Genomic DNA, 72,089 nt, shown 5'->3' with positions numbered 1-72,089 from the left:
ACCTGGGTCATCTTCCATCAATAACATATTTGTAGAAGGAATTACCTAGGTGCTAGATGCAACTATCTTGAAGAAAATACTAAAAGTTTCTACTTCTAGAACACATAAAGAAGGTATTGTGAAACAAAATTTGAAGGTAGGAGAGAATGTGCTCCCATTAGATAAAATTATGTTGAAGCAAGCATCTAAGGAAAGTGGCCTTTCACAGATCATAGAAGCAGCTACTTAGAAGTCACTATTGAAGGGTGTAGTGAATAATTAATTATATGAAGTAGACTCATTATAATCAACCACGAACATGGGGTGTTTTGTAACATCCTATCAAAAAACCTAAAAGAAATTAACCTAAAGTTTCACTAAGTTTTCTAAACATTTTTTTGAAAGATAATAACTTAACAACAATAGATATAATATAGCAAAAGCATTAACATTCACATAAACACATACCATAAAATAAATTACAATTCTTAAGGGTCCCACGATGTTGAATCACATTTAAGTTTAATTAATATTAATCTAACACAACAATCTCACATCATGGAATAACTACAAGTATGAATCCATTTAAATAATATACAATTATAGGATGCCACTTGGCAATAAATAGAATGCACAATCATCCACTATAAAATTTATAGGGTATGAAAGGATGAAATAATATACATGATAAAATAAATACAACATCTCATAATATCTCTTATAATAAAGTATAGTACAATAGAGAATAACCATCCATCAAAAATATAAGATCAGATAAAAAGGAACATTTGCACAAACACATCCAACAATGACATCCAATGATCAAATCTCAATGGTATAAGAATATGTACTAACACTTGACCTCATGAAACCCAAAAAGGTCCACTGCCACCGTGGTGAGGAGATAAACTCAAGTCCCAAATAATGTAACAAACTCACAAGTCAAATCCAACATCTAGGTCAAGGAAATAATGGAAGTAATCTACCTCAATGGTACCAAGACACAAAAGAACATATAAACCTAGAGGAAAACAAAGACATGTAGGAAATCTACCATGTAAGTGGGTAAGTGTCATCACCTGAGCCAACTCTAAGGTTACTCTGGCAGCCACTATAGACTCCAGATCCCCCTAGTGTCTTTGTGCGGCATTAGTATCCTTTCATATAGACAAGGCATATGCACAAGTCAGCTCTAAGGTTACCTTCGTAGTCTTTTAATACTCCAGGTCCCCTAGTGACTTTCCATGGTACCAATATATTATTAATTTATTTTAACCCATTTAATGAAATGTTATCACTTATTAAAATAACCTACAATGGATTACCCACCAACCTCTTTAAGGCCTCGACCTTCATTGCAAGACACTTCCCAAAATGACATACATATAACCTACCCTAAGATTAGCAAAAGAAAAAGATCTCAAATGACTATAAACCACACATCAATTATTAAACAAGTAACTAGAATGTATTAAAATATTACTGATCATAATTATAAATTCCACCAATATGATCATCCTAACAAGACTGATTCAAAATCAAGTACACATAAACCAAATCCATATCATAACATGAATGAAAAATAAATAAATCATTTAATCATCTCAATACTATACAAGCAACTGGGAAGCAATCAAGGATAACTATTCGAAGACTCAAAGGTTATATCAGGAAAGACACATCATCCACCTCAATCCTACACAAGAACTAGAAAGAACATCAAAATCTTTGATCAACCCAACAAAGAGCACACACGACACTTCATCATGGTTGGGCATAAAAGATCATAACCAAAACATCATCATGAAATCATAGAACAAAACTCCCAAGCCTCTAGTAATACAACCTGATTGGACAAAGCTAAGTCAACCCCAAAACCCATAACAATAAACCACACATCATAAATATTACATACAAAAGTTACTTTCATAATTCATTAGGTTTTGGGAAACACACAAGTTTAATTTCCACTATAGGTTTCCAAGTTCTCATTTTTAAATTTCAAAACACAAAGATTAAATAACAACCAGGATTTTAGTTTTTTTTCCAAGCATTATTCTTTATAAAGTTTTCAATTCCAAACAAGGTTATTGTTTTCATTTTCATTTTCAAATATTACAGTTGATAATGTTTTCAATCTCAATTAGAGTTTCAATTTCCATTTCTCTAGTTGCCAAATTCACTAAGGTTTCTAAGTTCACAAGGATATTAGATGATTCAATGATTCATATGAAGTTCTTTAAATATTGTTTCATAGTTCAATTCGTTATCACAACACAAGAGTTCAGTAAACATACAAATAAAAGTTTTTGTCTTTTTAAAGTATGTTAATTACTAAGGTTTTCAAGTAAGAAAATTTCCCTAGCAATATAAATCATTGCCATATAAAATCAAATCATCAAGCACGACCCAAGTTTACTAATGATAACCATTTTTCCCAATTTACAATTCACAATAAACTTGCAAGAACATTTTAATAATTAATTTAAATCAAAACTTTAGTCAAAATATCATAATATTTTCTGAAATTTAATGGACAACCTTACAACCACTCTTTTAATAATCACTATTAAAATGATAATATATTAAATTATCAAATTCACTTTCCAAAATGTTTTATTAAAAAAATAATTCTTCAATTTAAATATTATGGAAGCTCACAATAATCAATTAATTTCTAATAATAATAATTTATGTATTAATAACATAAATTAAATTAAATTATTAATCAAACAAATTTCTTATCTATTAACAAAATAATTATCATTATTAATAATTAAAATACTTATAACACTTAATAATTAATAGTAAAATATATTATATTATATTTATTAAATATTAATAAAAAACTAATATTTAAAATATTATTAAAAGAACTATTATAAAAAACTTCTTTTAAAAAACAAACAAATAATGTTTATAAAGGCCCGCTAACCTACTGCTTATGACAACATGGGCTACTTAGACAACCCTGGCTACCTTTGCAATTAGCGGCTGTGGCGTATGAAGAAGTAGGACAGGGGAAGTCATGGCCCCCGATCTTCCAAGAAAAAAAAACATAAACATCGTGCCCCCCAATCAAAAGCAATTTCACAATTTTTAATATTCTAGTATGTGATAAAAATTATCACAGTAAATTTTTATTGTGGTAATTTTTATTATCATATATATATATATATATATATATATATATATATATATATATATATATATATATATATATATAAAATTCTAATACAGATCAAAATAGGAAAAATATGAATAACCAATCAAACATTGTATATTAAATTTTGATTTCTTTTCCAAACCTTTCCCTTGTTTTATCAAATTATGAAATTATAAAATCTATCAAATAAGGGTTTCAATCCTTCCATTTAATTACATATGCTTTTGAGCATGAAGAGCGATAAAACAAAAGTTTCTAAATTCTAATTCATATATAGATGTTCTCCAAACAAAAAATACTATTATCATGAACAAGGGTTATAGATTCAATTCATATACATAGGTTTCCTAAAATGAAGAACAATAAATATGAAAACAAGGGTTCCATGTTAGGAACCTGTGTGTTCCTTTTGTTTATTTTGTTAGAGTAGTGTTGTTGGACGCATATGCTTTGTAAGTCGTCCCGTGAGTATATTTTATTATCCCACATGCATAGGTAGTATTACTTTTCTAGATCGTACCCAGTATATAAGAATAGGTTGAGGCCCTTGATGGGTACGGACGAATTTATTGTATTGAGCTTGCTCAAAGGAGGTTACCCCCTCGAAGTGGCCTGCGATCAGTTGATTCATTCTGAGTTCTGCTATCACTTGGTATTCTGTTATTTCGAGCATTCTCACGATATTGCTATAAGGAGGTTCTTCACATCTGGTATCAGAGCACTCTCTTGGGCTCGCTGGGTGGAAATTATATCAAATTTTTTTTCTGTCGTGGCCTTCAGGAGCAAAAATCATGGAAGAGGAAATTGCATCCCTCAAAACCAAACTTCAAGATCTGGATGACAAAATTTTGGGTCTTAACTTTCAGCAGTCAGCCATGAGCCGAAACCATTCAGGAGATACTGGGTCCTCTTCTGGCAATTTCCGTGGACCAAAGCTTGATTTTCCACGCTTCGATGGTTCTGATCCGACTGGATGGATCTATAGGGCAGAGCAGTATTTCAGCTTGCATAATACTTTGGATAACCACAAAGTCCCCCTTGCATCTTTTCATTTGGAACATGAAGCTCTTCAATGGTTCCATTGGTACATCAAGGCTAATGTAGGCCCAACGTGGAGCGAATTGTGCACCCTCATTTTGGAGCGCTTTGGCCCTAGTTCCTTTGATGATTTCACAGGAGCACTCACTAAACTGCGTCAAACAGGCACTGTAAGAGAATACCAGACAGAGTTTGAAAAATTAGCTAATCACACAGAGGGCTTGTCTGATGAATTCTTCCGTAGTTGTTTTGTCAGTGGTCTGAAGGATGCACTTCGCTCAGAAGTCAAAATGTTTCGACCTACTACAATGATGGAAGCCCTTGGGTTGGCTAAGTTAGCGGAAGACAAGATTAGTGCTCTACAACGCTCCAGATCTAATTTTGTTCCATTCAGAAATACAGGTTCTCACAACCCTCCAGTCATACCAGCTCCCAGAACTACTCCGATCAAGCACTTGTCTGAAACAGAGATGCGAGTCAGGCGAGACAAAGGGCTTTGTTATAATTGTGATGAGAAATGGTCTCGGGGCCATAGATGTGTTCAGCAAAAGCTCTATCTCTTGGATGTGGATTCTCCACCGGAACTGGAAGAATATGTAGATGCTCAGGAAACAGTGGATGATGAGGTTGAGCCTCACCAGCCTGAACCTCCTTCACCAGAAGCTCCACCAGAGATATCTGTCCATGCTTTGGCAGGAGTCACTACTCCACAAACCATGCGGGTCCAGGGTTTCTTCAAAAAGATCCCTCTTACTATACTCATTGATTCTGGTAGCACTCATAACTTCATTGATCCACGAATAGCCAAACAGGCTGATTGCTTTATCCATCCCTGCTCTAGCTTTGAAGTCATGATTGCCAATGGGGGCACTTTACCTTGTAAAGGGAAATGTCGCAATGTGCGTCTCTCTATTGGAGATTATACCATGCGCTCTGACATGTTTGCCTTACCCTTAGGTGGCTGTGATGTGGTTTTGGGTGCCCAATGGTTACGCACTCTTGGCCCCATTCTCTGGGATTTTGCTGAACTTTGGATGCAGTTTTCAGCCGAGGGGCACCAACACACTTTGAAAGGCTTACAACCAGGGTCTGTCAGCATCATCAGTTCACACCGTATGGAAAAACTTCTTAAGAAGAATTCACATGGTGTCATCTCTCAGCTCCATTCCATTCAGATGCAGCCTTCAGCAGTCTCTAGCACTCCTGCCGATCTCCAACACATTTTGGACAAGTATTCTGGTATATTTGTTGAACCTGTGGGATTACCTCCTTCTCGTCCAGAGGACCACCGTATTCAGCTCCTTCCTGGCAGTGTTCCGCCCAACATCAGGCCCTACCGCTACCCATTTCATCAGAAGACCGAAATCGAGATACTTGTCCGTGACTTACTGAAGCAAGGTATTATTCGCCCTAGTACCAGTTCCTTTTCTTCTCCAGTTCTGCTTGTTCGCAAAAAAGATGGGTCATGGCGACTCTGCATTGATTTTCGAGCACTTAATCATCTCACTATAAAGGACAAGTTTCCCATTCCAGTTGTTGATGAACTTCTTGATGAACTTCATGGGGCTCATTTTTTCTCCAAGTTAGATCTTCGTTCTGGGTATCATCAAATTCGGGTTCATGAGGAGGATATACCTAAAATTGCCTTCCGCACACATGATGGTCACTATGAATTTTTAGTCATGCCCTTCGGCCTCACGAATGCTCCTTCAACATTTCAGGCAGTGATGAATAACATATTTCGACCATACCTCCGAAAATTCATTCTAGTCTTCTTTGATGATATCCTCATATATAGCAAAACTTGGGCTGAGCATCTCCATCATCTGGAGCTTGTCTTGCAACTTCTCTCTGATCATCAACTCTGTGCAAAACTATCTAAATGTGTGTTTGGCCAGGAGGAAGTGGAGTATCTCGGGCATATTGTTGCACACCATGGAGTGCGGGTGGATCCTACAAAAATAGATGCCATGAAAACTTGGCCGCATCCTAAAACTCTCAAGAGCCTTCGGGGTTTTTTGGGGTTGACTGGCTACTACCGCAAGTTTGTCAAAGATTACGGGAAAATTGCAGCACCATTGACAGCTCTGTTAAAAAAGGATGCCTTCTCCTGGACCCCTGTTGCTGAGACTGCATTTGAACAACTGAAACAGGCTATGTGCAGTACACCTATTCTCGCGATGCCAGATTTTTCCAAACCCTTCACTATTGAGAGTGATGCTTGCGGCAATGGATTGGGTGCTGTTCTCCTGCAAGATGACCATCCTATTGCGTTCACTAGCAAAGCCCTCTCTGGTAAGAATCTAGCCCTCTCTACTTATGAAAAAGAAATGATGGCTATTTTGCATGCTGTACAGAAGTGGCGGCCATACCTCTTAGGGAGTCATTTTTGCATCAGAACCGATCACCAAAGTCTGAAATACTTCCTGGAACAACGGGTATCCTCTCCTACACAACAGAAATGGGTCAGCAAACTCATGGGGTATGATTATGAGATCACCTACAAGAAGGGTAAGGAGAATATTGTGGCAGATGCTCTTTCTCGCACATTTGATAATCAAGCTTCCCTTTCCGCTATTTCTATGCCCATTCCCAATTGGTTAGCATCTGTTCAGCAGGGCTATGACAGTGACTCTTCTTTATCTCAAATCATTCACCAGCTAGCCAATAATCCTTCTGCTATACCACATTACTCTTGGGATGGCGCTTCTCTTCGATACAAGGGTCGGTTAGTGCTTCCTCAGAACCCAGCTCTACATCAGGCTATTTTTTATGAACTCCATGCTTCTCCTTCAGCAGGGCACTCAGGCTTCCTCAAAACTTATGAGCGAGCAAGGAGAAACTTCTTTTGGAAAGGGATGAAACAGACGATTCAACAGATGGTGGCTGAATGTGATACTTGCCAACGCCACAAGGGTGAAACGACCCTCCTTCCTGGCTTGCTCGAACCATTGCCCATCCCTACACAGATTTGGACTGATATTTCTATGGATTTCATTGAAGGGCTTCCTAAATCCGGTGGCAAGACAGTGATCTTGGTTGTGGTTGATCGTCTCTCGAAATATAGTCATTTTTGTGCTCTCAGCCACCCCTATACTGCCTCCTCTGTTGCACAAATCTTCATGGACCAGATATTTCATCTTCATGGACTCCCTTCTTCCATTGTCTCTGATCGTGATGCAACTTTTACCAGTCATTTTTGGACTGAACTGTTTCAGAAAACTGGCACCAAACTGAAGATGAGTTCGGGCTATCACCCACAAACTGATGGTCAAACTGAAATTGTCAATAAATGCTTGAAAACTTATCTTCGTTGCTTCACTTCCGAGCAGCAACATCAGTGGGCCAAGTGGCTCCCTTTAGCTGAATGGTGGTACAATACCTCTTACCACACTGCCTCTAAAATGACTCCATATGAAGCAGTCTATGGTCAGGCACCTCCAGTGCTCCTTCCCTACACTCCCAACAGCTCACCAGTCTAGGCAGTTGACATAGTTCTCCGCAGCAGGGATCAGATTCTTCGTACCTTACAGGATAATCTTCACATGGCCCATAATCGGATGAAACAGCAAGCAGATCAACACCGTTCTGAGCGATCATTTCAAGTTGGGGATATGGTTTTTCTTCATCTACAGCCATACAAACAATCCTCCCTAAAGCTGAAAGGGCGTCATAAGTTGGCCCCAAAATTTTATGGGCCTTATAAGGTTCTGCAGAAGATTGGTTCAGTTGCTTATAAACTGGAACTTCCTCCTTCTTCCCGCATTCATCCAGTCTTTCATGTTTCTTGTCTAAAGAAAGTTCTGGGTACCATTGTCAGAGCACAAACTACTCTCCCTGAAATGGATACGGAAGGATCCATTATCCTGGAGCCGGTGGCAATCATTGACCAGCGCACTCGCCAGCTTCGCTCTCACTCCATCTCTGAGGTCTTGATTCAGTGGCATGGCATGCAACCAGAGGATGCTACCTGGGAACCCCTTCTTCAGATTCAACAACAATTTCCACACCTTAAGCTTTGAGGACAAAGCTTTTTTCTAAGGGAGAGGGGATGTTAGGAACCTGTGTGTTCCTTTTGTTTATTTTGTTAGAGTAGTGTTGTTGGACGCATATGCTTTGTAAGTCGTCCCGTGAGTATATTTTATTATCCCACATGCATAGGTAGTATTACTTTTCTAGATCGTACCCAGTATATAAGAATAGGTTGAGGCCCTTGATGGGTACGGACGAATTTATTGTATTGAGCTTGCTCAAAGGAGGTTACCCCCTCGAAGTGGCCTGCGATCAGTTGATTCATTCTGAGTTCTGCTATCACTTGGTATTCTGTTATTTCGAGCATTCTCACGATATTGCTATAAGGAGGTTCTTCACATTCCAACCTAGAGGAATTCTAAAAACAGAAACACAATAGACATGGACAAGACATGAATTCAAAGACCAAGAAACTATTGCACAAACCCACAAGATCCTACCTAGATTTTATGCTAAAATGATGAACACACAAAACATGCAAGAATTTCCTTTCCCTTCGAAAACCCTCTTCTTGGAAATCAGCTCCTCCAAACCTGTGTAATTGCAAAATGAGCTCTAGATATCTGATAAAGAGTTCTCCCCTTAATTTGGAGCTTCGATTGAGCAATCACACAAGAAGACTCATTGGTCTTTATTATTTAATTATATTATTATATTTTAATATCATGCACAACTTTATGCAATTTAATTTAAAATAAACTTTATTAAATTTATGTTTTCTCTCTTTACTTAATTATGTTCTAATAATATATTTATTAATTCAACTAATAATATTATTTAGAGTTTATTATTGAAAATAAAACTCCTAAATAATAATTATTAAATTAAATAAATATAAATATACCTAAATTAGAACTTTAATAAAAACTTTAAATTATATTCTTTTATTTAATTAATTAAATATAATAAAATATTAAATTTTCTTTATAAAATTTCTATTAAATTAAATCATTAAATTATCTTTTAATTTGATTTAATTATAACAAAAAATCATCAAAGACCCATAAAATGAAATACAAAAACTCATGACCAAGTACATAATATCAAAACAAACTCTAGGGTAAAAATCATGAATTCACGTCACTTAACAAATTTAGAAATGTGAAACTAACTTAGATACTTGCCCTACTTTCTAGGAAAATTGGCTTAGGGTTTAGGATTTGAACTCAAGAATTATCTCCCCACTTATATTATTAAAATACAACGATAGGGTCTCAATATAGGGAAGTCAATACCTAGTACCTGCAATTTGCATAAAATCCACACATATACAAACACATATATTCTAAGCTAAATAGGCAATGGTGAGGAGTGGTATATTGTGTAGATCCCAACTAGCAGGTGACTACGACTCCTTCCCTCAACCATATCAGGAACATCAATCATAAAGTAAAATCTACACGTACACCATACACATGCAAGTATGGGGTAAATAACCACAGAAACTGCATATAAATTCCTCTAACTAACATCATGAAATAATTGAAAATCATTAAATGAACATATATATCATCATCGAAATAATCTTGAAATAACTTAGTAACTCATCACATATATAAAATAAGTATGGAATATATTTAATCTAATCTAGTAACCAAGTACCAATAATCATAAAATATAATCATAAAATTGGCCTAAAAGAATATATCAATCCAATAGAAAAGTCAAGTAGGGGTAGGCATTACATGTTTGTCAAGGAACTTCCAGAAGTACTATGAAACATTCATCTCAAGAGGCATCAGAAATAAGGAACCTAAATCCTATATTCAATGAGTCTACAATCCCATAAAACACAAAAGAAGATCATACATATCAAGTTTCCTATGAAAATTTCACCTAGTCACTTGAGGCAAATAAGGTGAAGCATACATTGAGGGGTTGCACAGATATGTCCAAGTTAACTGAAGCATTATTTGTAGCATTTACTTCAACATCACCAACATCAATTAATTGAAATTTCTAGTCTCAAAAATCTTGTTAGATCCCATTGCTATTGTCAGTTGCACTCCAGGATCAATCATTTATTGAATAAAAATAGGCTGCATAAATTATGAATTGTGTTAAACAAATAACCCTCTTGACCCAAATATATATGAAGCTTTGAGTGGTACCCAATGGATAGGAAAACTTATCTTTTTAGAATGCTCAAGATATGGCTATAACATGTCTTCTTATCATAGTTTAAAGATATTTAAAGTCAATACACTTTATATCATGCCTTAGTTTTTAGGCCCATTCACATGAGGTCAAGCACTAAGAAGTTAGTATATATATGTATAGTGCATCTAAAAAGAGAGCATTAAAGCTTTTGTAAATAAGATTAATAAATGCCACTAGAATGTTCCATGATTTCCTTTTAAACAAACACTATTCTACAAAATGATGTGAAGTTGATGTCAATGACCTAAGGAATGTTATTGCATCCAAGCTACGATAGTTGAAATAGAAAGCCTCCACTTTATCAAAGATACACTAGACCCTCTACATTTATGTTTCTAGTTGCATCTAAATGAATCTCTCCTTTTAAAGGCTAAAATGAAGAACGTCTTCAAGGAACATAAAATTAATGGAAACATAATTACATCTACCGAATCTCTTCAACTTTTACCCTTACTAAACATGTCTCAACCACTGGGCAAATTTCATTTGGTATAGAATTCACCAAGATGGTGCAATTATGTGTTATACACCCACTTCTATGATTATTACTATTTTTAGTGCTCCTAAAACACCTATAGTGAACCTCAATGGGTTGAAAACACTTAATTTGGTGGCTATTAAAGCTAAATGACCTTTGATGCCACTTGATAGTCCTTTGTGCATCAAAGAAGATCTAGTATGAAGAGAAAATACTTCTGCTAGCACTTTCTGATCATCTGAACCTAGAAAAGAAAAACTACCTTCATGAATTTAGCTAATGGTACAAGTAGAAGTCAAAATTGTAACCATTTAGATATTGATCTTTATGTACCTGATGAATTAGTGGAAGACAGATTGATATATCTTTTATCTATGTGGATCAAAGATGATAAGGAATACCTAAAAGAAGTGGTATGTAGACAACTCACCATATGTTGTAGTGGATGCATCATGAATAAGTAAAAAAATAATAATAAAGTGATCTAGAATTTGTGTAGTTAGTGAATTGATATTTGGATAAAATTCCATAAACTTATAAATTTCATCATACAAATCTTTGGTCATGGCTCTTTATCAATAGCTCCACCACTCTTGAGGACAAATGGAATGACACTCTTGTAGAATATTTTGGTTTCTTCTTGTCCTTTGAGTAGAAGATAAAAGAATAAAAATCCCATTTCCAAAAAAAATACAAATAAACCTTTACTCTTCAATCCAATGTATCTAGAATATTCCTTGTGTCTCTAAATTGTAGCCTTCATCAAAGTAAAATGTAGAGGAAATTGTAAATGTTCTTGGCAGTATAAGAAAATATGAATTCCTATCCTTTTTGAAAACTCTAGATAAGTGACCAAATATATTAGTAATTAATTACAATTACATTGAATATACATATAAATTCCACAAATAAGACCTATACAATTTATAAAGAACACAAATAGTTAACATTATTCAAGTTTGAGCATCAATCTAATTTTTCATTTGAGAAAGGTTTAAACTTTAAATAGAAGGACATTCTTGGAAGAGTAGTCCCAAAACCTAAGAGATTATATAAGGTAATATTACAATAAAAACCTATTCCATCAGGTAACACATTTATAGAGGCCAAATAAGTCTTTCAGACTAGTTAGTTGTATTTCCACTTAGCCATACTTTATAAAATTATCCAAAAATACCTAGCAATGATCCAAGAATTAGTTTTGATATAAACTAATCTCTCTTAATCTTCTTAGTGCTAGATGCATAGGTTTCTAATTTTATTTGCACTTGGAGTAAATAGTGTCATCTAGACAACCAATAATCTAGGTATATAAAGCCAAATATTTTCCAATAGCTTCCAACTATGAAATACAATAATTTTACCTAGCTACACATAAAATATAATTCTAAGTGCCACAATATGCTTAAAAAATATCACACCAAGGAATATCTTTCTATACATCAACAATGGAAGAATCTCATTCATGCCATATTATTACAAAGAATTGTATTTTTTTTCATTGAGTCATATCAATCACAAATTCATGTCATACAATATTAATTATATTTACACTATAAAATATTAACCACTCAACTAGTTAGGATAGTGTCCCCTTTCCTAAATAAATCATTACCTCATTACATTGGGAGAAAAAAATGTAACACACTAAAATATTCATGAAAAAGAAGGATATTCATATAATCTAATTGCTATCATGAAATATATTGATTTATTGGAAACTCTCTCACCAAGTAGACTCATTTTGATACAATTAAGAGACATCAAACTATTGTCTTGAGAAGAATAGGTGATTGCCTCTACAAAACATGTGTAATCTGGAATTCCTTTAGATTCACATCTCACAATAATGTGCAAACTCATATGGCTAGGTTTCATGGTTTACAAGACATGCATTGAAACCTAAATTGCCTTTGCCTCAAAATGCACCAAAGTTTCTTGAAGAATTCAAGTATGTAAAATTCTCTTCCAATCTTGTAGTGTAGATTTGGACTTACTGTAGAAGATTTTACACCATGGTAGCCCTTAATCCACCCAATCCTATGAATGCATGACAACGCCAAAGTTACCTAAAACTTACCTATCTTCAAGTAGAAGTTACTCCAACTTTATACATGTTCATGCATTATTTAATAGTGCAAGTTGGCTCTAGATTGACAAATTTGTTTCTTTAAAATTTAATTTTAATATTTTAATTATCATCACATTTAATGGGGGGGTGGACAAACTAATTGCCACAAAAATTTAGGATTGATATCCTGTGATTATGAATCAACAAGTTTAAGGGTGTGTTGTTTAATTAGGTATCTATATTGAGGAAATATATTATCAATTAGTTTTCACAACTTTTTGGATGATTTCCCATTATTTAAGGCCATTAAAAATATGGGTTTGCAAAATAGAGCATAATATTAAAGAGAAAATAATTTTTAAAAAATCAACAAATATTCAACTCTCACTATAGTGCTAGGAACATTCTCACAACAACTGGCTAGACTGGAAAGAAACCCTTCAAACATGAACCATTGATCTTGGGGACAAAAACCCTTGGCATAAAAATCATTATAAATTTGTATCCTATAAATACCATAAAAATTTAGTCAAACTAGTAGATTTCTCTTTGAATGTATAATAGAGAATAAAAAAAAAAAAAAAGAGATAATGCATGAATACATAACTCCCCAATTTATGCACTTTGCATTCAATACAAAATTAATAAATGAAGGCCATTTAGAAAGTATATTTGTAAACCCTAACTCACTTGGAATATAATTACTTATTTTGAATATGAAATATTGTTAGATGATAAGAGAAGGATGAAATCCACCATAGCTCATTTTTCAATCGGTAGCAATGATGGTCCTTTGCACTAGAAGTGTAGAGTTGAGTGACTTTATTTCACTATCTTAAATTGGTGTCTCAACTCTTAACTTGGTTTATTTTCACTACTTATTCCCTCAAATTCCTATAATAATCCTAAATGACTTTCAGAGGGAAAAGAAACTTCATTGGTTCCCATCATATTTTTTTATTGAGAAATTCATGGCTACTGAAAGCGCACTTTGTAACAAGTAAGATAGTTTAATTATGATTTTATTTACAATTTGGTATCTTAAAAATTGTAATAATATATAATTAATTTTTAAGAATGTTTAAATATAAAATATATACTATAAACTAAATGAATGAATAAAATATAAAAATTAATTTGAGAAGATATTTTGTAATCTTTGAAAAAAATTATTATAAATTTTCTTTTAAGTTTTTAAATTATATATTTTTATAATTATCCATCATAATTTCTATTAAAATTTAATGAATATGAATTTAAATTTCTATTTTGGAAATCAAATATTCTTGCATAATTATGAAGACTTGAGTATTTCATTTGGCTATAGCATAATTCACATAGATTTATAATTGTGTACATACAATCTTGCTAATTAATAGAAACCATTACACAATAAGAATGTCATAGTTTGTATATTTTAGACACACTTTATTATATTTTACGAAACCTTCAAAAAAGAATATTTATCAAATTTTCACAAAATTAGTTTTAAAGATGTTGTCAAAAGGAAGAAGAGTAGTTGTAATAAAATTTGATAGACATAAGAGATGTTTGAATGTGATTATTCATTTCCTTACAAACAATAACAAGATTAGTCCAATTTAATCAATTTGTTCTAAGGGAAAAGAGATCAATAATAAAGAACTTGTGTACTTGATTCCTAAAGGAACAATATCAAATGATAAATTTTATTATTCTTTGGGCCATGATAGTAAATAATTGTTTAGTTATTGATTGGATATGAATCTTAAATGTTCTAGGCCCTTAAATGATCTAATGACTTGTGAAGATAAGATAGTTAAAAAACATTTGTTAAGAACCTTATTGATGGAAGTTTGAGTTATTTATTATTATTATTGAAGAGTAAATTGAGATAATGATTCATACAGAGAGTGTAGAGGGTGAGTGTTGTTACAAAGTAATGCCATAATAACTTTGTATAAAGATTGTGAAACCACAATTAGTATGAGAAGGAGAAGCTCCAAGTGCCATGAGTGAGTTATAGAGAATAAAAGTAACCTAATCCATAAATAAACCTTAGAGAAAGTGAAGAGAGAAATTACAAATGACTAATTATCTAGTCACTTATTTACTAATTTATTTGGCAGTTTATTTAGTTACTTGTTTTTAGGTGACTAATTATTATTGACTAATTATCCAGTCACTTGCTTAGTCATTTATTTGGTAGTTTATTTACTCATTTCTATTTGGTTGATCTTGTGATTTTATGTGGTGACCAAAATAGTCACTTATTTACTAACTTATATCTATAAATTGTAAAGAAATGGAGGAACGTGACCAATTTTAGTGGTGTGACTAAAAGTTTTAGTCACATAGTCACATATTTCCAAAATGTACTAGTGAATCTCCAACTTCTCTATAGTAGTGAAATTCTCACAGGGAAATTAAACCTTCTTCTATTTTTCCATTATACATTCCTTGCAAACAACATTAGTAGGCTTTGATTCTAGATAAATCTATCATTGCAAATATACTACTAACCTTTACAATGTTATCAAAGTTTATATGAAAAAACCTTGTATGCCATAACCAATTGTTATCCACTTTTTCAATCAAACAAGTAATTTTAGTAGGATCTAATTGAAACACATTACCTCTGGATCTTGTACTTATTCCAATTAGCTTTTTTTTTTTATCCCTAACTATTGTTGTCTATTAGTTTCAAACACTTAGTCATATACTTGGCAGAGTCAGATGGTCATCATTGTAATTGAGCTACTCTATATAGGCTTAGTCATATAAAGACTTGTAAATAAATAAGTATATTCCAAGCTCTATAAGAGCCAAGAAATTCTTTGGCCATCGATTATTTTTAGTATAAGTTAAGCCTATTGATTGCCAAGAAGTCCAAGCACATTAATGTTAAGTTACACAAATGTGCTGATAATAATAGAGACAGAGCAAAAATAAAGTGTATATTGAATCTCAAGTATCATAAAAGGAGTAACTAATAGTAGAGAGGTGAATTAGTTACTACTAAAATAAATCATAGATCCCTTAGATGTTAGTACAAATTACAATTTAAAAGATGAATACTGATAATGCTCGATAAACACATATAAAATGTTGTAACTTGGTGAATATTGAATGTACTTAGTAACTTATTAACTTTGCAGAACTTAAGATATTGTTAGTGATTATCATTAAACTTTATTACAAGCATGAAAGAAATAGCATGAACACATATAAAAAAAAGATTTATTGTGGAAACCCAATTTGGGAAAAACTACCAATTGTAATTAGTTATTGTTTTTCACTCTTCTAAAGTGAGCCTTGTTAGGAGCCAACCCTATTAAAGTTTACAAAACACACTATTAGGTGTGACCTTGTTAAAGTTATTAATCACCCTGTTAGGAGTGGCCTTGTTAGAGGTCTTTAGAAAATTCAATAGAACTGCCCCCTTGTTAGAGGATTTACAAGTGGTTGTTAAGAGATTTAGATCACTGCTACAATGGTTAGAGAGTAATAATGAAATGACCTAATTTAGATGCAATTGAATTATGGATTATAGATCTTTGTTTTGGCTTGTACTTAATCCTTCTTGATCGAATATATCTTTTCTTCTCCACAAGGATATTATACTTATCCTTCAAATTGGCTTCCTCTCTTGATCCCTTATAATTCATTTGTTACAGCTTGCACACTTTGAAATCACAACTTAAACTTTTATTTATATCTTTCATATTGTCAAGTAAGCTCAAATATAAATTAGAATAATTAATATTCATCACCATAGTAAGCTAGAATCAATAGATAAATCAATTAATCTTAATATTCCAAAATAAGAAAATCCTTCATTAGTCGACCTAGCTTGGTAGAAACTAACTCAGAAGTGATTTCATGTGTTAACCAATAGAAGCTTGGTTAATGCTACAAAATTATGAAAATCCTTTGATAACCAAGTGAGCTTAGTTAACACTAATTCCATCCAACTTTCCTTCATTAACTGAGTGAGCTTAATTAACACTCATCTTCTACATGCTTTTCTTCGATGATCGAGTGAACTTGATAGACACTACTTTCTAGACTAGGAAACCATAGAAATGCTTGGTAGACACAAAAAACTATCTTCATTGTTCAACTAAGATAAACATGAATGACTAACAATGATATGAAATTTGTGTAACATCAAAGACAATACATAATTAATTAATTGTATCCAACACATTAATGTTAAGTTACAAAAATGTGCTAAGAATAATAGAGATTGAGTAAAAATAATGTGTATAGTGAATCTTGAGTATCAGAGAGAGTAAGTGTTGAGAAACATAGAATTGACATTCATATCAAGAATTATATGAAGATTGATGTAAATCATTTTAGGATGACATGGGTAAGATATTTAATATTAGTAGAGATTTTTATAGAAGCTATTATGCATTTTATGACATGGATCATGGATCCCTATGAGCTCTGATCAACCAATTAGATGAAGAGATGAAAAAGGGAAGCATCTAGAAAACTATTTAAGAAATATTTCAATAGAGAATATTAGAACCTAAAATGGTATGGTGAGAAGAATGGAGCAAGCTATTCATGTGATCACAAGGCAGATCAAGTGTGAACATTGTGAAGAAGGAAAGAGAGTTGAGTTTTGTTATTCCAAAAAAGAGGAAGCAAGCTTATAAATTAGTGAAGGACATTAAAGATATATTAGATTAGAGATTAGATTAGATTCAAGAGAGGAGATCCAAAACCCACTTTTTAGAGTAGGTCGAGGATTAGGTATTGAGTTAGTTTTAACAAATTGAGTCAAGGCTAATCTCTTAAAAGAGTGGTCTTAATAGATCTTTAAATATCTTAAATAAGTCCTTACTTTATTGGAAGTGTAAAATCCTCTCACAAGGTAAGACCTAATAGTCTTAACAACCTTAAATAGGTTAGATCATAAAAAATGATCAACATTGTAACCCTGATAGGTTAACTTTATTATTGCAGTAGTGAAGATTTGTAGGTGTCATCCCCACCCTACTTTTACATTCACCTTGGAGAGTTTTTGGGTAATCAAATCTTTGTGTTATTCTCTTACATTTCATGTATGTGATTGATAGATTAGATCTACATGTTACTACAATTTGAATTTACAAGTTATATTATGCATGCATTAGATATGAGATGGTAAACATGGTGAATGCACTAAAGTTGTGTTAAAAGATATAAGTATTAAAGATTCTGATTCAACCCCCTTCTTAGTATCATAGTTTCCCAATTGATACTTCCAATAATTGGTATTAGAGTGAAGGTTATCTTGAAAAAGTGGGAGTTTAGATCTTGGAAATGGAGGCCTATAAATTGGGAAAGGTTATTGACAATCAAGTGATTGACATCCAACTCATATTGTAACAACTTGAAACAACAAGAAAATAATTGAAGAAATCCTTGAAAATGAGGAAATAGTTGCACCATTAAAAAAAATGAGTTAAATTATGAAGAAGTTGATACTCAAGGACTATTTGAAACTAGAAATTCAAGTGAGAGTGATTCAACTATTGTAGATCTACTAGAAAATAATAATATCATAAATTAAGATGTTAGAGGAATAAAAAAGGAACATGAGATTCAATCGGTGAGGCTATGTGAAATGGCCAAAGAAAAGAATAAAAATGAAGAAGACAAGGTTATCACTGAAGAAGACAAGGAAAATGATAATTAAACTTGAAAAATGTCATATGATGTGTAAAATATTATAAACACTCAACTAAACATGATGAATTAACTGATGCTTGCAAATAAGGAGTTGAACATAAAGGACATGAAGATAGAAAATCTAAGATCACATTATGACTTATTGAGGGGTGAACTAAAGACTAAGAAAGAACTTGTGGAAAAATTGAACAAGCCTAATGAAGCAATCAAATACTTGAAGAACTAATGAGATTGCCCAAGTCATCTAGATGCACTTCTAGATCAAGACATGTGAAGCAACATTCTTGAGTGGAGAAATGAGGAATGCCAAGTCAAAGGACAAGCCAACATGTTATCATTATAGAAAACTTGGTTACACCACAAACATTTGTAGAAGAAAAAATGGTATGCAAAACCTAAAATCCAAGTTTATTGTTTATTATTTTTACTATAATAAGCAAGGACATACAATACATGAGTGTAGATCAAGAACGAAGAATGCATCTACAACACCTAGATTTCAAAGCTTCTATTACAATTTTCAAAATTTTGGACATAAAGCATATAAGTGCAAATCACAGGTAAGGCCCTATTGTACTAACAAAAGGAAAATGACACACCCAAGAATGTATGTTCTAAAAGTCACAAGTTTGGATATTCAAGGAAAATTTTTAGAACCCAAGTACCAACATCAAATCATGATACATCAAATAAAAAGTCAAAGTGGACAATGAACAAACAAGGAAGGAGATAAACCTAACCTAGAAGAAAAATATAGAAGATGGAAACAATTGAAGTAATGGAGTTTAGATCACCCAATCCAATGATGGAGGTGATCATATCATTTCAAACTAATAAAAAAAGGCATGTAAGGAACTTTATATTTAAATGATATATCTCACGTTAGTTCCAAATGTAAAATGAGCTAAAGTTCATATCTGCATAAGTGAAGATGCATAAGAAAAAATCTATGAAAAAACTAGTACAAAAGAATTATTTATACAATTAGTGCCGAATGCTAGTAAATTATGTATATAGGCCAAGCATTGCAATATGGATCGAGTACTTTAGATGCCAAACTAGTGTATATGTCGAGTTAGATGGAATAGACTGAGTAGTATAGTGAATACATAGTTCAAGAGGCATAATATTGACAGAGACAATTGTTGGAAATATAAGAGGTGTACCTAAGAGAGGTGTACTCTATGAAACTAAAAATACTATAGTAACTCGGTTAGCACTAAATCACTCGAAAAACACTAAGAATTACTGTAACTCAGTAAGAACTAAAATATTAATTCTTTAGATGTTTAATGTAATTAGCCTTAATTAACTTAGCTTCAGCAACAAAGATCAAATAATATGAACACATATGACACCAGGATTTAACATAGAAACTCAATTTGAGAAAAATGACCAATTGCAAGTAGTTATTATTTTTCACTCTTATGAAGGGAGACCTATTAGGAGCCAACCCTATTAAAGCTTACAAAAAAAACTATTAGGTATGACTCTATTAAATGATTTAATCACACTATTAGGAGTGGCCTTATTATAGGTCTTTAGACACTTCAATCTAGAAATGCCACCTTGTTAGAGGATTTGGAAAATGGATTTTAAGCTAACTCTGTTAAGAGATTTGATAAACTGCTACAATTATTAGAGTAACAATGATATGAACTAATTGCTGATGCAACTATATTTCTCATTTCAAATATCTATTCTAGCTTGAATACTTGATCCTCCTTGATCAGATAAAAATTTGTAGCTCAATCAACTCAGGATACTTTGCTATCCTTACAATTCACTTTCTTGGTTTATCTTTTCAATCCCATGCTTCTCTTTTTCAATCCCACAGCTTGACTTTATACTTATATCTTTTTCCTAATCAAGTCATCTTGAATACACTTATAAATATTCAATATTCATACCTTAAGTCAGCTAGACTTAACAAATAAATTCATCAAACTAAATATGTTGATTCAAGAAAATCCTTTGTTAGCCGACCTAGCTCGATCAACACTAACTTAGAAAAGGCTTTCTTTAGACTTCCTATGTTAATCAAATGAACTTGGTTAACACTACATCTTGAATTGAATTCCTTTTGTAACTGAGTGAGATTAGTTAACATTGGTTTTGTGCTAGCTTCTCTTTGGTGCTTGTATGAACTTGGTAGACATTGTCTTCTAGAAAACTTTCTTTGGTGCCTGAGTGAGCTCGAAAGATACTGTCTTTGAACTTGGTTTACTCTAAGATTCTTAGTGCACATTGGAAACTATTTGAACATCACCTGAGTGAGCTTGGCATACAATGACTGGTAAAGACTTGATATTTTGTGTAACATCAAAGAAAATATACAATTGAACAATCATTTTCAACAATCTCCCTCTTTGGCATTGATGGCAACACAAATTGTCCTAATATAATAAAATTTTAGAGAAAAATAAAAGTAATGATAATATCCTTAGTTTCATTATCTAATTCTCATCCATGAGAACTCCCTCTATTGGTGTGAACTCCCTTTGACATCAATTTCTAATTGTTGTTACTGTAATATCAAACTCTCCCTCTTTGATATTAACTCAGGTTCATTCTCTCTCTTTGACATCTCTGATATATGAAAAAATACTCTCTCTATTAGCCATAAAATTTCTTTGATGTATGAAAGAAATATCCCTCTTTGATATCTCATGCCAAAGATAGCTTTTAGTGAACTTCCATGTACCTATTGCATTGATTCATATGCAATCTTCCCTTTACAATGCTACATCAACTTGACTGATCTTCAACATGCTTGGTTGATGGATAACTAAAATCTAATTAGTGAGCTTAAGATAGGGAAATGACCCCTAGCTTACCTCTTAGATGTAAAAATGTATACTTAGGTAATGTCTTGGTGAATATGTTTGCAATCTATTCTTTTGTATTCATATATTTGAATCTTACTTCCTTATCTTGCACCAATTATCTTAAGAGAGGATATTAATTGCAATGCACTTGGTTTTGATATGCATCATAGGATTCTTGGAATGTTAATTGCACTAGGGCTATCATAGAAAACAACAACTGGATCCTTGATCTCTTCCTTCATACTTGTCAACAGTTGTTTGAACCAAACAATATTTGACCAATTGACTATTGCAACAACATATCTGCTTCTACTATTGTTTGAGAGATACAATTTTGCTTCTTTCTTATCCAAGATACTAGCCTCTTTCTAAGAAAGAATGCTCTAGCACTAGTGCTATTCCTATCATCAATGATTCCTACCATATCAACATCAGTGAATGGTTTCAATTCAAATTTGCCTCTTTTTTATACCACAAAGCATAATCTTTAGCACTCTTTAGATATGTCATTATTCTTTTGATTGTCATCATATGGTTTTCTTTTGAATTAGTAGACAATCTTTCCACCATTCTAGCTGCTAATGCTATATCAGGTCTTGTATGCACCACATACTGAAGTTTTTCAATCACTAATTTGTATATAGTCTGATCCAATGTTTTGAATCATCATCTTTGGAAAGCTTATGTCCAGTAGACATAGGTGTTCCAACTAGTCTAGAATCCTCCATTCCAAACTTCTTTAGTACCTCCTTGATGTATTTTGATTGAGTAATATAGATACCATCCTTCTTATATTGAATCTACAATCCAACAAAGAATTTGATCTCTTAAAACATTAACATCTCAAATTCCTTACTCATTTCCTCAAAAAAGATTTACACAAATCATCATTTCTAGTAAATAATGTATCATCCACAAAGATTTTTTCCAACATAATCTTCTTATCTAGTCCTTCTTTGATGTATAGGCTACTTTTATCATTAGTTATTTGAAAACCAATCTTTATGAGTGTATAGGAAGAAAATAGGACCTATCCTTAAGCCAAATTCCCAAAAGGAATGATCCAAATTGATTAATCAAAAGGAAGTGATCAATACACAAATGGATCAAGAAATGGAGAATATGAAGAAAGTAAGAGATCCTATAATCTTGTTATTGAAATTATGTGCTTAAAGTAGAAGAAAAAATACTAACCTCATAGTAGGGAAAATTTGGAAAATGCTAATTTATGATGTCTGTGTTTAGTTTCAAGGAATTTCGCAACTTGTTCTAAACTAGAAATATTGAGATAGAGAAAGCCCATTAAATTGTTGTCCTTTTGAAGGTAGGTTGACCTCAACCTAGATAGAGGGGAATAATCTTACCCTAGGGCACAATTGTACCCTAAAAAGTTGACCTTGACCCGCACTACTCCAATTTTTTTTAATGTTTGTGTATTCTACAAGTTCATCGAAAAGGGTATCTAAATTTGCACTTTAATTTGATGTTCCACACATTTATTTGCAAGAAAAATGGTTTTTTTTTGGATGGGGGGTTTCCCTTGGTCAAACCCTAGTTTAGAATCAACCTTGAAATTGCAATATGTGTAAACAAAGGAAGTTGAACTATTCACCTTGCTTATGTTAAAATACTTGTGGATGATTTGAATCCTTGAATCTACAAGTATGGATGCTCCAAATAAATGTAAAAATGTATGTAGGATGTCTTAAATCAATGACAATAGATCTTCAACACCAATCTTGAATGGATCTTTGTATAGGAAGAGGCTTGGATGAATGTGGATGGAGAAATATTCAACAAGAGGGCTTCATGGAGATTGAATCCTTCAATAGCTAACAATGGACTTTTTGGAATTACAAATGGAAAGGTAAACTTCTTGGGGGGGTGGGGGAGGGGGGGTGAATTAGAAGTTTAAACTTCAACTCATAAAACTTTCACCATTCATTAGATGCATTCAATATATAAACTAAAATAACATGTAAAGTAAATGGATCTAAACATGTAATCAAACACATACTTGACACCAGATATGATCACCCAGAAACCCTCCAATATAAGGTAAAATTGTGATGGGGATGAAACCCACAAATCTTTACTCCTACAATAATAAAGTGTAGCCAATTAAGGTTATAATAGTTTGACCATGACACATGATCTGTCTTGTGAAAATCATACCCTATTAAAGGCTTACAGAGACTATTAGGTCCCACCTTGTTAGAGGATTTTAAAACCATGTTAGAAGTATGCCTAGTTAAAGGACTTTAGGTCACTCACTTGGATTAACTACTACAACATTTTAGGACTACTCTGCCTAGGAGATTTAACTGAAATCACTTGTCAAAATGTCTCAGCATAGATCTTATGAATGGTACTAGATTTCCCAATTAAAGATCAAGTCTGCATGTTGTCCTTCTTGATCCATTATAATCTAATATATTGATGTTGTGTCCTTTGTCCTCTTTTCTTCACTTAACTAATTCTACAAGTCACTTACATTGCTAAGTCACCTTGAATGCTTTGTAAACAATTTGATCATTCACCTCTTGTTATCTTCCTTCTTTCTCATTACATTAAGTTTAGGTCTTCATGTTCCTTATAAAGACTTTGTTGGCCTAGGGTTAGGTATGAATCTACAATTGATATTCATCCATATTGTTGCTTTAAACCTTCCTATTTTCTGATTGGTTGCATGTAATTGCATAGGGAATTTGCAAATAGATTCGTGCTTATCTCCAAAAGATCGAGATCCATCTTTAAGTTGGCTTAAAAATGGTTTACATAGTTGTTTGTTCCATAATAAACAAATATGTCCAACCTGTGTTACTTTTCATATAAAGTTATTGATTCTTGACATATACTAAATTTCTTCTTTTGACTCAGCATTTGAACTGCTCAACATCTACTATCTTACTCGACACTTGAATCACTCAGCATAGTCTAACTACTCGACACTTGAGTGATCGACACATGAGTGACTTGAGACTCATTGCAAATCAACAAGGTTTTTTATTTATATCTTTTACTCGACATGTATTACTAGTTCGACATGAACCAAGTAAATGACTTAAATGTGTTGACACTCACTTGTCAAAACCAATTTGAGATCAACAATCTCCCCCTTTGACATGAGTTTCAAAAACACTTGAATTGACATAATCAATCTAATCTTCTCAAGTATAACATATCCATGACTTAGCTTAAATAAAAAACTTCAATTTTTCAAAATTTTGTAATAACCTATATACCTCAAAATTTATAACACTCTTTGAGTTAATATGTTTGTTCTATATCCAAAATTTGTTCTCCATTTTGAGTAGATTTGTTTCTATTGATACTCTTTGACTTTAATGTGATGCTCTATTTCTATCTCTCTTATTTCTCTATTTTATTTGCATATTTTTCTAACTCCCCTTTGCTAACTCCCCCTTTCTATCTTACTCCTGCTTTTTCTTTATTCCTCTCCTTATTTGTTCTCTCCCTTTTTTTTGACACTTATGTCAAATGGGCTAGATACTAATAGTGTATTTGTCCAAAAAGGTTTTATTGACTTCCATTATTATTTTCAGAGCTACATCCTTGTTGTCACATGCAACATCCAGTGACTTCAGTTAGATTGCCAGCTCAGCTGTAAGGTGCACTAGGCCGTCTAGAATAGAAAGATTGGGGTCTTTCTTAAACAAATTTTCTACATAACCTGGCTCTTTATGGAGTATTTCCATGTGTGGGGTAAGGGAGGCTTGAATATTTGTGAACTTGGCTCTTATATTAGCCTCTTCTACTATTAAAATAGCTAATTGACTCTGTGACTAAAGCAATGCATGAAAATGCTTCTCACTCTAAGTTGGGTTTTGAGGTAACTATGTACCTAAAATATTTAGGTTCCTCTCCAAAATCAAAATTCTATGTCTGGACTCTTGGGTGAAGAGTGTGGGGTCACATAGTTTAGTGTAAAATGAGGAAATATTCTCAAGTACCTTCTTCACATCCTCAACCTTTGTAGACAGTGCAACTTGAGTAAGTGCTATCTCACCAGGTATTTTCTTGTTTACTTTGCTTTGGAATTTCTTCTCTGACCACTCAAGAAGTTTTGCACTTGTGTCAATATTTTCATTATTGACCTTTTCTATAATTTTTGTCAATTGTTCCAATAGTGGTATTGTCTCTTCAGGTGTAGGCAAACTAAATGCATCTAAGAAGATGTCTTTAATGTCTTGTAATGCTTGCTTTTTCCTGAACTCTTTTCTAATTATTTCTTGTTGCTTCTTCTTTTCCAAATCTTGTTGCAAAATTCCTATTTTCTCTATACTTATTGTAGCATAATCATACTTATGAATAATGATCTCCTCATCTAAAGTGATGTCACCATAGTGAATTACCTTATCCACTTTTAAAGAGCTTGAGCCTAGTGCTGAGATTTGTAGTGGTACAACTTCTGTACTTGGCTTCTAAAGTATTTTTGTAAGAGATGTGCCAGATGTTGGTAAAGTCAAAAATTCTTGAATGGCCTCTTGTTCACTTTCCTTTGGTGTATCCTTAATCTCTTTAGTTCTTCTTTTGTCAATCACAATGATTTGGCTTGCACTTTGTGTTTGTGCATCAGGTTGGTTGATTGTTATATGTCTTTGTTTAACCAAATCAACTTTAATAGTTGTTTCAACCTTTTTGGATGTGTCTACTGATGTTTGAATCAAAGGTTGATCACTAGTAACTGAAGGTATGGTAGAAGGTGGTTCTTGTGTATTCACCTTATCCCTTGTGATTTTAGCTATTTCCTATTGGAGTTCATCTACATTGACCAATACTGCATTTTCACATAATCTTGCCTAAAGTATAGATTGGTCTATTATCTTCTTCAGATCTTCTATAGTTAAAGGATTGATGTTCTAATCTGAAATATCAAGAACATCCTTAACAATTATAGTTTTTGCAGTTTCATTGGTGTCATGTGGAGGGCTGACACTTGACATTTGTGTGTCTTACACACTCTATTTTTCTTGTTGCTGAACAATTATAGCCATGTCATCAGTTTTCTTTTTTGTCTCCTCCTCAATATTATTGTCATTTTATTTTTCATCCTCCTTGTCATCACCTTCATCACCATTATTATTTCTTCCCTCAAAGGGATCCTCTTCTCCTTGTTTGATAGTTGTTAGTCCATAAATCAATTTCCACATTAGGGTGGATTTCTTTACAATATCTTCAATGTTATTTTGAAGAATGTTTAAGGCTTTGTATTTAGGTGCAAACCTTCCTCCATATTTCTTGTTTACCTTTTCAAACTACCCTTTTGTCAATTTTGACATTACTTGGGCTAATGTAGATTCTCTAATTTGTTTCTCTGAGTTTAAGCAATAATGCTATTTCTGTTCAACAATGTCATATAGTCCTTTTGGTAGAGTATTGTCAAATTCAAGTGGGGTGTTATTGAATTTGGACATCATTTCATATACTGACTCTTCTACTAAATTTTTTTTTCTCTTCCAAGTTTTTCAAAATCAACATTTTTCAAACCAGACAAATCTGCATTATTCTTGACATTCTCATAGATATTTTCAATATTAGATTGTGGTGTATGAATTACCACTCTAAATTGGCTTGTATCCTATGATTATTTTCTCTCATCATCAATATTTGGTTGTGTAATGTATTTCCTTCTCTGTTTCTTTTGCACTTGGCTTCCTTGATCTATAGCCTTAGTCTTCTCTTTTGATTTCTCCTTGGCCTTTTGTGTGGTGGCCTATCTACTTTACCTAGTGGTTGGTGCTGTAGGCTTGGCTAGGCTTGGCTAGGCTTGGCTTTTTTATTTTATTTTCCTTGGTCATAGTCACTAGCTATGCCTTAGCCTTTCTTTTCTTTGGCTTGGCTTGTGCTAGTGCTTCCTTTTCTTCTTCTTCCTTGACACCTTCTATTTCTTCTTCATCCTTATCCTCTCTCATGCCTAGGTTAATGTAAGAGGTTCTTGGGCTTGATCCTACTCTTTCTCTTCATTCTCCTCATCTTCTTCCTCTTCTTCTTCACCTGCACCTTCACCAAATTTGGCCTTAAGCTTCTTTACTAGCTTGTCCTTCTTCTCCAGTGTGGAGGTAGTCTTCAATTCCATCTCAACTTTGGACTTCATAACATCATAATTGCCAAAGATTTTTGCATTTTCATCAACTTATTTTTCTAGAAGTCTTATTATTGCTACAGATGCTTAATCAACATTAATCTCATAACCTAGAGGTCTTAACCATCTTACCCTAGGTGTGGTAGATTGTATATATGTATAATCAATATCTAAAAGAAAAAATATATCATTGTAGTGTTGCTCAACCAAAGAAACAAGTATCCTCATTCTTTGCTTCATATACTTCTTGAAGTCCTCAAAAGAGATAGTCAAGGTAGTTTCAAATTCTCTCCCATCTGCTCAATGTACTCATTGATCTAGATTTCTATAGATCTATTAGTTTTCCAACTCACCTTGCCAAAAGATGGGAATGCATTCTATACATAAAAAAATATGCAAACAAGAATTGCTCCAAACTTGCATTGTGCACACTTAGTTTTTCCTAATGGCTCCTAGGTTCTCCATCAATTATTGTAGTTGTAGCTCAGCTAGATCATAGGTATGATCCTTCTTCATAATTTTGTAACCCAAATCTATTGCAATATAGGGTACACTATTCAATCTAATAGATTGACAAAATGTGTGAAATATTACCCTAATTGAAAATTCCAATAGTGGGTTTGTGATAGTATCAATTGCCATTCCATGATGTAGAGCTTGCAACAAAAGCACAAAATGCACTTCCAATTTCCAAATAGCACCTTAACTTTCCTTTAAGGTTACTAACTTATCCAAAGGGCTTCTAATATAGGTAGACTCTACCCTACAAGTGGACTCCACTTTACAAGCCCAACCCTCAAACCTAGGGTTCTTAATCAACTTAGATCAATCACAACTCTTAAGGACTCCCTTTCACCAATAGGCTTAAAATGGAAAATTATTCCTAGATGGATTTAGAACTCAAATTTTCTGATAGAAATGGTTTTTATGGACCTAATTCAACAAGAAACTCCAAACTTTGAAGTTCTCTAATACCCAACAAATGATTTACATAATTGTTACCATCAGTTCTAACGAGGCTAATCCTAGATTTCTTGATCAAACTCCCAAAAATTGCAAAGGACCACACTATATTTTCACTTCTTTAGACACCCTTCAACCTCCTCTTAGATATTCCAAAAGATCAAACTCAGACTCTATTCCAGCACCAACTTACACCCACTTTGGGTCGAGACCTAATTGGCCAGATTAGGCTGGGTTGCAAAGGAAGCATGAGAAAGTGGGTTCAAAGACCTGGTCCTACCCATTAAATATATTTTTCAAATTCAATTAATCCTCCCACACCCTTCACCTAGGTCAAATCAATTAGTTTGGAAGCCTGGACCTTCTTTCTTCTTTAAATCTAGACTAGACATATGACAATGTTCAGTCTAGGGCTTGCTGGTAAAAATAGATACCCTAAACCTACAAGCATGAATCTATGCCATCTCAAATAAACCTCTCCTAACTTGAATTCCAAAAAGTGGCATTGAAATCCCATGGTGGATTTGCAAGTTAGGAGGCCATCTTGAAGAAACCCTTAGATTTAGAGTAAATTTGAGAAACCTCAACAAAAGCTGATGTAACTTTTGTTGTACGTAAGATAAAGACTTCAAACCAAATGAAATGAGACCCTAGTTAAATCCTCTATCCAACCATATGAAAATTTCACCACTACTAATCCATACAAGCCATAAAAATTTGAAACAATAGAGAAAAAGGTAGAAATTCTGAGTTTTATTCAATGTATGTTGTTCACCCGTCTGTACAATGGGTTTCTCATCTTGTGGAAACCTTAAATAGATGTCCTCCAATAGTAAAAACCACTTTTATAATGGCTGGGGGACTGTACAACTCCTTTTTAGTTTGACAATCTATATTGCAAAAATTGTTGTTTAGCAACTTTTTGCAATTTGCAACTTTTCTTGCATTTTTGCAATTTTTTGCTCTTTTGACAAATTTTGTCTCAATTGCCCACCTATGCTTTTAAAACATTTCAAATGACTACTAAAGTATCTAAAACCTCCCAGGGAACTATAAATTCCTTATTCCCACCTAAACAACCTAGATTAACCAAAAAATGACCTTTGGTTCAAATGACATCCTAGCTTATAATGGCACCAAGGATTCATTTGACCTTACATGTGGTCATGACTTTAAAAGTTCTTTAAGATTACATTATTTAACCCATATCTATCAAAATTTGTCTTGGTGCCCTACACCATTCCACATTTATTCCACTTTTCTCATTTATTTTTCTCTATAACCTCTTTGGAGTCACTTCGCAGAGTATTGGGCCGATCTAGGGTTGGGTAGCCAAATACCTTATGAACTATTCTCTTTAAAATTTTAATTGGTCCATATTATAACCACAATTATTGGTCATGTATTCTACTCAATAAAATCTTTATCCATTCTATTTTGAACACCATGGGGAAATCTAGGGCACAGGTCAAACCTTTTCTTTCAAAAATCTTGAATTATTCTTTCAGAATGCCATTTTCACATAATTTTTCATAGGCTTGCCTTATTTTTGTGTCACCCATTACTCCTATCTTGCAAGTTTTTTGACGTTTTGATGTTGGATACAATTGTTCAATTGTGTGTTGTCTTTGATGTCACACAAATGCCATATTAGTCATCAGACAAAGTCCACTGAGCTCATGGTTAGCAAGGCAAAGGACAAAGTGTACCAAGCTTAGATTGTCAACAAGGCAAAAGATAGAGTCTAACGAGCCTAGAAGGTTAGTGAAGAAAATTTGTAGTGTTTACCAAGTAGATAGCTGTTACTAAGCTTTCAAGGTTAATCAAGGAAATTTAGTTATTATTGAGCTCACTCAGTCATCAAAGGGAGTTATGGCAGAAACAATTCTTACCAAGCTCTCACGGATAGAGAAGTAATTTAGTTCTTATTGAGTTAACTCGGTACCCAAAGGATTTTGTAGAAGTTGCAATGTTAACCGAGACAAGACGGTTAACTCAAGAAATTTCTAGAAGCAGTATTTATCGAGTAGGGTGGGCTAGTAAATGTTTTCATTGTTTTGTGAAATAACATCTATTTGTTTAAAGTAATATATGTAGCCAACTGATGTATGGATTATTGGTAAATGTAACATGAGAATGAGCTGACTTGATAATCTGAATGGTATAAATAAGAGGTTAAGTTGTGAATTCTTAGTGTAGAGGTGGATTTGATGTGATATAAAGACTGATTATTGTGGAAGCAAATTTTGAGAAATGATCAGAGATCATTGAGGAGCAGAAAAGCCATATTTGATCAAGGAGGATCTAATGATGTAGAATAGAGACCTGTAATCAGCAAATTCAGTTGCATATTGTTTAGGGTTGGCTCCTAACATGGGTCACTTCAGAAGATTGAAAATTGGTAACTAGTTACTTGGTGGTTTTTCCCATATTGGGTTTCCATGTTAAAATCTGGTGTCTCTTGTGTTCATTTTTTTTTCAATTGCATGATTACTTAAAGATAAGTAACAATTTAATTTCCCGAGTTACAAAATTTTTGTTATGTTTACTAAGTATCAGTAGTAACTAGATCTTTAAGAAATCTAAGGGATATGTGGATTAATTTTTGTAAGTAACTGATTCACACCCCCCCCCTCTTAGTTACTCTATCTTTAATCCCAACAATTGGTATCAAAGCTTTTGGTGCTTACAAGAAAAGATTTCAAGGATCTAAGCTAAAGATCAGGATGTCTTACAAGAGGGAAATTCCAAGACTTAACAGGGACAACTTCTTAGCATGACAACGATTGATGAAGCTTCATCTGGCTTCTATTGGTGATTCAAGACTGAAGTATCTTGATGAAAAATATGCAGAACCTGCTGGTACACTATTTGTCAATGATATTGCTAAAAAGAAGACTCACAACAACATGATGATATATATAACATCTGCTCTAAGCTATGAATAATTTGATGACATCAAAGATTGCAAAATTTCCTTTGAAACGTGGAACAAGCTAAAAGAGATCTATGGAGGAGATGATAATGTGAGAAGAGCCAAAGTAGAAAGTTTGAGAGGACAATTTGATCAAATGAGGATGAGAGAGGATGAAAACATTGCAAAGTATGTTGAAAGAGTCAAAGCATCTGGAGGAGATATCAAGGAGGAGACAGTTATAAGTAAAGTTATTAGAAGTCTACTTCCTATTTATGCAATCAAAGTTTTTGCAATTCAAGAAAGAAGGTGTGAAGAAAATCATAATATAAATTTAGAGGCCATAATTGGAAGATTGATTGCATTTGAGCTAGACAACTACAATAATTATGTTCCAACTGCCAAGAACATTGAATCATCATTTGAAGCCAAGCTTTCACTCAAAGAAAAAGTGAAGAAGATAAAATATCCACAGTCAGATAGTGATGAAGAATCAGAACAGAGTTCAGACAATGATCTTGAGGTGGTTGAAGCTCTACTAGCAAGGAAATATTCAAGAGGCAAAGGGAAATACAAAGGTAAGGTTCCTCTAATCTATTTTTCTTGTGAAGAAATTGGACATATTGTTGCTAGGTGCCCAAATAAGCAGAACAAGGATGAGAAGAAAGGTCACAAGTATAATGGCAAGAAAGGCTTCAAATATTTCAAGGATAAGGGTAAGAAAACATGTTTCATGGCTAAATATTCTAATGATTTTGATGATGAAGAAGAAGATGAAATTGTCTACATTGCTATGAAAGATGAGTTTGATAATGATAAAGAAATGACACTCATTTGTCATATGAGTAGAAATGATACATTGATCATAGATAGTGGTTGTTCTCATCACATGATGGGTGATAAAACTAAGTTTAAACACTTTGAAGACTATGATGGTGGCAATGTAAGATTTGGTAACAATGAACCTTGTTGTATAAAAGGAAAAGGAAGAATCTCTCTAACCAAGGAACTTGTATGTGATAATGCATATTGGGTAGAAGAACTAAAGCACAATCTATTGAGTGTGGCACAAATACTCAATAATGGATTTAAAGTGCAAGACTACTGAATGACAAAGGTAAGCTGATTGGATTAGGCACCCAAACAAAAGGTAACTTATTTTATCTTGAACTTGGTGAATGTTCATGTTTTATTGCTCAAATTGAAGAAAGTTGGTTATGGAATAGGAGGTTATGTCATGTAAACTTTGATAACTTGATAAAAATAAGTAAATTCAAGAAAGTAAGAGACATTCCTAATATAAAGAAACCTGAGGTTGGTCTATGCAAGAATTGTCAAATTGGTAAAATGGGAAAGACTAGTTTTGAAAGCAAGAACTATTAGACTGAAGTTCTAGAAATTGTGCATACTAATTTGCGTGGACCTATTGGCATTGAAAGTTATACTGGTGAGAAAATTTTCATTCTTTTTGTTGATGATTATTCAAGAATGATGACTGTCATGTACCTAAGAGAGAAATCAGAAGCATTTGAAAAGTTCAAGTGGTATTTGGATAGAGTACAAAAGGAAACAGGAAAAAGACTGAAATGCTTAAGGTCTAATAGAGGTGGTGAATTCATTTCACATGAGTTCAATAACTTCTACATTGAAAGGGGAATCAAAAGACAATTTTCAGCACTTGGAACTCCTGAACAAAATGGAATAGTAGAAAGAAGGAATAGATCTATCATGGACTGTGCAAGAACCTTAATGATTGAGAAAAACATTGCTATCAAATACTGGAAGGAAGCTATCAACACTACAGTTCATACCTTGAACTGAGTACAGCTGAAAAAGGATTCATTCAAAACCCCCTATGAGTTATGGTATGGCTACAAACCCAATGTAAGTTACCTAAAAGTATTTGGAAGCAAATGTTACATTTTGAAAGAATCTAGAAAAGGTAAATTTGATATAAAAGGTGATGAAGGAATATTTTTGGGATACTCTTGCAAAAGTAAAGCATATAGATGTTTGAACTTATCTACTCACAAAGTCATAGAAAGTGCATATGATAAAGTTGATGAGTTTGGAGAAAGAATAGAAGAAGAAAGAAAAAGGGAACCTGAAGACTACAAGAGATTTGTTTACATTGAACCTAATACAATACCAAATACATCTATCAATCAGGAATCTTCAACTCTCGAATCTTCATTAATCGAGTCAAAGGAAGTTCAAACCGAGTTAGTGCCTATCGAGCTACAAGAACCTGAGTTGCAAATAGAAGCTACCAAGTTAGCATCTACCAAGCCTGAGCAACCAGAATTAGAACAAGAAGTTGAAGCATAGAAGGTAAACAAAGCAAGTCACCTAAAAGGCAAGGAGCCTGTGTTAGCCAAGTATGTCAGGAAACATCATGCACTAGATCCGATCATTGGAGATAAATCAAAAGGGACAATGACAAGAAGTAAGTTGAAAGGAACTTGTTTACTTGTTGATTTTGAACCTAAAAATATCAAAGATGCACTAGACAATGAAAGTTGGATTGAAGCTATGAATGAAGAGGTAGAATAGATAGAGAAAAACAAAACATGGACTCTTGAACCTAGACCCAAAGACAAGAATGTGATTGGAACTAAGTGGGTATTTAAAAAAAAGCTAAATGAAGATGGTAAGGTATCAAGGAACAAAGCTAGGTTGGTACACAAAGGATACTCTCAATGGCATATTGGATGAAGAAGTTTACATTGAACAACCTGAAGGTTTTTTTGATCTAGAGAAAAAGGATATGGTATGCAAATTACATAAAGCATTGTATGGTCTAAAGCAAGCACCCAGAGCATGGTATGAAAGACTACATAACTATCTTATTCAAATTGGTTTTCAAAGAAGTAATGACAATAGTAGTTTGTACATAAAGGAAGGACCAGATAATAAGATTATTTTGGTAGAAATATTTGTAGATGATACTTTGTTCATAGGAAATGATGATATTTGTAAAGAATTTTTAGAACAAATGAACAAGAAATTTGAAATGTCAATGTTTGGAGAAATCAAATGCTTTGTTGGTCTTCAAATTCATCAAAGTAAGAATGGTATCTACATTACTCAATCCAAATACATCAAGGAGATACTAAAAAAGTTTGGTATGGAAGACTACAAACCTATTGAAACTCCTATGTGTACTTGATTAAGACTTATCAAAGATGATGAATCAAAGGAAGTAGATTAGACATTGTATAGATCTATGATTGAAAAATTGCATTAAGTGGTGCACACAAGGCTAGACATTGCCCTTGTAGTAGGAATTGTAGCAAGATTCTTAGCAAAGCCAAAAGAAAATCACATGATGGCAATCAAAAGGATCATGAGATACTTAAAAGGAATTGAAAATTATGGATTATGGTATAAACTTGGAGGAAATATGGATTTAAAGGTGTCCACTGATGCAAATTGGGCAGGGAATGTTGATGATAGGAAGAGAACAAGTGGAGGAGCTTTCTTTCTTGGAAAAAGGTTGGTTTTTTAGACAAGTAAAAAGCAAAATTGTACATCCCAATCCACAACAGAGGCTAAATATGTTGCAGCAATAGTAAACTACTCAAATATTGTATGGCTCAAACAATTATTGGAAGGTATGAAGAAAGAAATCAAAGAACCTGTTGTTATGTTTTGTGATAACACAAGTGCAATTAACATCTCCAAGAATCTAGTAATGCATTCAAAGACCAAGCATATTTCTATAAAGTATCACTTTGTTAGAGAATTGGTACAAGAAAATGAAATTAAATTGGAATATGTCCATACAAAGGAACAAATTGCTGACATATTCACAAAGCCTCTACCTGAGGATGCATTCTTGTATCTAAGAGTAAGTTAGGGGTCATTCCACTATCTGAAGCTCACTAAAATATAGTTTTAGTGATGTATCAATAGGAGCAGAATTGAAAATCTATTAGTTGATGCAACAAACCAATGAAGACATTGCATATAAATTAGGACATCAGGTACAATACTATTTAGTTGATTTGTGTTGTGTTTGGCATGTGTTGTCAAAGAGGGAGAGTATACTGTCATATCTTTCTGAAATTTTCAAAATAATAAGATTTTGTGTAAGAGGGAGAGATTATTGTAAAAGAGGGAGTTTTCTATATTTGAAGAAGAAAGTGAAGTATTCTGTCAATAAAGACTTGTTTTCAAATTTCATTATGCTATGACATGTTGTGTTTCCATCAATGCCAAAGAGGGAGATTATTGGATACAATTGTTCAATTGTGTGTTGTCCTTGATGTCACACAAATGTCATAGATAGAGTCTACTAAACTTAGATGGTCAACAAGGCAAAGGACAGAGTCTACCGAGCTCAAATGGTCAGCAAAGCAAAGGACAGAGTCTACTAAGCTCAGATGGTCAATAAGGAAAAAAGATAGAGTCTATCAAGCCCAGAAGGTTAGTAAAGAAAGTTTACAGTGTCTACCGAGTAGACAGTTGTTACCGAGCTTTCAAGGTTAATCAAGGAAATTTAGTTATTACCAAGCTCACTCGGTCATCAAAGGGAATTATGGAAAAAATAATTCTTACCAAGCTCTCATGGATAGAGAAGGAATTTAGTTCTTATCGAGTCAACTCAGTAGCCAAAAGATTTTGTAGAAGTTGCAATGTTAATAAAGTCAAGATGGTTAACTCAAGAAATTTTTGGCAGCGGTATTTACCGAGCAAGGTGGGCCAGTAAAGGATTTCATTATTTTGTGAAATAACATCTATTTTTTTAAAGAAATATATGTAGCCAACTGATGTATGGATTATTGGTAAATATAACATGAGAATGAGCTAACTTGATAATCTAAATGGTATAAATAAGAGGTCAAGTTGCAAATTCTTAGAGTGGAGGTGGATTTGATGTGATATAAAGACTAATTATTGTGGGAGAAAATTTTGAGGAATGATCAGAGAACATTGAGGAGCAGTAAAGCCATATTTGGTTAAGGAGGATCTAATGATGTAGAATAGAGACTTGTAATCAACAAATTCAATTGCATCTTGTTCAGGGTTGGTTCCTAATAGGGCTCACTTCAAAAGAGTGAAAATTGGTAACTAGATACTTGGTGGTTTTTCCAATATTGGGTTTCCACGTTAAAATATGGTGTCTCTTGTGTTCATTTTTCTTTCAATTGCATGATTACTTGAAGATAAGTAACAGTTTAATTTACCGAGTTACAACATTTTTGTTATGTTTATCGAGTATCAATAGTAACTGGATCTTTAAGACATCTAAGAGTTCTGTGGAATAATTTTTGTAATTAACTGATTCAACCCCCCCACCTCTCTAAGTTACTCTATCTTTAATCCCAACACTTAAACCATTAGGACATTTGGGGGAATCATGGAAAGTGCACCTAAGGGATCTTGCCTATATGCTATGTTAAGGATGACTTTGAAATTTGGAAATTTCACCTTGTTGATAACTAATTGGACATTTAAAATGTCTTTTCCCTCTACCTTCCTTGAACTGGACACCATTTGAAAAACTAGGGTTTATATAAATTTCAAATTGTGTAGCTTGGCTTATGAAGAATACCTTGAAAATTTGAAGAACTGGAGTGAAATCACTATTGAGATCTTTTGCAAATGCCTTGAACAAATTCTTGAGTCACCTTCTACTTTGCTCACTCTTTCTTGAATTTTAAATGATGGAAAAATGAGTGAAAATTGACCATATACCTTTCAAAACTTTGCAATTAATGCTTGGTGCTTGTACAACTATAAACTTGACATCAACGCGATTTCTATTTCAGTTGACATCTGTTGACATTACCCTCACTCGAAAGCTACTACAGACTCGACAAAAACTGACTTTGTCTAGCAACTCGACATTAACTAATATTTTACTCAGCATCTATTGAAGACTTTCCTTACTCCAAAACAACATGAAAACTTGAAGATTTAACCTTGAAATTTTCTCAACATCTTGCATCTTCATTCATGCTAATCTATTCTTTTTAGTACTATTTTCATTTGGAATTGATTTATGATATAACTCTTGAGTATCAATCCCTCATACCTTTTATTTTCTTAGTTTGATGAGGTGTGACCACTTGAACTATTAGGTGAAGTGATCCTTGCTCCATTTTATGTACTACCATCATCTCTCTTTTTCCATGTCTTGTTCATCTCTCCTTTGATGTGTTCAACATCTTCTTTTCCTTTTCATTTATCAAACTCACAATTGGGTGCCTTTGACCTAGTTGGGAAATGCTTACTAATATGACTAGTCTTCAAATAGCTAAAACATGTAGTTTGACTTAACCATCTATTGTAGTTGCCACTAAATTGTGTCTTAATGCAATTATCAGGGATATTTCTATATTCTTGACAATAATGACAACTTTGTCTTGTGTTGTAATCCCAATTATAAAGGTGTCCATGGCTTCTTTCCTTTGCTGAATTGTTTGGTGACCACATGGATTTGGATCTGCATTCAAACACTCTATGTCCATATTTTTGACAATTGTAGTAGTAACCTTCAAATCTTGGTACATGTACAGTTTTGGTTCTGCATTCATGTGCCTGATGACTGTGCTTATTGCACTTATGAGAGTGAGTCATTTTCTTAGGTTTAACATGCTAATTTGCATTCTTGCTCCTACACACATTAGCAGTATGTCCTTTTTTACCATAATAATGACAAGTGGATTTAGAGTTCTTACCTTTGTTACTCCTTCTTCAATGCTTGTGTAGCCCAATCCTGATGTATCATTATTGGATCTAGGGGGATCTTAGTAATTTTTCAAAGTACTTGATAGCTTCATTTGGCTTGTTGAAACTTTGAGCAATTTCTCTTTCTCTTCTCAAGTCATTTTGTAGTTTCTCATTTTGCAACTTCAATGTGGTTATCTCAATGTCTTTGACATTCAACTAATGATGAGTATTCATCATCTGGCTTAGAGTATCCAATTGCATGTCAAAGATTCTAGTTAGCTCTATTGACTTCTCTTCCAGTCTGTTTGCTAGATTTATTTTGTCTTCTTCAATCATGGCCTTGTCTTCTATGGATCTCTTCTTTTGTTCAGTTACCTCACATAACATCATGTCTTGAGATTCTTGTTCTAACTTGAGATTTCTAATCCCCTAAGCTTGTATTATGTTCTTATCCATTAGATCTGCAATTTCTGCATCAAATTTGTTGGAGTCTCCATTTGAAAATAACTTGGTGGTGTTGATTTCTTTGTATTGTGTGTCATTCTCTACAATGGCTATCTCTTTCCTTCTCTTTAAGGATTTCCTTAACTCTTCTCTAGCCTCATCAAGTTGATGCAGAATAAGATGTATCTCAATTCCCTGATTCTCAATAATCTTTTCCAATTTTTAGACTTCCATTTCAATATCTTTTCTCTAAGATACAAAGTTTCTCCTTTTGAGAACTAGGCCTAGGCTTTCATACCAATTTTTGGAATTACAAATGGAAAGATTAACTTCTGAGGGCGGGGGGGGGGGTGTGAATTAGAAGTTTAAACTTCAACTCATAAAACTTTCACCATTCATTAGATGAATTCAATATATAAACTAAAATAACATGTAAAGTAAATAGATCTAAACATGTAATCAAACATACACTTGACACCATATATGATCACCCAGAAACCCTCCAAATGAGAAAGCAAAACTGGGGTGGAGATAACACACACAAATCTTTACTCCTATAGCAATGAAATGTAGCCAATTAAGGTTACAATACTTTGACCATGAGACATGATCTGCCCTATCAAAGGCCTGCCCTGTTAAAGGCTTATAGAGACTATTAAGTCCCACCTTGTTAGAGGATTTTAACACCCTATTAGAAATGTTCCTGGTTAAAGGACTTTAGTCACTCACTTGGAATGCCACCCTGTTAAAGGATTTTACTATAGCCTGTTAGGACTACTCTGCTTAGGAGATTTAATTGAAATCACCTATCAAAATGTCTTAGCATAGATCTTATGAATGACACTAGATTGCCTGATTAAAGATCAAATCTGCACACTACCTTTCTTGATCCTTTATGATTTGATATATTGATGCTATGTCCTCTATCCTTTGTTCTACACTTAACTGATTCTACAATTCACTTATATTGCTAAGTCACCTTGAATGCTCTGTATACAATTCAATCATTCACCCCTTGTAATCTTCCTTCTTTCTGATTACATTAAGTTTAGGGCTTCATCTTCCTTCTAAAGACTTTGGTGGCTTAGGGTTAGGTATGAATCTACAGTTAAGGTTCATCCATATTTTCTTTTAAACCTTCTTATTTTCTAATTGGTTGCATGTAATTGTATAGGGAATCTGTATGCAAATTTGTCCTTATCTCCAAAAGATTGAGATTTATCTTTAAGTCGGCTTAAAAATAGTTTACATAGTTGTTTGTGCCATAACAAAAAAATATGTCCAATCTGTGTTACTTGGTATATGAAGTTAGTGTTGCTCGACATATACTGAGTTTCTACTTCTAACTCAACATCTAAACTACTTGACATCTACTGTCTTACTCAGCACTTGAATCGCTTGGCATGGTCTAACTACTTGGCACTTGAGTGACCTGGCACATGAGTGACTCGACACTCATTGCAACTTGGCATGGTCTATTATTTATATGTTGTACTTAGCATGTATTACTAGTTCAACATGAACTGAGTAAATGACTCACACTCACTTGTCAAAACCAATCTGAGATCAATAGGAGCTCCTTGAATTGGATCTTGAATGCTTGAACACTTGAATACTTGAATGCTTGAATGCTTGATGAATAGTAGATCTTGACTTCATAGAATAATGAATGTACATGATAATAGTTCTTTAAGTGTGTATGCTCTCATTATAAGTGGATGATGGATCCTCAATGTCAAAATGAGGGAAGAAGGCTTCCTTATATAGTGATCTAGGGAACAAACTTCTAGAGAAGGCCAACATGGGAGCATTAAATCATAATTAAACTTAAATTCTTGAAATTTACCTAGATTAAATTCAATTCAAGAGTCTCTCATTCTAAAACCTAAACAAACCAACCCAAAAGCAACAAAATGAAACTTTTCAAAGCTCGATATCCTAAAAATCTTTTAACTTGAAAATTGGATTTGGGTTTAGGAATGAGGTCAACCCTGCCCTAGGTTAGGGTCAAGGTCATCCTTAACCTAGGTTAGGGTCAAAGTCAACCTTGACCCTTTAGGTCATCCTTAACTTAGAAAGTCAAAGTCCTTAGTTTCATAGAGAAAGTTGCTAGAAATAGGTTGGAAAGAGAGAGAGAAGTAGAATATGGGAAAACAACTAGATCCATATAAAGACCATCAAGGTTCTTGACATGACCCTAGACCACTCACTTGAAGGGCTAAACACTCTTAATATGGAAGTGCTTCTATTTTAACACATTATAATGAGATACTTGTGCAATCTCTCATATCATGCTCTAGAGGCTTGTTTGAGACCATACAAAGCTTTGTGTAGTTTGCAAACCATGTCCCTTTTTTAGGATCAATGAAATATTTAGGTTGTTCATTGTAGATTTCCTCTTCTAAGATTCCATTTAGGAATGCTAATTTCACATCCATTTGATACACTTTGAATCCTTTGTGTGTTGCATATGCAAGGAGTGTTCTAACACCTTTAAGTCTAGCAACTAGAGAAAAAATTTCTCCATGGTCAATACCTTCCTCTTGAGCATAGACCTTTCAAACTAGCCTTTCCTCATTTCTTGAAACTTCTCCATTCTCATTCAAATTATTTTTGAATACCCATTTTGTGATAATTATATTCTTATCCTTAGGTCTAGGAACAAGAGTCCAAGTCTTATTCCTTTATTCCTTTCAATTTTATCAATTTCTTCATTCATAGCTTCAATCCAAATTTTATTCTGTAATGCATATTTTATAGATCTAGGTTCAAATTTAGTAAGAAAACATGTATCCTTTAAATTGATCCTAGTCACTGTACCAACACACTATCTTTAATGATTTTCTTGGGTGCATGATTCCTTTTGACATATCCATCAAGTTTGGTCTCCTTCTTTCTAAAATCACTACATTCACCATGATCTTCTATTTCATGCTTGGGTCCCACTATCTATGACTCAGGTCCATCAGACTATGACTTAGTTTCCTATTGCTAAAACATAGGTCCTTCTGATGACTTGGGTTGCACTTGCTGCAACTTAGGTGGTGAAGGCTATTGATTTCTACTTGCTTAAACATTAGGAATAGTTTCAAACTTATAGCAAACATAATTTTTGTAGTCTTCAGATTCCTTACTATTTTTTACTTTATTCTTTCTAAAAACCCATCAATCTTCACATGTGCACTTTCTATAACTTTATGAGGAGATAGATTTAGATATTTATATGCTTTTCTCTTATTTGAATATCCTAGAAATATTCCTTCATCACTTTTGACATCAAATTTTCCTTTTCTAGACTCTAGAATATAAAATTTACTACTAAATACTTTGAAGTAACACACATTAGGTTTATAGCCATACCATAATTCAAAATGTGTTTGATTTGAATCCTTCATCAACTGAACCTAGTTTAAGGTATGATCTATAGTATTGATTGCTTCCATCCAGTATTTGATAGCAATATTATATTCTATTATAAGGGTCCTTGCACAATCCATGATTGATCTATTCCTTCTTTCAACAATGCCATTCTTGTTAGATTGTGGTGATTGATAAGGGAAGTACTGTACATACTTCATAAATTCTTTGGGGTTCAAGGCATCACCTCAATTTTTTTTGGGTTGTGGCTGACATTGTGGCCAACATATAGTTGACATGTTCTAACCATAAATTGACATAAAATTACTAGTATAAAAGGGCTTAGGGTTAGCTATTTTCATTAAGTTGTGATGCAAAATTGGTTCTTGCGTCGGTATTGAGCTGTAAGGGATTATGGATTGTAATCAGGTTATAATCATTGGATTGTAATAATATTAAACTTTCTATTTGGTGGATGTAGCCCAAGGATTGGGTGAACCATGTTAAATCTTGGTGCCTTGTGTTCTTTTTTGTGTGATCTATTATTTTTTATTATTGGTTATATTTGCATGTAATTGTTATTTTTCTATCCGTGGTTTAATCCTAACAAGTGGTATTAGAGCGAGGTTGTTTTTCAATTATCCTCTATAGGAAAGTCTCATGGTTAAGTGGGAGTCTCATAATTGAGTGTGAGAAATGGTAGATGAGGGAAAGTTGAGGTTTGATAGGTTTAATGGGCAAAACTTCTAGTTATGAAAGATGCAAATGAAAGCCTATCTTTATTAGAAGGACTTATGAAAGCTGTTGGTAGGCAAAGCCAAGATTCAAGGATCTATGTCAAATGATGAATGAGATATTTTAGATAGAAAGGAACTTGGAAACATTCAATTATGCTTTGCACCATCAATGGCATTTAATATTACAAAAGTGAAGATGACAAAAGAATTGATGCAAACCCTACTAAAACTGTATGAAAAGCCCTCCGCTTCAAACAAAGTATTTCTCATGAAGCATTTATTTAATATAAAAATGGTAGAAGGTGGATCTATTGCGAATCATTTAAATGAGCTTAATACTATTACTAGTTAGTTATCTTTTATGGGTATCATTTTTGATGAAGAAATTAAGGCTCTCTTAATTTTGTGTTCTTTGCTTAAAAGCTAGAATGGCTTGGTAATGGCTGTGAGTAATTCTATTCCTGGATCTAGTACCCTAAAATGTGAAGATGTGATCGATGTTGTTTTGAGTGAGGAAACTCATAGGAAAACCTTAGGTGGATCTACATTAGGAAGTGCTTTGAATGCACAAAGTAGGGGTAGAATGACTAAGAGAGGAAGTAATTTCAGAAACCATGGGAAATCAAGAAGAAAGTCAAAGGGAAGGAGGTCTCAATTGAGAGGACTGAACAACTGTTGGTACTGTGGGAAACTAGGGCACAAAAAAAAAATGTTGGAATCAAAAAAAAAATGAAGGAGATAAACCAGATGGAGACAAGGAGGAAAATGTGGTAAGTAACAAATTTGAAGATGATTCTTTACTTCTATCTTTAGAAAGTGTTGATGATTCATGGGTTTTAGATTCTAGTACTTCATTTCATGCTACACCTCATAGAGGTTATTTCATTAATTATATCCAAGGGGATTTTGGGATTGTTTATTTGTGGGATAATGAACCTTGTCAAATTGTTGGAAAGGGAAAAAGTTGCAAAATGGGAATCATTGGCTACTACATGATGTAAGACATGTTCCAAGGCTAAGTAGGAATTTAATTTCAGCAGGGCAACTCAATGATGAGGGTTTTGTAGTTACTTTTAATGATAAAAATTAGAAGGTTTCAAAAGGTTCCCTTGTAGTAGCAAAAGGTTTGAAAGTAGGCACCTTATATTTTTGTATAGGTCATATTGTTCCTTCTACTTTAATTGTTCTAGAGAAAAATGAATGTTTAGGAAGAATTGTTGTAGTTGAGCAGGGAGAACAAATAGCTGTTGTAAATTCTGATACAACATTGTGGCACAATAGACTTGGGAACATGAGTGAGAAAGGTATGAAAGTACTTCATTCAAAGAAAGTTTTACTCGGTCTAAAATGTGTTAATATGGATTGCTGTGAAAGCTATGTGTATGGAAAACAAAAGAGAGTAAGTTTTGTAAAGACTGGGAAGGAAAACAAAAAGGAGAAATTAGAGCTTATGCATACCGATGTATGGGGACCGGCTCAAGTATCTTCCCTTGGAGGGTCTCATTATTATGTTACATTTATTGATGATGCAACAAGAAAGGTATGGGTTTATTTCCTCAGACAAAAATTTGATTTATTTCAAACTTTTAAGAAATGTAAATGCTTGGTTGAAAATGAGATTGGTAAGAAATTAAAATGTCTTAGATCTGATAATGGTCATGAATATTGCAGTCATGAATTTGAAGATTATTTCTCCACTAATGGTATTCATAGAGATAAAGCTATTCCAATGACTCCATAGGAAAATGGAGTGGTTGAACGCATGAGCAGGACTATAATGGAATATGCAAGGAGCATGAGGTTGCATGTTGGGTTTCTCTTACACATGTGGATAGAGCCTATCAATACTGCTATATATTTGATTAATAGAGGTCCCTCTACTCCTTCGAGTTTTGGTATTCTAGAGGAAGCATGGACTAGTAAGAAAGTGAGTTATTCTTTTCTCAAAACCTTTGGCTATGAAGCATTTTCTCACATAGATTCTGAAAATAGAACCAAGTTAGAAGCTAAGTCAAAGAAATGTGTATTTATTGGATATGACATTAATGAATTTGGTTATAGGCTTTGGGATTTTAAAAATCAAAAAATTGTAAGAAGCAGGGATGTCATATTCAATGAGAAAGTGTTGTATAAAGATCTATTGCAGAAACATGAGAAGAAAGAAGATGATTATGTAGTGCTAGATGATACTCCAAAAGCTGATGTTCTATCCATTCCTCATGATGTGCAACAACCATAACAACAAATACCGCACACATCAGTGACTATTAGATGGTCAACAAGGAAAATTAGACCTCTAGAAATATTCTCTCCCTCTTTGTATTCAATTTTACTTACTGATGCTGGTGAACCTGAATGTTATGATGAAGTTGTGTAGGGGGATACTAAGATTCAGTGGGAGTCTATAATGAAAGATGAAATGGACTCTTTGCTAAAGAATAAGACATGGGATTTGTGCAAGTTTCCTGTAGGTAAAAGAGCTTTATAGAATAAATGGGTTTATAGGTTGAAAGAAGAGGAAGGAGGTAAGAAAAGATTTAAAGCTAGGTTAGTTATAAAAGGATTTGTATAGAAAAAGGGAATTGTTTTTTATGAGATATTTTCTCCTGTTGTTAAGATGATTTATATTCATACTATTTTAAGTCTTGTAGCTACTGAAGATTTTCATTTAGAGTAGCTTGATGTTAAAATATCCTTCCTTCATGGTGATTTGGATGAAGAGATATATATGGCTCAACCATGGGGATTTGAGGTCAAAGGTAAGGAGAACTTAGTGTACAAATTGAAGAAAAGTTTATATGGCTTAAAACAAGCACCTTGGTAATGGTATCTAAAATTTGATAGTTTTATGCATGAGCATGGTTATAGTAGGTGTCATTTAGATCACTGTGTTTACTCTAAGAGTTTGGATGATGACACCTACATTATTTTATATTTATATGTTGATGATATGCTTGTAGCTGGGTCTAGCATGGATCATATTAAGGGGCTAAAATGCCAGTTAGCACCTGCATTTTCTATGAAGGATTTGGGGGTAGAAAAATAAATCCTTGGTATTAAGATTTGTAGAGATAGGAAGAATAGAACATTGATTCTATCTCAAGATGATTATGTGGAGAAGGTGTTGCAACATTTCTCTATGGAGAATACTAAAGCTGTCAGCACACCTTTACCTGGTCATTTAAAGTTGACTAAGGAGATATGTCCCAAGACACAAGAAGAGGAGGATAAGATCTCCAAGGTACCCTATAATTTATTTGTAGGAAGCTTGATGTATGCCATGGTATTTACTAGGCTAGATATTTCACATGTACGTAGTGGGAGTTGTTAGCATGTATATGAGTCATCTTGGAATTGAGCATTGGAATGTAGTCAAATGGATTCTTAGATATTTGAGAGTAACATCCAATAGGTGTTTACACTTTGGGGGCTCTACTACTGATTTACAGGACTATGTTGACTCAGATTTGGTAGGCGATATTGATACCAGGTGAAGTACTACAGGTTATGTCTTTACTATTGGTGGGGCAGTCGTGAGATGGGTTTCTAGATTACAAAAGATTAATGCTCTATCCACTACATAGGTAGAGTATGTTGCTACTATAGAGGCATCCAAGGAGATAATATGGATTCAGTTCTTCTTGGAAGAATTGGGACATCCTTAAAAGGATAATTATTTTTTCATAGATAGTCAGAGTGCCATTCATCTTGCAAAGAATTTAGCTCTTCATTCAAAGACCAAACACATATAGTTGTAGTATCATTTCATTTGGTCAGTTTTGGAGGATGGACAGTTAAAGCTAGAGAAGATACATACAAATGAAAATCCAACAAATATATTGATGAAGGTAGTAACAAGGGAGAAGTTGAACTCCTCTTTAGCTTTGGTTGGTCTTCTAGACTGAACATGAATAAAAGAAAAGAAAAGTCCAGGGTGGTTTGATCTATGGGAGCCTCATGAAGTAGCAGCATAGCTATAGGATCAGTATCCAAGTGGGAGATTGTTAGATTGTGGTGACTAATTAGGAAAGTATTGTACATACTTCATAAATTCTTTGGGGTTTAGGCTGTGGCCAACATTGTGGCCGACATATGGCTAACATGTTGTAACCCTAAAGTGGCATAAAATTACTTGTATAAAAGAGATTAGGGTTAGGTATTTTCATTAAGTTGTGATGCAAAATTGGTTCATGTGGTGGTATTGAGCTGTAAGGGATTATAGATTGTAATTAGGTTATAATCACTAGATCGTAATAATATTGGACATGCTATTTGGTGGAAATAGCTCAAGGATTGGGTGAACCACATTAAATCTTGGTGCTTTGTGTTCTTTTTTGTGTGATCTATTATTTTCTATTATTGGTAATATTTGCATGTAATTGTTATTTTTCTGTCTGTGGTTTAATCCTAACAAATTTGCTGAGGTATCTTAAGTGTAGAAACTTGTCTTTTGATTTCTCTCCCATTGTAAAATTCATTCAGTTCATCATAAATGAACTCTCCTCCTATGTTCAATCTTAAAAATTTCAATTTCTTTCCTTTTTCTTCCTCCACTTCTAGCTAAATACCATTTGAAATTTTGAAAAGCTTCTGATTTATTATTCAAATACATAATAATCATCATTATTGAATAATAATCAACAAATAAATTAAAGTACTAATCTCCTATGTAGCTTTCTGTGCCAATAGGTCCACAAAGGTTTGTATGGACCAGCTCTAGTACTTCTTCAGAATGATAGTTTTTTCTTTTAAAACTTATCTTTCCCATATTACCAATTTGAAAATTCTTGCACATGCTCATGTTAGGTTTCTTCAGGCTTGGAATGCCTCTAACCCTTTTGTTCTTGCTTATGTTTATCAGGTTATCAAAACTCAGATGACATAACCTCTTATACCATAACCAACTTTCTTCTACTTGAGAAATCAAACACTAACTTCCATTAAGATCTAGGTAGAATATATTACCTTTTGTTTTCTTTCTAGTCCCAACTAGATTTCCTTTTCTATCCACCAGATGAGCCTTTCCATTCATGAATTTTACCTTGAATCCAATGTTATTCAATTGAGCCACACTAAGTAGATTATGTTTTAGTCCCTCAACCCAATATAAATAATCACATTTGAGATCATTGGTTAGTGTAGTATAACCTTTACCTTTCACATAACATGGGTTCATCATGCCAAATCTAACACTTCCACTATCATAGTGTACTAAGTTCTCAAATGTAGATTTGTCACTAGTCATATGGTGAGAAAAACCATTATTAATAATCCATTAATAATTCTTATAAATATGTATGATAAATGTCATTTTATTATTCTCATCATCTAACTCATCCTTAAAAATAATGTAGACCATTTCATCTTCTTCTTTACTACTTTTAGAATCTTTAGTAATGTAACAATATTTCTTTCCTTTGTCTTTGTAGTCCTTGTAGATTTTGAAGTCCTTCTTACCCTTGTACATCTCATTCTTCTTTTCTTCTTTTCCTTCTCTATTTGGAAACCTTACAACAATGTGGCCAACTTCTTAACAAGAAAAGAAGATCAAAGGAATTTTGTCTTTATACTTCCCTTTGCCCTTGGGAAATCTTCTTGCAAGTAATGCTTTAATGAGTTCAAGATCTTCATCAAAATCATCTTCATCCTCACTATTAGATTTCCTTTTAGGTTTTGTATCTTTCTTCTTCAATAATATCTTGGCTTGAAATGAAGACTCAAGGTTGCTAGTGTTAGGAACATACTTGTCATAGTTATGAAACTCAAATGCTATCGACCTTCCCACTACTGTATCCAATGTTATATCATTATTGGGATTGCATCTCATCACCTAAATTGTTGTAACTCTAATGTCATATATAGGAAGATATTTTTTGAGAACCTTTTTACTATTGTCTCATCTTCTATCTTTCTTGCCGAGGCTTTGATTGCGCACATACTGTCTTTTATTCTTTCACTGTATTTTGCAATGTTCTCATCTTCTCTCATCCTCATTTGATGAAATTGACCTTTGAGACTTTCTACCTTGGCTATGTTAATATCATTTTGGTTTTGATAAGGTAGTGGAAAAATAATGATTCATTATTAAATAGAATCACAATGTAATTTGACTGATAAGAGAAAGTAAAGCAATCAATGTGAGCTGAGTGATCAAAGCGTGCTGAGAATAAGTTGCTAGAAAATACATGCCAAGTAGTGTACATAGACTATGTCAAGAACTAGTATGTTTTGAGCAGATAGTAAGTGCCAAGTCTCTCATGAGTCAAGTAAATAGAGTATGCTAAGTCATTCAAGAATCGAGTTACAACATTGAAGATATAGTGAATACCAAGCATTAGAGACTTCAATTCCTAAGTGAATAGTTTTGGACATAGTTGTTTGTAATGACACAAACTTCTATGTAAACCATTTTTGGGTTGACTTATTGATTTTTTTATGATTCTAAAAGATGTATATAGATGTATATTATGAATCCCTATGTAGTGTATGCAACCAATCAAATTGAGGAATATTCTAAGAGGAAATATGGATCAACCTCAGCTATTGATTCTAACCTAACCCTAGCCAACTTGTGTTTACTTAAGGAGACAATCCCTAAATAGTTTGCAATGCATGAAGGAAGAGAAGTAGAAAGAAGAGAGATGAATTTTAAGTCCAAAGATAATTCATAATGGCTATGGAGGTTGTGATAATGTTATGAATTGCAAAATTAGTTAGAGAGAACAAAGAAAAGTAGAGAGGGGATAAAGGAGACTTATTTGATCAGAAGGATCAAGTACACACTAGGAAATAGAAAATATAACATCTAGAAACATAATGCTAACCGAAGGATCATGGTGCCAAATTATTCTAACAAGTGATGCAAAGAATCTATTAATAGAGTAGTCTTAATGGGCTTGTGTAAATCTCTTAACCTAGTGCTTATTTTATTGCAAGTTTAAGTCCTCTAACAAGGCACACTTTTAGTAGGGTGTTTAAATCCTTTGACAGGGTGAGACCTAATCATCTTTGTAAGCCTTTAATAAGGTATAAATTTCATGGAATAGATTATAGTTTATGGTCAAACTTCTTGTAACCTTAATTGGCTACACTTTACAACTATAGTAGTGAAGATTTGTGAGTGTCATCCCCACCCCAATTTTACCTTCTCATTGGAGGATTTCAGGGTAAAAAAATTATTTTATTATGTGTTATTTGTCTTATTCTATGGATGAACATGTGAGGTTAGCTATTTTAGTTTACATGTTAAATTATGAGATGGATAAGTGGTGAACGTTTTATGGTTAAAGTTTTGAAGTACTGATTCACCCCATCTTAGAGTTTACTTTCCTATTGTTATTTCCAACAATTGGTATTAGAGATTTGTTCTCTGGAAAGGTAAGCTTTACATATTTGAGGAAAGATCTTGAAGATGGAAGTCTACAAGATATGATAGACTATTAAGAACCAAAAGTTTGAAATCCATCTTTCCTTACATTAAATCATAGAAGGAAGAGATGAACTACAACATTAATTGAGGATAAGGAAAGAGATAGCTATTGAGTAAAATGATGCTCATTACCAAGAGGAAGATACTACTAAATTTTTTGCAAATAGAAACTCAAGTGAGTTTGATGCATCTGTTGCAGATCTAGTGGAAAAGAATGGTGCCCTAGTTGAAGAAGTTAGAAATATTAAGATAGAACAAGAAGTCCAATAAATATTTCTGTGTGAGGTGACCAAGTAGAAAAGGAAAGCTGAGGAAGAAAAATTCATGATTGAAGATGACAAAAGAACACTGACAAATAGACTAGAAGAAAAGACATTAGATGTGCAAAAGATTGCTATCATGCAATTGGATGGAAAGGACATTGAGATCACAACTGTGAAGTTACAAAATGAACATCTAACTAATGAATTGAGAAAAGAAAAGGAATTTTTTGAAAGTTTCATCAAACCTATTGAAGCCATCAAATACTTTGAGAAACTGATGAGATCTCCTACATTGAACAATGATATTACTAGATTGGAATACACTAGTACCAAGGAAGGATAATCATCTAAAAGTGGTGAACAAAAAAAGAAAAAGGTAAGAACTATAAACCAACTTGTCATAATTTTGGAAAGTTAGGTCATAAAAGAAAAGTTTTCAAAAGCAACAATGCAAATTAGAACCTTAAGCAGAAATTCAAGGGTTACTATCATAAGTGCAACAAGCAAGGACATCATGAACATGAATGTAAGACCAAGACCTTAAGAACATATAGATTTGAAGGATATTGCCACAATTTTTAGAAGTAATATGAATTTAGATATAATTCCAAGTGGAAATCAAACAAGCAAACAAATGTACAACAAAATGGAAAATCCTACAATTGGGATTACAATACAAGGTATAGTTGTTACTATTGTCAAGAATATGGACATGTTCCTGATAATGAATTTCAGAGGCAACTACAATAGATGGTCGAGTGAGACTACATGCTTTAGATGTTTGAAGACTAGTCATATCAATAGAAACTGTCCAACTAGATCACCAACACCAAGTAATGGAAATAATAAAGACAAAGAAAAGGTCAATGTTGAGAAGGTCAAAGTGTAGATGAATAAGACATGGAAGAAGAAGATTGCATCACATTACATTTAGATGAGGTAATTTCATCCAATGGATTAGGTGATCACATCTCCCCCAACTAGGCAATCAAAAGCTATGTGTAGGACTAATATTTCAAAGTTATATAACACATTAGTTTCAAGAATCCATGTTCTGAAAAGATAATATATGCATGTATTAAGATGTAATGGTTTAGTTAGAACCTAGAAGAAATCTATAGTTTTATTAGTTTTCATGTTTTTGAGGGTGAAAGATTTCATAGTTACTACTGAGAATGAATGAAATTTTAGTTGTTATTGAGTTATGAAGGTATGATAGAATTGGCCAAATTTTCTATGTGAACCAAGTGTAGTGAAAATCATGTGTAAGCTGAGTGAGTTGGAAACCCTATGATGATCAAGCTTATAGTTGTGTAAGAATTAAACATTTATTGTAGAATTTTAAGGGTTATATAGTCATTTCTTGACTCATTAATTTTCATTCACCAGTAATCAAAGAAAGCATGAAGAGCATGGAGGCAAATTGCAATAGGATATTCTTGGAACTGTGAACCAAATTCAACAACTCAACATATTCATCAAATTGGAAAGGTATTTTACTGGAGTTGAGTTTCACTATTTGAATTTTTGTGAACCCTAAGTATCAAATATGGTAGTTAGCTCTTTTGAAAGTGTTAGGAAAGAGGGAAAGAAAGTTTTTAATGTGAAACTAATTAGTAATGATGTAAGACAACCACCATTTTGAGAAATACCTAAAATTTCTTTTAAAGTAGACCCATCTAGTGCATTATCAATGATACCACCAAAAATTCTTATAATTTGAGATGTTAAGTATTGTTATACATGCAAAGTTGGAAGTATAGGAGATATGAAGATAAGGGGTTTGTATAGTCAACTTTGTGATGATGGAGTCTTAAGAGAAGATAATAAAATTGTAGAAAAGAAAAGGTTGATCTATGCCCTAGATTTACCTAATGTATTCAAGACTAAATGGATAGAGATTGTGCTTAATAGAATACATGATGACCTCATATGGTTGGAAAATGGACCAATTAAGATCACTAAAAGAATCATCAACTGAGTGATAGGGTACCTTACTGTAGACATACATAAGAGCATGTAAATTGATTCAAAGGATATAATTGAAAAGATCATAGGTATAGTATGGAATAAGAGGGGGATGCCTATAGATTCTATCTCAAACCCCCTAATTGCCTTTGCTATGAGAGTGATAGATAAAAAGTTCTTTCAAATTAGCAAACCAAACAATGTATCTTACATGGTTGTATTTGGGATACAAAATAGTGAAGAGAGACTAGACCTATGACCTTACCAAGTTGCAACTTTAGCAACTATTTAAAAACTTAGAGGCCATAAGGAAAACAAAGAGTGCATGTTGTAAAATTTTCTCTTTACTAGTTTGTATATTCTTTTATGTGCAAAAGACATTGCCTACATTTGGAAAAGTTACTTGGAAGACCAATAGGTCTATTATAGTTTAGATTGTAGAATTCATAGACCAACTTGGAGATAACATTGAGTCAGTGATGAGTAGTATTGTGGTTCATAATGCACACCCCATTTCTCCAAGAAATGGGGACCCCCTAGTATTTTTTTGTCTCCCAGACCCCTAGTCTAGGGCTTGGGTCATTTTGGGAACTCCACTTGGAGTCTGGATCAAGCCCTACACCTCTAACTAAGAAACTTAGAGGCCAAAACTAGAGAATTTGAGTGTTAAAGGGTGATTTTTAGTGTGAAAAAACTAGCTCATTGGGGGAAAATTATCTATTTTGACTAGTGTTGACCCAATTTTGTCATTTGAGTCCTAGGGAGTCCTTGTTTGAGTCTTATAACATGAGCTAATTAATGTTTTCTTATTTGTGTAGATAAAAAGGCATCCTTAACTTGTCGAGGTCATAACTTTTGGCCTAGAGCTCAAAATTCAAAATTGTTTACACTGTTGGAAAAATGAACTAAAAACCTAATTTCATTCCCTAAAATAGTGAGTCTTAGGCTACCCAATTTTAGGGATTGATGAAAGTTTCAACTTGAAATTTTGAGCAGAAGACCTCCAAACAAGTCAGTTAAAAAGACCTAGAAAATCTTGTTAAAAAAGATATGGAAATGTTTCAAAGATTTGATCATTTTGGATAATCTGGATCACTTGATCTCTAAACCAAAATGATTGAGAAGTTGGAGAGAAGGAAAGATAAAATATTCAAAGGTTAGACACATGAACTAGAATAGGTTCCTCATCTTATGCAACTATTAATGACAAGATTCAACATAGGTGCATTGGAATTTTAGTTAGAAGAAGTAGAAGGAGTTCAAGTTTATGAAAGTGTTTCTATTTAAAGAGGCTATAAATCATCAAAAGGATCAAAGTAAGTATGTAAAAGTGATCCTAGAACTCATTGAAGAAAAACCCAAAAAACTAATTCCAAAATAAAGAACTTTGATTTTTTGGTGAATTGAACACCTTGCACAATTCCCTGAAGGTGTGCAAGTGTGCAATTTGAAGGTTTGGCGAATGAATTATCTCTTATGGTGCATAGGTACACATATCTAAAACATCTAGAGGACCCCTAAGGTCCTAAACATTATCATGGATTCCTTTTCTTTTATAGCAGCTAAGATCACACTCAAACCCATAAATTTCAAATTCTAGGGAATGCCCAAGAAGTCACACTTCATGTTTTCCATAGGAAAGTGCGGGTAAAGTATGAAGATTTAGACTTATTATCTCCTCAAGAAATCACCTCTCCTATCCAAAAGTTCAAAGGAAAACATCCAGACATCATTTTGGTTGAAGGCCAATAAGACCTAGATGATGGAATTTGGAAAATCTAAAGTTGAAAAAAAATTCTAACTTTGGAAAATCCTAAAGTTGAAAAAAAATTCTAACTCTAGAAAATTTTGAAGTTGAAAAACAATTCTAACTTTGAAAAATTATGAAGTTGAAAAAAATTCTAACTCTGGAAAATTGTGAAGTTGAAAAATATTCTAGCTTTGAAAAACTCTAAAGTTGAAAAACAAATTCTAACTCTATAAAATTCTGAAGTTAAAAAAATTCTAACTTTGGAGGATTTTGAAGTTGAAAAAAATTCTAACTGTGGAAAATTTTGAAATTGGAAAAAATTCTAACTTTGAAATTTTTTGAGCTTCCAAGCTTTTGAGCTTTTGAGGTGTGCTTCTTTCGAAAGTGTTTGGCTATAAAGATGGTATAAATCATCAAAAAGGGGTAGAATAAGTACACTAGAGTGCTCCTAGACCTCGTCTAAGAAAAACCTAGAAGCCATTATTAAAATTGAGAACTTTGATTTTTTGGTGAATTGAGCTTCCAAGTTTCTAAACTTCTGAGGTGTGCTAGGTGCACCAAGTTCACTGCTTCAGAGGTGCACTAGAAGTTTTTGAAGAAGCCAAAGGTGCACTGACAATTAACTACTAGCTCTAAATTTAGAGATTTTCATGCACCAAAAATGCATTCTAATGATAGTTTAACTCCTACAACATCTAATGGATATGGAGCTTCTATTTTTGGAACTTCCAAACACTTCTACATCATCTAATGGATTTATTCTTCTTATTTTATCATGCTTTCTTTGTTTTAAGACATGTAAAGTCTCATGCATCCATTTAATGATATAAATATGGATGGAGTAATACTAAGCACCAATTAGAGAGTTAGTTTGTACATAAATAGATTTGTTTTATTAGTTTAGAAGCATATATTTGCATAAATATACCTCTCACTCTCAACACAAATTGAGGAGAAGATTTCTTATAAATTCAAGAATGTAATATGTATTCTAGGCCATTATTTTGATGCAATAATATATGTTATTAGTTCTCTCATTTGGAGTGTAGTGATTCTTGCCTAAGTGTGTTATATTTTGTGAATGTATGTTCATGGAATTTAATTTAGCCAATAGTTTTATTGCATTATTTTGATTGTGTGATCTTTTAATCTACTGCTTTCTATAGGTTTACAAATTTTGGTAACATACTTAGTTCAGGAAGAGATCATTCATTATGTTCATATATAGCTTTTTTGTCTCACACAAAAACACTTTTTGTGGCCTTGCAATTTGATGAAAGGTGAAACATCTTATAGTTACTGAATTCCCATTGACAATTGCATCAGTGGAATTAAGGAAGCACTACTCCTATTTTCATTGGTTACATACTGATCTTTTCAAAGGCTTAAATCGTATATGTGTTATTTTCGTGGATTATATTTGTTAGGATTTTACTTTTCATGTTATTTTCTTAAATTTCTTGTTACCCTATCTTCATTATTTTCTTTACTAACCCTTGGTTAAATTATGAATTCATATGGTTGCATTTTTAGATTGTATTCATTAAAAAAGTATAAACATACAAAAATGCATTTCTTTTTGTGTGGTTATTATTTTGAGATAACAAGAAGATTCAAAATCTTATTCGAATCAGTTAGAGCCAGCAAAGGCCTCCCTATAAAAAAATACATTTATCTTCAACTGAGTGGATCCTAGTTGGTTGCAATATTTTTTGGAACCTTGGAGTTGATCCCAAATTGACTTTTCAAGATAAGAGTTTGAAAGGATTCTTTCCATTAAGCGTCATGCAAAATGATAGCTCAATAAGGAGTTACTTTGAGGATTTTAAGAAATTCATGAAACAGAGATAGAGGAATCCCATGTCACAAGTGGAAAAACATTACAATGATGTTTTCTTCTTAGTTGATGTAGATTATACATATGTAGGAAACTATTCCTAGGGTTAGATGGCTTAAGCGCTTGCCATATGAGATCAATGTAGATGAGGCATTTGCAACTATCAAATCTCTACTAGCAAAAGAAATAGATAAAAGTGTCACCTCATTTAGGAACTATGAGGAAGCCAAGTTTAGAATTATAATTGACTTGAAAGCAACTTCTATGGTAAGGAAGAAGAATCAAATTTTTAAGAAGTAGAAAGAGAGATTCGACGAAGGTGGATAAGAAGAGAAGGATGAAGAGGATGAAGAGGATGAATAAGCTCAAGCCCCTTTGGCACTCACTCAAGGACAAGGAGAAGATGGGGAATTAAATAAAGAAGGTTCCAAGGGAAAAGAAACCAAGAAAGAACCCAAACCAGCTAAGAAGAAGAAGAGAAAGGATAAGAAGCCTAAAGTGGAGAAACCCAAGAAGAATCTTGTGAAAATTTCACAACAGAAGCCAAAAATACCTACTACTAGGTCTAGCACAAAAGCAACCACCAAGCAAGTGAAGGTTGCTAAGAAACCAAAAGGAAAGAGGACTATGGCCTTAGTGGATCTAAGCCAACCAACAAAGAAGACATATGTGAGAAGAAAATACACTCTAGTAGCCAAGCCATATGAGGAGAAGACATAATCTGATGAAACGAGTCAATTCAAGGTGGTAAGCCACAATCCCTCCTCTAACTTATATAATTTGTGTGACAATGTAAAATTAAATGCAGATTTATCTAGTTTTGCACACATTGATTTTGATAAGTTAGGAAAATTTGAAGAAAATATTGTTGAGGAAGCGATATATGCGATGATGGCTAATTTCAAACCAAATCCTATTGATATTTCCAACTCCCTACATAAGAGTCTATATGATTGAGTTGAGAAGAAATGGCAATATAGTTTACAAATAGAGAGATAAATAAGGGAATCCACTCTAGCCCAAGTTATGCTAGAATTGGATAAAAGAAAGATTACCAAGGCTATGGAAAAGCACAAGTCAAAATTTGGCCCAAAATATAGAGCTTTCCATATATTGAATAAGAACATTAAGGATGTGGTAACAAAAAAAAAAGCTATTTGGAGATCTATTTATGTGTTATCAACTCCTACAATAGAAGAGAAAGGTGAGAAAGAATTGCAAAACCCTAAGCAAGTTGAGTAAGAGACAAAAGAAATAGAACAAGAGGTAATTAATAAAGGATGGTAGTGTGGGATGCACTGAGGAAGCAATAACAGAAGAGACCACAGCTAAAGAAGAGAAGAAAGATGAATAGAATGTACAAGATGTACAAGAGCTGAATGATGGTCCTCCACATGTAGACTGAGTCAACATGACTCAATAAAAATCAAGATGCTCCAGACAATTTTTCTCAAAGCATCAATCATTTGATTGATTATGAATTGAAGAAGATATTGAAGGATTCCACCATGGTATCATAGTTATTTACAAATCCTATATTGGAGAGAACAAATAGAATTGAAAAGATAGAAGTGGCAACAATAGGGGAGAAAAAAATTGAAACATCTAGTGTGCCCTCTACAACTACAAAGATAGAAGACCAAAGTGAAAACACTAAAAAACTAAGTGTTATTACTAAAACACTAGTAATATTATCTCTAGTGTTACTCATTTCAACTAAGAAAGACTTAAGTTATAGTTGATAAAGATGGAACTAAATTCAAACTAGATCAGGAATCTAGTCTTCCACCTACTCCAAAAATTCAAGGTGAAGCTCAATAGGAAGTGAGGATAGATGACAAGTTTGAAGAATTGAAGGTGACTACTATCTTAGAGGAAAAAATTTCCATAGAGAGTCTGGTTACCTTACTAGTTTCTATTACTCCTACCAGTAGTCAAGTTTTTTAGAGCTGACTACTCATGCTACACCATTGTAGATATCAAGGCCACATGTAGAAACATCAACGAGCTTAGATGTCATATCTTATGGAGATGTAATCCTAGATGAGGTGATTTAACTACGAAAGTTTGATCTTATCACAATCACCATTAAGAAGATGAGAATTCTATAGGAAGCTCTATAGAGGAATAAACAAAAAGAGTTTCTAACAAGGGAGCATAAGTAGAAGCAAGTGATTCATGACATCAAAGATATATTTCTTGACGCTTTTAGTCTTCCAGCTACTAATGAAGACAAAAAAATCATTGAGAAAATGGCACATATTGTTGATAAGATTAGTGATGAAGACCTAGATTCAAATACTAAACTATTAGAATGGTTTGAAATAAAATTTCACACTAAGGTACTTGAAAATATATGTAGTGCCCTTGCACTCCAACAGGTCGATTTAGAAACCAAGATGGAGAGTGTGAAGAAGGTGTTGGAGAAATTTTTCTCTCTTTACACCAAGTTATGTGATGCAAATCTTTTCACACATGAGGTTTAGAGGAATGTTGACAAACTGGAGGGAGATCTAAAGACTATAAGTAATACTTTAGAACTATCTCTTGGTCAAAGTTAGTCATATTTCCAGAGACTGCTATCCATTCAAGGTAGACTTATCAAGATGAAAGCACAAGATGCTAACATTTGAGCTACCTTGATCAACATCCAGTCCATGTTAACCCCATACATGGAAGTCTTTCACAAGGAACTAGCCTATGCTGAAACATTGATGATGAAAGATTCTCATTTTTCCACTCATGATGGATTAGTTAACTTTTTTGCTCAGCTATAAATTCAGTATCAATCTCTAGAGGTAGTGTACAACAATTGGGATGTAGTATTGAAAATCATAATGGAGATCCATAAGTCATTTTTGGCTAAACAAACTATTAGTATACCATCCACAAGTGTAAAAAAAGAGGGATATAGTAGAAAAAAGGGGGATATAGTACAAAAGGGGGGATATAGTAAAGTTAAGGAGGATAGTGAAGTGAAAGGGAGTAATGCAACAATAGGGTACAACAAATACACTCAGCACAAGTATCAGATTCAGATATAGAAAGGAAACATTTACTCAAAAGGAGTAATGGAGGAATGAGGTATAACAATTTGTCATCCATTTTTCACAATTTTGAAGTTTTGAAATTTTGTATGAGAACTGAGTCACAGTTATATATTGTCTAAATTATGCTCATAATAAGGATTGTATATGCATAACAACATATTTTTTCCAGTCATGTCTAAGAAGGGAATTGTTAATCTTAGAATGGTTTTGACAAGGCAATAACAAAAAAAAAGTCATTATTCAACAAAATTATAGTGCAAGTTGAGTGATTAGAGAAAATTGAGCAATTAGTGTGATCTGAGTGATCAAAGCATGCGGAGCATAAGTTGCCAAAAAATACATGCTAAGTAATATACATAGTCTATGTCAAGCATTGGTATGTATTGAGTAGATAGTTAGTGCCAAGTCACTCATAAGTGAGAAAATAGATCATGCCAAGTAATTTAGGAACAGAGTTACAAAATTGAAGATATAATGAATATCAAGCATTAGAGACTTCAATTTTTGAGTGAATAGTTTTGGGCATGGTTGTTTGTAATGACACAAAATTTTATGTAAACCATTTTTGGGCTTACTTAATGATTATTTTAAAGTTCTAGAAGATGTATACATATGTATATTATAAATTCCTATGCAATGCATGCAACCAATAAAATTGAGGGATGTTCTAAGAGGAAAAATAGATCAACCTTAGTTGTTGATTCTAAGCTAACCCTATCTAGCTTGTGTTTACTTGAGGAGACAAACCCTAAAAATTTTGTAGTACATGAAGGAAGAGGAGACAAAAGAGAGATGAATTCTAAGTATAGAGAGAATTCATAGTGGCTATGGAGGTTGTGATAATGTTATGAATTGCAGAATCAACTAGAGAGAATAAAGGAAATTAAAGAGAGGACATAAGAGACTTATCTGATCAGAAGGACCAAGTACACACCATGAAAGAGAAGATGTGACATCTAGAAAGAGAGTGCTAGACAAATGATCATGGTGCTAGATCATTCTAACAAGTGATGTATAGAAAATATTTTAATAGAGTAGTCTTAATAGGCTTCTGTAAATCTCTTAACTGAGTGCTTATTTTATTGCAATTTTAAGTCCTCTAAGAAGGCACACTTTTAGAAGGGTGTTTAAATATTTCAATAGGGTGAGACCTAATAGTCTTTGTAAGCCTTTAACAGGGAAAACCTTTCATGGGGTAGATCATAGTTTATGGTTAAAATTCTTGTAATCTTGATTGTCTACACTTTAAACTACAGTAGTGAAGATTTGTGGGTGTCATCCTCACCCCAATTTTACCTTCTCATTGGAGGGTTTTTGAGTAAAAAAATTATTGTATTATGTGTTATTTTTTTCATGCCATGGATGAACATGTGTAGTTAACTATTTAATTTTACATGTTAAATTGTGAGATGGATGTGTGGTGAATGTTTTATGGTTAAAGTTTTGAAGTACTTATTCACCCTGCCCTCTTAGAGTTTACTTTCCCATTTTTATTTGCAATAAGCTCTCCTCACATTATCATCTCCTCCATAGATGTCTTACAACTTGATCCACATCTCATAAGTAGTATCACAGTCTTTGACTTCATCAAATTCAACATAGTTCAGAGTTGAAGCAATATCAATCATCATAATGTTATGAATCTTCTTTTCTGTAATTTCTTCAACAATCATAGTTCCAAAAGGTGCCACATACTTTGCATCTAGATACTTTAGGCCCGAGTCTCCAACTGTTTCCAAATGCAATCTCATGAGTTTCTTCCATGCCTTGAATTTATCTCTATTAAGATTAGTGATGTCCCTTTTATAAGACATCCTGATCTTTAGCTTAGGTCCTTGAAACCTTTTTTGCAAGCACCAAAAGCTCTAATACCAATTGTTGGAAATTTAAGAGGAGTAACTTAGAGGGGAGAGGTGAATTAGTTACCATAAAAATAAATCCTAGATCCCTTAGATGTTAATAAAAATCAAAACCAATATTTGCTAAAACTAAAAATACTTTTGTAATTTGGTTAGCACTAAATCACACAACAAACACTAAAAAATATTGTAACTTGGTAAGCACAAACATACTGATTCTTTATATGTTTAATGTGATTAGCCTTAATTAACTTAGTTGTAGCAATAGAAAGAAAATAACATGAGCACATATGACACTAGCATTTAATGTGGCAACCCAATTAGGGAAAAATCACCAATTTCAACTAGTTATTGCTTTCACTCTTTTGAAGTGAGCCTCATTAGGAGCTAATCTTGTTAAAGGCTACAAAATAAACTATTAGGTTTGATCCTATTAAAGGATTTAATCACATTGTTAGGAGTAGCCTTGTTAGAGGTCTTTAGACACTTCAATCTAAAAATGCCACCTTGTTAGAGGATTTGGCAAATACCTATTAAGCTAACTCTGTGAAGAGATTTGATACACTACTACAATTATTAGAGAGTAATAATGATATGACATGATTGCTGATGCAAATGTATTACTGATTTCAAATCTCTATTCTAGCTTGAATAATTGATCCTCTTTGATGAGATAAAACTTTGCAGCTCAGTCAACTTAAGATACTCCAGTATCCTTCCAATTTGCTTCCTTGGTTTATCTTTTCAATCCCATGCTTCTCTCTTTCAATCCCACATATTGAACTTATACTTATATGCTTTTCCTACTCAATTAAACTTGGATACACTTACAAATATTCAATATTCATCCATTAAGTCGGCTAGAATTAACAAATAAATTTATCAAACTAAATACGTTGATTCAAGAAAATCCTTTGTTAGCCAACCCAACTTAATCAACACTAACTCATAAAATAATTTATTTAGACTTCCTTTGTTAACTGTGTGAACTTGGTAAACACTACATCCTAAAATAAATTCCTTTGGTTATTGAATGAGCTCGGTTAACACTGGTTCCATACCAACTTTTCTTTGGTGGCTGCGTGAACTTGGTAGACATTGAATTCCTACAAAATTTCTTTGGTTCCCAAGTGAGCTTGGTAGAAGCTATATATGAACTTGGTTTACTCTAGAATGCTCGAGAGACATTGGAAACTATCTTCATTACTTGAGTGAGCTCAAAAGAGACTAACTAGTAAATACTTGATATTTTGTGTAACATCAAAGACAATAAACAACTGAACAATTATTTTCAACAACAACTTGATTCCATCTACCAGTGACCAAAACATTAATGGAGACCCTAATTCAAGTAAGGGGAAGTATATATTGAAATTTGAAGACATTTTTCACACCTTGCATACATATTATGAGAGCATAGAGAAATTTGAGCAATCTATAGAGATCTTAATGTGATTAAAGATAAAAAATTTTGGAACAAAAGTTTGATCAAGTGAAGATTTGAGTTGTGCAACTTCATCATTTGTAGGAAAGAACCAAGGAGTAGAGGTAAGTAACATTCAATTGGTGAATAGTAACACTTTTCCTCCACCTAAATTTCATGATATTCCTAAGATTGCAATTAAAGGTGACTCAATGGGTGCGTTATCCTTGATACCATGTAAAGTAATCATGATCCATGATGTAAAAAGTTGTTACATGTGTAAGATTAGAGAAGTTGGCAACTTTTAGATTCAAGAGACATATGAAAAATTGTGCGAGGAACGAGTTTTCAAGGACAAATTCAAAATTGTTGAAAGAGTTAGTTCATGCCCTAGATTTTTCAAGGAACTTTAAGATTGAATGGATCAAGATTTTATTGAGAAGGATCCATGATAAAAAGTTATGGCTACACAATGGAACCACTGATATAACCAAGAAGATGGTTCAAAAGGTTACAAGATATCCCACTTTAGAAAAAGAAAAAGACCATGTGATGTTTGATTTATGATGAATTGAGGCAAACACAAAGGTTGAATGGAATGGATGAGGGTTGTCCATCTCTAACATCATTGATCCATTGATTGAATTTGTAGTGAGATTAATTTCTCATAAATTTTATCAATCAAGAAGATTGAATAGTGTACCATAGATGACAATTGACTAGGTGTGGAAAATTATTATAAGAGATCATGAATTCCTGCTAAGTTGTAGAACTTATAATTGGAAGAGAAACTTATATCCATTAGGAAGGTAAATAGTTCTATCTGTAAGTTTGGATCACTTATTATGTGCATTTTCTTTTATGTTTAGAAGTATTTTCCTAGAATTTGTACTATTGTTTACGAGCAAGGCAAACTAGTGACAAGACAAATTAATGAATTCATAACTCAGTTAGGAGATTTTTTTGAGAATGTCATGGACATATATTTTGAAGAATTCAAATAGAGAATGAAGATGAGGATGAGAACACCAGAAGAGTTGGTAATGAAATACTATAGTGATGTATGATTTTTAGTGGACATAAATAACACATTTTTTTATGTAGTGAAGCCAAGGAAAACATGGCTAAAAGAATTTGATTATGAAAGTATAGTCACATTGTGAGTGCAAATATTGTTGTATTACTCAAAGAGGAGATTGATACTAAAGTAGAACCTTTTGGTAAGTATGAAGAAGCTAAGGCAAGAATTACTATTGATATCAAAATAGCTTCTAAGGAGAAGAAAATAAAGAAAATGATTTGAGACCTAGAAGATAAACTAGGCACACAAGGAAAAGGAAACTAACCTTTGTAGCTAACACAAGTTCTTGGAGAAGATGAAGAGAAAGATGGTAGTGATGAGGAAGAGGAACAAGGAGAAAGAGATTAGGGTAAAGCCCCAATTGTTACACCACCCACCAAGAAGGATACACATATTAAGCCTAAAGAAGAAAATATTGTAAAGAAGACAATAGTGATGCACCTCTCTCTTCCACTACTAACTAAACCAAGGACTAGGGAAACACTAGTGAGTGCCAAGCCATCTACAAAGAAAGAAGTAGTAAAGACTACTAAATTGAGTGGCTCAAGTGCATAGAAGAAGAAATCACAAGCTCTTATGAGCCAGCCAAAGAGGAGAAAGTTGGTCAAGAGGAAGGAAGTTGAATAAGATCATGTAGAGAGAAAAAAAATTTAGATGAATTGGCCACAATACCTAGAGAAGCAAAGAATATTGATAAGGTATGTGCTGACCTATGAATCTCTATAGGCTCATCCAATTTTAGATTTGTAAAATATGACACATTGGATAAAATGCTGATAGAATTAAAGTTGAGGAGGCCATAATAGAAATAATGGAAAATAATAAATTGGATCCTAATGAAGTAGAGAATAAGACTCATATTTATTTGTATAATGGATTAGATAAAAGATGGAAACATGTATCCATAGTAGAGAAATATATAAGAGAAGGCACATTAGCCAAGGTTATGCCTGATTTATCAAAAGAAAAGAAGGAAAAATTTATGGAGAAGTAAAGTAACCAACTTTTTCCTAAGTTAAAAATCTTTATGATTTTACAAAATAAAATTGAAGTTGTAGTTCAACAAAATGAGTTGCTATGGAAGAGCATTTTTTGCCTCATCACTAAAGAAGTGACATATGAGAAATAAATTGAAATAGTGACCATCCAAGATGATCAAAGTGATGAAATGAGTTCAAGTGTACCAAGTCTAGAAGGAAAAATTTCACCTATTCATGTTGCCACACTTGATACTCTACTTTCCAAGCAACATAAGCCCTTAGATACAGAAAAAGAGATATGAGAGGTAGAATAATTAAACAAAGACACAAGTGTAAACATTTCTACCAAAGTTCAAATGGGACCAATTGTGTCTAAAACTCAATTTGAAGAAAAAGAGGAAAATCAAATTGTACCAAGTGATACTATTTTTATCTCAAGTAGTGATATTAAGGAAAGACTAAGTGGTGAAACCCCCCCACCCACTCCAAAAGTAGTGCCAAGAAACAAAACTCTATCTTTGAGAAAAGGAAAAGAAAAATAAGGTGATTCACCAAATATTTCTATTAGTCTAGATGAAGTAATCGAGATGCCAAAATAGGATTTGTATAATCTTAAACAATCATGTTGCAAGAGATTTTGTAAAAAAAAGGAAGAAACAAGAAGAGATGAGAAGGGAGAAACAACATAAGCAAGTGTTGCATGATGTAAATGATATTTTTGTTGATGTGATTGATATACATAATTTTCATGGGCAAGCCCCAATTATTTCCTAGCTTGTACATATTTTTGAAAAAATAATGCTAGAGACAAACACAAATGAAAGTTAATGGCATGGTCAACCAAGAAATTTGAGAATAAGGTTATGGAGAAAATATCAACAACTATTACTAAGCAAAAAGCTAAATTGCAAGGACATATATAGAATGCCAAGGAACTTATTTGAAAGGTAAAACATTTGTACAACATTTTGTGTGACGTGTCAAGATTCACAAGTGATCTTTAGGAAAATATTTAGCAAATTCAGGTAGAAACACAACAAACAAGAAGCACCATTTCACAGTCAGCTGAATCTAGCTTAAGACATTATAATAAGCTATTATTTTCTCAAGGAAAATTGGTTGAGGTATAGATAAATGATAGAAACATGAGGTCAAAATCGATCTCTATCTAATCTATGTTGATACCTCATTTGGAGGTTATGCAACAAGAATTGAAGTCAGTACATATCTTATTCAAGAAGATAATAATCTTTCAGTTGTTGATAGTTTGATTGATTTGGTATCTAGATTAGAGTTGAATAATCACATTTTGGAATCAACTAGAACTACATGGGATCATGCACTTACCATGATTAACTAGGTCCACAAACTATTCATTGAGACATGCAACCTAATTCCACCCATTCATCCCCAACAAAATCCACAAGTGACAAAAATAAGGGGGAATGTAATGATGATTACATATTTTGAATGAAAAATGATTACAAGAGGGAACATGGGATTAGAAGAGTCAAATTAAATGACTAGAGCTTGAAAGAAAAACATGTCATGATACTAAAAAATTAGACTACTTAGAGTCATGCACATATAAGTATTATTATTTATTCATTTGGAAAAAGTTTTATAGTTTTATAAGAACTAAGTCATAGGCTTAGGGGGAGTCTCATATTATCATTGTAATGATGTAATAATGACAGTATTCTTCGCACTAATATCAAAGGGGTATATTGTTGGCATCCCTAACTATTGTTTCCTATTAGTGTCAAACATTTAGTCATATACTAGGCATAGTCAGATGGTCATCACTGTGAACAAGCTACTCTATATAGGTCGAGTCATATAAAGAATTGTAAATAAACAAGTATATACCAAGATCTATAAGAGCTGAGCATATCTTTTTTTGCCAAGTATTTTAGTATAAGATGAGCCTAATGATTATCAAATAGTCTAAGAACATTAATGTTGAGTTACACAAAAGGTACCGAGTATAGTAAAGATCGAGCAGTATCAACATGTATAGTGAATTCTGCATATCAGAGATAGTAAGTGCCAAGAAATATAGAATTGACATTCAATTTAGTAATGATACAAAGGTTGAGGTAAATAATTTTAGGCTAACATGGGCAATACATTTAATATTAGTAGAGGTTGTTACAGAGGATATTATGTGTTTTATGTTGTAGATCATAGAGCCATATGAGCTGTGATCAACCAATCAGATGAAGAGGTGAAAAAGGGAAGTATCTAGAAAACTCTTTAAGAAATATTTAAATAAAGAAGATAAAACCCTAAAATGGTATGGTGAGAAGAAGTGAGAAAGCTATTCATGTGATCACAAAGCAGATCAAGTGTGAAAGTGCAAACATTGTAAAGAAGGTGTTGGCTCCTAAATTAATAACTTTTGAATAAACCAGTGATAAGAACACACACACACACACACACACCTAGGGAAAACTAACTCCCATGATCAATGCACCTATTCAGATACTACAACCAACTATAAGGCCATTTAACCTCCTTCTTCTCTTCAAGCTCTGCAAGACCTAGGCAGATGGACCTCAGATTCTTTATATGGTACCAGTGTAAAGGCATATAAATGAATCTATATAATAGATAAAACCCCTAAATCTTCTATGTTTATGCAAACATTCATGGACATGAAATAGCTAATCAAAGGACACATGAATTTGATAAAATAAGTGATGGAAACTTCTTTTAGCTCTTTCAACATGAAAGGGAAAATATTTGATTAATGATGTTTCTCAGCAAGAATAAGTATGAACAACACACACATGTATTCCCCAAGTTTATTAGTCCCTTATCTATTGGGTAATAACTAATTGATACCCAAAAATACTCATATACTCAGATATCTGATCTATCTATCTACCTTGCAAATATACATCAATTTTCATAAAGACCCCATACTCATGAAATATCTTTCTCAAATAACCAAAAACCCTGTCAAATATATCAAGCATTCACTTGGCCCTTTGTTCCAATAGAAAAACATAAAAGACATATGACCTTAAGGGAATGCAAAAGGGATTAATTTATTTCCCCCTAAACCACAAAACATTGCAAATTATAGAGAGAGAATGATGAGAATTAGAATGAAACTAAGAAATTGGTTTTTCTTTATATTCATTTCATTGAAACTAATACATCGAGTATATACAAAACTTAGAGAACATACAAAAAAAAACTATATAACTAATTTCTTATAGGAAAATACATTAATATTTTTTATAACATAGAAATACTGAGGGTGGGTGGTATCACAACAATAAATCTGGAGTCAAGCTTATGATCATAGTAGTATAGACTAGAAAACGTTTATTGGTATCACATCAATGAGGAAAATTCTCTAGAACTGGAACCAACCTTGTGGTATCACAATAGTGAAAGAGATTTTACCCAAAAAACTAGAACCCTTACCTCATCATCCTAAAAATCCTTATAAAGGATTGCAACAAGCTATAGATGAGAGAACATATGTCATAAATATGACCGGAAAATTCATGCAAATATATCAATGACATTGCATTTAAAACATTCTTTGCCTTTAGGCAAAACAAGGACAATGACCACTAAATCAGTATTGTGGAACTTGCTACAAGAGTCCTTGATCTGATTTGGTTTATCTTGCTTTGCCTTTCATCATGGAATTCTCAACTACCTCTAAAACTACCTTTAAGATAATTACTTCTCTTTGGTGGTCATTCCATGAAATTGATTTTGTTTTATTTTCCACCATATTCTTACTCCACTAAAAAATCTGATCCCCAATTGAAATTATGTTTCTCGGACATCACTCATCCATCTACTTAGTGCCAACCTACACCATGCTTTGCTTCATACTATATTTCTACCAACCTAAGGGTCAAAACCAATTGACTACCTAGTGATATCCATATGCCAACATCTAATTTGATGGATGAGAATTCAAAATTATCAAAAATCTCTATACAAGTATAGGGTATTTGTATTATTTAAAACCCCTATACAAGTATAGGGAATTCAATTTTTTTTCAAACCAAATTATTTTAAATCCCTATACTTTTTTATATAATAAGTCCACTTGGTAATTAGTTATATGGGTCCCTCCCTACCTCCCCTCTGTTGTCCAAAACTGCCTCCCTCGTCTACCTAAAAATTCTATGGGATTGTCCCCATTGGAACCCCCCCCCCCCCTCCACACATTGGACCCTTGTTAATCCAATGGGAAGTGGGGTCCAATTGTGGGGGGGGGTGGGTGGGTACAATGGGGCCTCCAATGGCAATGAGAGATAATCTTGCTCCACCTTTCCTCTTACCACACCTTCACAACTATCTTTTTACTGTGATTTTCAAATGAGATATTGAATGAAATCATAATTACTTATCGATCAACAATCCTTTGAAAATGGGCCCTACCAATTCCTATTGACCTCTCATCCAACCTGGAACATGGTATGTGTCAGTATACAATTTGCCTATCTTTTGCCCTGGCTCCACCATCTGGGCTTGCTAATACAAATGTCCCTTTCTTACTTTCTCAATTTTGTTAAAATATGAACACTTTCAACATGTAGGGAAGTGACCTTCATTGATCCATTAAGATTTGATGACTAGCATAAAACTAGAATCTTCTCACTGAGTCAACATTTTTGACCAATAAAAATGGCCACACTATAAAACTATTCTAACGTACCATTCAATGACCACCCACATACTAGAGTAGGCCCCACAAATCTATGTGTTAAACTATGATTATGTCACTACAGATACAGATCAAGCAATTTTATATAATGACATAGAAACAACCTTGATCATCTTAAAATCAATGGTGTATAAAAGAACATTAAGAAACTTGCCCACCTTCATAAGGCACAAATATAACTCAGACAATTGTCAAATCATTCTGAAATACCCATCAGTTGTAAAGAGAAAGGTGGTCCACCTCACCATGGGCAAACCTGACATATCCTCACATTCTTTAAATAGTGAGAACCTTTACAATATGGGAAAATGCCTACCATAGATCCTAGAAGATCTGATGGCTAGGAAAGAAGAAGACCCCTTAGTCAATGTCTTTGTTCATCCAATGCAAAATTGCCCGTGTGCCACATCATCATGACACTAAAAAACCATGTCATCATTCTCATCTACATGGCATCTAGGCACAAGTTCATAGCCTAAAATCATGGTTACCTTTTAACCCCCACAAACATGTGAGAACGGAATATTTTAACTTTAATTGCCACTTCACAACTTAAGAAGTTAACTCGACTTTAACTCCTGTGAACACGCAATAAGGAAATCACCATATCACAACCTTAACTCCAATTTGTGCTTAACCCATTGTGACCATGTGATGGAATAAACTTTAACTATTGTTGAACCATGGACCCACTTGTACACATGTCACGAGGGTGTATCTTCGCATTCCTTAAACCTTGAGCATCTTCATAATGTGGGGAAATTCCTACCATAGATCTTGGAAGATCTGGTAGCTAGGAAACACTTACCATCTACATAGCTTAAAATGAAAAGGGGGCCCACTAAGATATGCAACAGCCAATTGCACCATCGTGACTTAAAATATTTAACTCCATGTAAGCATTAGTCCTCTATGATCCTATGAACACTATGCATTTAGACCATCAAGTTAACCTTATTGCCCAGTCGCAGCACAAACCACACACTTGGTTAAGATTGATCCAAAGCTATGTAGACATGAAGTGAAACCATCTCATATAGTCACACCTTTATAAACTATTAGTAGTGAAAAGGTAGTGGAGCTGCACCTAGGAGTGTTTCACAAAATTGCAACTTAGGGGCAAGATAATATAAAAGAGATAAAGGGTCAAGAAACTTAGGGATATAGAAATATGTAAGTTTTTTTATATATCCCTAAGGTAAGGTTAAGAACCCTAAATGCTAATGAGAAAAAATACAAGGCAAAGCCCTAGGGTTTAAACATGAGTGATAATTTTTTCTAAAACCCTAGGCAATCTAAGCACAGTCTTCTTGATTTTCATAGGGTTTTGCAAATTTTTTAATAGACTAAGAATCAAGCCAAAAAAAGGAAGAGAGTTAAGTTTTGTTATTGTAGAATAGAGGAAGCAACCATATCAAGCAGTGAAGGATAGTAAATATATATCAGATCAGATTGAAGAGAGGAGATCCAAAACCCACTTTTTAGAGAAGACCAAGGATTAGGCACTGAATCAATTTTAATAGATTGAGTAAGGGATAATCTCTTAATAGAGCGGTCTAAAAAAATATTTTTTAATCTCTTAACCAATTCCTTACTTTATTATAAATGTAAAATCCTCTCACAAGGTAAGACCTAACAGACTTAACAACCTCTAACATGGCATACCACTCACAAGGTAGATCATCAAAACTGATCAACATTGTAACCCTAACATGTTAACTTTAGTACTATGGTAGTGAAGATTTTTGGGTGTCATCCCCACCTAAATTTTACCTTCACCTTGGAGGGTTTATGGGTAACCAAATCTTTTGTGTTATGTGCTTACATTTCATGCAATCAATTGATAGATTAAATCTACATGTTACTACAATTTAAAGTTACAAGCTATGTTATGCATGCATTAGATTTTAGATGGTAAATGTGGTGAATGCACTAAAGCTATGTTAGAAGATATAAGTATTACATATTCTAATTCACCCCCCCTCTATATCTTAGTTTCCCAATTAATATTTCCAACAAGCTTACCATCCTTATCTTTGATAATGCATGTCTTCTCTACAAACTACAATTGATAACCTTTGTCAACCAACTATCCAACACTCAACAAGTTATGCTTCAAACCATCAACAAAGTAAACATCGTCAGTGTTAGTTTTTCCATCAAGAGTAATAGATCCTATTGACAAGCTACAATGTTACCAACTCTAACAATTTCTCCATCATGATTTTTGAATTTAAAAAACTTTTTCATATCGCCAATCATGTGATGTGAGCATCCCTTGTCTATAATCCAATCAGATTTCTTTTCAACTTGAGAAAATAAGGTTTTTTCTTCTTTAATTTCAATTTTAGAACTCTCTTCTTTTATAGCCAAAAATACTAACTCATCATCATTTTCACTCTGAACTCTTTCCTCAGATTCATCATCTTCATTTGCATACAAACAATCTCTAGGTCTTCTAGGCTTAAAATTTCTCTTATAATTTTTCCTATCTTTTAGGACACTTCGAAGCATAATGACCAAATTCATCACAAGTCCAACATTTAAAATTTTTCTCATCATTTGGTTCTCTTCTCACAATAAAGGGTATCCCTTCTTCAATCTTTCTCTCTTCTTTAGATTTTGATTTTCTACTACTAGCATAGTCTTCATGGGTGCTTGCACTTCTAGATAAAAATGGATAGACACTTGATACACTAAAAGCTATCTCCACTCTTGTCAATTCTCTAGACTACCACAAACTTGACTCCACTACTTCCAATCTTCCAAGTAAAGTCTCCTTGGTGAACTTATCAATGCAGGGTATCAAAAGTTCAGTCATGTATGCTACTTGCTTGAATGGTGGTGTCAAAGTTTTCTAAATATTCCATACAATCTCATCTTCCTCTTTAGATGCTTTACATGATTTAATTCCTAAAATAATCTCAGATATCCTACCAATATAGCTTCTCACATATTCATCTTCCATCATCTTAGCATCTTGAGAGACAAACATACCCAATTTGGTAATCTTATTCTTTTAGCATGCTTATCTCCTTCAAAAATAGATTCTAAATCTTTCTAAAGTTTATGAGATCTCTCTAGTGATTTTACCTAACTATATTCATTTTCAAGAATAGTTTATAGTAA

Source organism: Cupressus sempervirens, chromosome 2 (assembly GCF_028749045.1).
Source record: "Cupressus sempervirens isolate cs-2001-9-10 chromosome 2, ASM2874904v1, whole genome shotgun sequence".
NCBI lineage: Eukaryota > Viridiplantae > Streptophyta > Pinopsida > Cupressales > Cupressaceae > Cupressus > Cupressus sempervirens.
This window is presented reverse-complemented; position numbering follows the sequence as displayed.